Below are 68,159 nucleotides of genomic sequence, written 5' to 3'. Positions count from 1 at the left end.
GGAATAGACATGGCATGAGATGTGGGACTAGGAAAGAGTAGCATAGTTTAGATGATTATCTTCAGACTCATTTTATTTAGAGACTTTAGCACGAGCAATTTATTAGTTATGATTGTTGGAGACTATTAGTTTGGAGTTATTTATGGTGGAGGTCAGACTTTATGGCATTTAATTTTACATAGTACTTTTAGTTGTTGTGCGTACTTGTTTTGTGGTACAGGTGATGATATTGAACTCTTTGGCTTTATGCGCCAGTGCAGATAAGCCATGGGTATTTGGCACTGTTGAGGACCCCGGTGTAGGGCGTGGCAGTTTAGTGGTATTAGAGCATATGTTTAAGAACCTATAAGCTAGTATGATTAGGAGAGCCTTTAGGATTGAACACATGAGATGAGAGTTGGGTAAAACTAGACAAGGATCAGCTATAAATGACAAAATGGACTCCTGTGCGCTTGGGACGCCTGGTTGGCGTATGGTTTAATTGCTTCATTAAGGAACTACATGACGAACTCGATCACGTGCACAAGGGACTGGACTTGTAAAGTGAGTCTCTGTGGCTGCTTTCAGATGCAACAGACCATCCGTGAAATGCCTTTTGGCATGGACGCTAGCAAATCCCAGAAAGAAAATATTTGTCTAGATCCAAATGCTTGAAAACTAGGGCTGCAACTCGGGTCGGGCGGGTCAGGTTTTGGAGAACCCAACCCTACCCGAGAAATATCTCTGGTCGGGTCAGGTTTTGGAGAACCCAACCCTACCCGAGAAATATCTCTGGTCGGGTCAGGTCGGGTTTTTTTCCGGAAAACCCACGATTCCCAAACCCGGCCCTACCCATGATAAATCTCGGGTCGGGTCGGGTTTTTTTACGTTGACGCAATTTTTTAAGGAAAATTCTTGTTTGGCAAGGTAACTCAACTCATAGAAGCAGAAATTACACTCACATTACACTTGAATCAAACAATGATGTAATTACACTCACATTACACTTGAATCAAACAATGCTGTAATCAAACAATGTTGTAATTACAATCAAACAATGCTGAATCAAACACTTGAATCAACTCAACTCATAGAAGTAGAAATTACACTCACATACAATAACAGTGGGTGTGTGGGTTTTCACTTTTAACTTTTAACTAACAATAGAAAAAAGAGAAAACATTTCCTACACACTTGTGTAGGTAAGTTACCTACACACTAGCTTAAAATACAGTGGGGGCCCACATTGTTTGAGTGATCCAAACCATTCATTTGAATGGTCCTCACAGAGATAGGGTGCCCACAAAAAATCAGATCCATAGGATCATCCCAACCCTACGATTTGTGGAGGTAAAATGGACGTGTATAAACCTTCACAAATTAGTCCATTTTTTGCCTCCATAGTTTGAATGGTTGGGATGATCCTATGGATCTGATTTTTTGTGGACACCCTATCTATGTGAGGACCATTCAAATGAATGGTTTTGATCACCCAAACAATGTGGGTCCCCACTGTATTTTAAGCTAGTGTGTAGGTAACTTACCTACACAAGTGTGTAGGAAATGTTTTCTCTAGAAAAAAATGTACATACTATAACTTATGTGACTCGGGTCGGGTCGGGCCCCTTCAAACCCGGCTCGACCTGAGATTCATGCGGGCTTCTGAATGCTCAACCCGGCTCGACCCGAAACCCATGAAACCTGAACCCAACCCAGGCTATTTTCGGGCCGGGTCGATGCGGGCCGGGTAAAACCCGGCTCGAGTTGCAGCCCTATTGAAAACTCGTTGGATTGTTCATGAGTTATCTGACTTCACGTACATATATTTACATGAAGACATTTTTGTGCTTTTGTGCCCTTTTCTCTTCCGCCTAATTTACTGCTGCGGTTGAAGAGCGATGCCCCTCTCTACTCATCTGCTCCATTCGCCACACCTCCTCCCCCGCGTGGCACCCTTTCCCCTTTCCTCTTCTTTCCCTACACACGTGTCATATTTCTCTCTGTCCCTCTATGCAAATGTATGCACAAATTTCACTTACCTTGTCTCCAAACCTCTTCATCTTCCTATTGCATTTCTCTCTCTCTACACTCTACACACAAGGTACGATTCAATCTCTGCTTTTCTCTGTCACCTCATTTACTCAAATGCCGTTTAACTCTCTGTTTTGCTTTCTTTTTCTTTTTCTCTCCTATTCTCTTTCTATGCTTAATGATCTAAGAACAGCTTTGTATTTTATTAAGGCTCTGTTTGGATTGCAAGAATTTTCGGGAAAAAGTCTAGAAAGGAAAAATATTTTTAAAATTTCTCACCATTTTGCACATGAAAAAAAAAAATTTGAATTAGCCCTATGACTTTCAATTGATGTTGATATCTTCTAAATTAACCATAATTATATCATTTTTCGTCTAAATTGTGGAAACAAGAAAATTTTCCATCAGAAATTTTTTTCTTGCAGTCCAAACAGGGCCCAAATGGAATGTACCTGGTAGTATCCAGATCATGATGGGATCGGAATCTTTAATTGCAGTACTCCTATCAAGCGGGTCATTTTTATTTCTGGTTTCATGATTGGGATTGCCTTTGTTTCTCTGATGTTCGTGATACATCCATGACTGAGAGAGAAGAAGATAAGACATAGAGGAGAAGAGATGAGAGAGATTATTCCTCTCTCACACACGAAGATAGGGTGTGTAGTACCAAAAATCAGGTCCATTGGATCATCCTAACCTCTCCAAAAGTAGAGGGCAAAAATGGGAAGATTTGTGTGTCCATTTTTCCCTCAACTTTTGGATGGGTTAGGAATACTATGAACCTGATTTTTGGTACACACCCTATCTATGTAAAGGCCTTCCAAATGAATGCTTTGGATCACCCCAAAAAATGTGGGACCCATGTGATTGTGGCACTCTAGCTCATATAAGCTATATGAGCTCAAGCTCACAAATAGTTTTCCATATATATATATATATATATATATATATACCGACAAAGAACTGTACGTACCACATCACGGGTTGATCCAAACCGTCCATGTGATGGAACACAACATAAATAGGTTGTGCCCCAAAAAACATTTCCATAGGCTGATCCTAGCCCTCCAATCTATAGAGGTTTCCATAATATGTTGTTTCTCTTAAATCGGATGGTTAAGATCACCCTATAGATTTTTTATTAAAAAAACATAAAGGAGGGGGGTAGGGTTGAAATTATTTGGCTTTAATGGGTGCCTTTGTTAAAAAGCATAAAGGAGGGGGTAGGATTGAAAATATGTGTGTTGAATGGGTGCCTTTGTTAAAAATAGTAAAAAAGAGTGATGTGTAATTCTAAAAAAAATTCTCTTATTTTCTCTTCTACTATATATATATACTAGTAAAAAACCCGTGCGACGCACGGGCCGACAAAGAACTGTACAGACCACGTCATAGGTTGATCCAAACCGTCCATGTGATGGAACACAACATAAATAGGTTGTGCCCCAAAAATCATTTCCATAGGCTGATCCTAGCCCTCCAATCTATAGATGTTTCCATAATTCCTATTAAATCGGATGGTTAAGATCACCCTATAGATTTTTTATTAAAAAACCATAAAGGAGGGGGTAGGATTGAAAATATGTGAGTTGAATGGGTGCATTTCTTAAAAAAAGTCAAAAAAAGTGATGTGTAATTCTCATATAATTTTCAAAAAAATCAAAAAATTCACTTTTTTCCCTCCCAGCTTATATATATATATATATATATATATATATATATATATATATATATATATATATTGGAGAAAAGTGTTCCTGCGCAGCTGCTCAGATAGATAGCTTATATATATAGGAGAAAAGTGTTCCTGCGTGGCTGCTCAGATAGATAGCTTATCTGAGCAGCTACTTCAAAAACTCATGTGGCCCCACATTTTTAGGGTGATCCAAAGCATTCATTTGGAAGGCCCTTCCATGAATAAGGTGTGTATAAAAAATGAGCCCTTTAGGATCATCCTAACCCTGCCATTTGTCGGGGGAAAAAATGGTCAGAAACAATGTTTGTCCATTTCCCCTCCACCTTTGATTGGGTTAGGATGATCCTATAGGGCTGATTTTTGGTACACACCCTATCCATGGAAGGGCCTTTCAAATGAATGCTTTGGATCACCCAAAAAATGTGGGCCACATGAGTTTTTGAAGCAGGTGCTCAGATAAGCTATCTGAGCAGCTGCACAGGAACACTATTCTCTCTCTCTCCCTATATATATATATATATATATATATATATAGTTCTTGCGCTGGAGCGCAGATAGCTTATCTGCGCTCGAGTGCTGGAAACAGGGGTGGGGCCAGATTTTGTGTGTGTGTGGGGTTAGGGGTGATCCTAAGCATACATATATATATATATATATATATATATATATATATATACATATATATATATATATATACATATATATATATATATATACATATATATACATATATATATATATATATATATATATAAGGGTTCCTGCGCTTGAGCGCAGATAGCTTATCTGCGCTCGAGTGCTGGAAACAGGGGTGGGGCCAGATTGTGTGTGTGTGGGGGGGGGGGGGGGGGATCCTAAGCATTCATTTGACAGGCCCCATCATGGATGGGGGGGGGGGGTGTACCAAAAATCAGCTCCATCGAACCATCTTAGGGGTGCGAGGAGACTGCTTAAGGCCATACAGGCCTTACTCAACTGACAGACTGCATGCCTCATCTCCCCTCGAGCAACATACCTAGGAGGTTGCTCCATGTAGACTTCTTCCTGCAAATTACTATGCAAGAAGGCATTCTTTACATCCAAATGGAAGAGTGCCCAAGACATGTTGACAGCAAGAGAGATTGATTTTCTCTCTACAACCCCATTCTGCCGAGAGGTATGGACGCAGGAGGATTGGTTAACAATGCCATGACTAGATAAGAATTGTTGAGATCCATTAGAAACATAAAAGTATTCACGAGCATTATCTGGGCGCAAGCATTTAATAGAAGAGGAATACTGGTTGGAAATCTCAGCATAAAGTGAACGAAACACTGTAAACACCTTAGAATGGTCTTTCATTAGATAAAGCCATGACATTCTTGAGTAATCATCTACAAATATAATGAAATACCGATAACCAAATAAAGATGGAGTTCGACAATGACCCCAAACATCGGAAGGAAACACCATGGTGTTTTACATACTGTCATGACCCATACTGAAACTAACTAACAAGACTAGACAATAATAGAGGAATGCTGCAACCTATTTGCCGGATGGTGGCCTAGGCGACAATGTTATAGGTTTGAATCAACTGAACTCCGTAAAGAAGTATAAAGAACCTCACGATCAATATAGTAGAGTAGTCTACCTCACAGCCCGAACTAATCCTCCTCCTAGTCGCCAGATCCTGAAAGGTACAATAAGAGAGAAAGAATGTTACATAATATCGAAGATATCTAGTGAGTTGACTAACAGAAAGTAAATTACACGAAAAACTGGGAACACATAAAACAGAAGAAAGCGACACGTTAGGGGTAAGTGATTGACTAAGAATGGGACACATCGTCCCATCAGCCAATGTGACATATGTGGTAGAGGTAGAAGTAGGCTGAAATGAACTAAGAAATCTATTATTACCGGTCATATTATAGGAGACTCTGGAGTCCATGAGCCATGAACTCGAACGATTGAGAGAGCAGAATGGGTTGCCACCTTCCTTGGCCAGTGTGGCAGTGGGCTGTCTGCATTTGTCCAGTGACCACAACTTAGCCTCATACTTTGCTTGTGAAACATCCAACATATCTGATGAATCAGGCAGAAGGAGAGTTGAAGTGGAGCTCTCCGATCCGGCAGTACAAACGTGATGAGCAGAACGAGGGGCCGTAACTCAGGAAGAAGATCATAGCAAAAATCATTAGAGTGGCCCTCTAGACCATAGTTCGTACAATCATGGATTTAAATTTTGGTTTCGTTTCAATTTCAGCCACGGCCGAAACCAAAATTTTGGCTGAAATCCGGTAAAAAAACAATATTTTATTATTTACAAAATCTCGGTCAAAATTACCGAAATTTTGGAAAAATACTATTTTTCGATCTCGGTCAGATTTCGGACGAAAATTAAAACCATGGGTACAATATCAGGATCTACAACCCCCAACACCACGGCCTTCCCTCAAGTTGCGTCCAGTGCCTCGACCATGACGGCCATGACCGTGGCCACCATGTGCAGTGCAGCAATAACTAGAATGCATGGTGAGATCAAATCGCTCAACAGAGGAGTCACCGGTGGTCCCTATCCGCATGAAGCGCTGAACTCGGGAGAAAATTTGGTCAAGGGACGGTAGAGAACCAAGGTCCAAGGTCCACGATCTACTGATGAATGGGAAGGAACTCGGGCCCCAAGCCATCTACAAACTAGACGATGCGCAATTCAAGTTGTCGTCTGGCTAACACAGTCGGATCTTTAGAGAAGCGTGGGTATGTATCAAGTTGCTCGCATAAGGTGACAAATTAGGAATAATACTCACACACAGTTCGATTGCCATGCTGCAAATGTAGGACCTCCGAGTAGACGTCAGAAATCTGTTATAGAGTGTCTCGATGCGGCACAAACATCACTCTCGAAGTGTCAAGAAACAACACTTGGCTAGCAATCTTTGGCTCCGTGCTCTAAAAGAGAAGCTTATGAATGATAGCATCCTCCTGGCTGCATTTGTCATATGTCTTGTCAAAAAAAAGTGGAGGAGGGTCCTTTGTAAGGTAATTAGATTTCCCTTATGCACGAAGATAAATCTGAACTGCCCAATGGCAGGATGGGTCATTCGATCCATCAAGTTTGATTGAGGCCATCGGTACCATATAGGAAGCGACATGGAAGAAGAACCGGCAACTGTCGTAGATGAGGCAGACGTAGCCATGATGAATATTGACAACAAGTAACAACACATTACCAAAGAACGAGCCACCAACAAAGCACCACCAACAACAAATCACCAACAATGACAACGAAGGAGCCACCAACAAACCGTCAACAAAGAACCAACAAATTACCAACGAACGAGCCACCAACAAAGGACCAGCAAACCGCCAACAAATCGCAAGCAAACCGCCAACAAATCATCAACAAATCACCAACAATACGGAAGACGAACCAACTGTCGGCACATTGCCCAACACAAATCACCAACAACCACGACGAGGAAATCGCTAACAACCACAATGACAACCATGATATGCACGGTCCCATATACTATCACAAGGCTCGGGAACGAAGAAATACCCCGACAAGACATAGAAACATCACCAAGAAGGAGAAATCACCAAACATTGCCCCAGGTCCAACAAAAAGGTATTTCAAAGAGTGAATGATGAATGTTTAGATCATCAAACCAATGGAAAAGTGGTTTCCGGGTTGCAAGATCCAAAAAATAATGGTTTGGAGGTGTGGGATGGTACTGCTAGATTTGGGAATTGTGGGATGGGGTGTTAGGGTTTAGGGCTTGAAAGAACTAAGAAAGAATGGTTTTTTTTTTCGCGGGGTGGGGTGGGGGGGGGGGGGGGGGGGGCAATGTGAAAAAGGAATTTGGGGCTGTGGCATTATGAAAAAAAGAGATGTGGGGGGTTGTGGCAATGTTAGAGTGGCGGTGGTCATGGATTAGGGTTTGGGTTTAGGTTTAGGGATATGCAAAAGGATTAGGGTTTAGAGGAATAGACAAAGAATAGGGTGTTAGGGTTACTTCCACTGGCGGTGGTTATGGATTGAGTTTGGGTTGTGGGGAATAAAGAGGGATTGGGGAGGTTATGGCAACACAAATGCCAAAGCATGGGATTTGGGGGTGTTGTGGGTCTTGCGACAAACCTAGATTTGAGTTTTGGGTTATGCGCAAATGCCAAATAGGTGTTTTGTGAATTGCGGCAAACCTAAAATGGGTTTTTGGGCTATGCGCAAATACCAAATAAGTGTTTTGTGTATTACGACAAACCTAATATGGGTTTTTTGGGTTACGGCATATAAAGGGGAGGGATGAAGGTTGGGCAACACATATGGATGGTGTCTCCTCATAACCTGAAGCTCTGATACCATGTTCGTAACACATCCATGAATGAGAGAGAAGAAGAAGAGAAGATGTAGAGGAGAAGAGATGAGAGAGATTATCTCTCTCCCACCCACCCACCCCAAACACACACACACACACACACACACACACACACACACACACACACATATATATATATATATATATATATATATATATATATATATAGAGAGAGAGAGAGAGAGAGAGAGAGAGAGAGAGGAAATGGTTTGTGAGCAGTTGCTCAGATAAGCTTATCTGAGCAGGAGCTCACAAACACATGTGGCCCCACATTTTTGGGGTGATCCAAAGCATTCATTTGGAAGGTCCTTCCATGGATAGGGTGTGTACCAAAAATCAGCCCTATAGGATCATCCTAACACTTCCATTAATGGGCAGATTTGTGGACAAACAATATCTGTCCATTTTTCCTTCTACAAATGGACACCCTAAGATGATCCAATGGAGCTGATTTTTGGTACACACCCCATCCATGATAGGGCCTTCCAAATGAATGCTTAGGATCACCCCCAAAATGCCCCCCATGGTTTGTGAGCAGCTGCTCACAAACCATTTCCTCATATATATATATATATATATATATATATATATATATATATATATATATATAGAGGAAAATGATTGTACGCTCGACCGTACCTAAAGTTAGGTACGGTAGAGTGCCAAATCACATGGGTCCCCCATTTTTGGTGGGCATCTAAACCATTCATTTGCAAGGCCCCATCATAGATAGGGTGCATACCAAAAATCAGCACTATTGAATCGTCCTAACCCCTCCAAAACTGGAGGCCAAAATGGGCAGATTTGTGGACAAACACTGTCTGTCCATTTTGGCCTCCACAAATGGATGGGTTAGGATGATCCTATGGAGCTGATTTTTGGTATGCACCCTATCTATGATGGGGCCTTGCAAATGAATGGTTTAGATGCCCACCAAAAATGGGGGACCCATGTGATTTGGCACTCTACCGTACCTAACTTTAGGTACGGTCGAGCGTACAATCTTATTCCTCATATATATATATATATATATATATATATATATATATAAAGGAAAAGTGACCGTACTCAGTCAAGTAGATAAGCTTATCTACTCGGTCTGCTAAAAACAGTGGGGCCCACATTTTTTGGGTGATCCAAACGATTCATTTGAAAGGTCCTTACCTAGATAGGGTGTCCACAAAAAAATCAGCCCCATAGGATCATCCTAACCCATCCAACAGTGGAGGGAAAAATGGGTAGATATGTGGACAAACCATGTCTGTCCTTTTTTTCCCATTTTTCCCTCATGGATTTTATATATATATATATGAGAATAGGGTTACAAGAATGACAAGTATACCCCTACATGGCTATGTAATTACACTACTACTCTTAACATCTGTTAATTTCCTCGATTTCATTTGTAACATTTTAATGTTTGATATCTAAGAGATTCTATAGGTGACTTTTACTGGAGGAATATTTGGTTTGGAGCTGTAAGAAAGATGACTGTGGGAAACATTCTGGATTATACTACTTAAATAAAAATCAACAATTTAGATTTTTTTAAAGAGGAGTTCTAACATGTTAGTTGAATCCGGACGTGGAGGAGTTGTTAGAGATGAATAGGAAAAAGTCGTAATAGCCTACTCACTTTATTACGAAACCAGCTCCAACATGGTAGCTCAATCCAGAGTTTTAGTAGACGGTCTTAGAGCATGTGACTCCTTTGGTCTAAAGAGATTTGGCAGACGGTCTTAGAGCATGTGACTCCTTTGGTCTAAAGCACATCATCGTCGAAGTTGACATCAAAGTCCTCGCGTACCTCCTTGGAGGTAAGGGGAGCATTCCATGGTCTATCAAGTATCTATGGCCAGAAATGCTAACTCTCGTCCGCTCACTCTCCAGTCTCCACTATCACCGTACATCAATTCTGGAAAGGTAACATGGTGGCCGACACTCTTGCAAATGCTGTGGTCTCCTCTAAAGAGAAGAATTGCTTTAAAGCATGGTCGGATATGCCCCATGAGGCGAAAGGAACCGCTAGATGTGATGCCATAGGGTTTCCTAACTTGTGATCCAAGTTGAAGACCTTGGTTGTGGGTTTGTAATTAATTGTAATTTTTTTCCTTTATTTGGACTTTTTAAACAATCTTTCCAGGTTGTTTTCCATATCCCATATTTTGATACCTTTTAAAATACAAAATAACCCATATTTTGATATCTTTCGCAACTGGCTAAGGTCCTGATGTTAATTTTTCATAATTCCAGCATATGGATTCTCAACCATTAGTTGGATTGATGGAGAGCATGAAGGATCAGATTAGTGGGCTACCACCAAATGGGATGAAGGTGCAAATTTCAGACGCTGAATCTGCCGCACGTTCAAAATCTAAACGCATAAGCAACCTTTTGTGATTGGTAATTCTTTCCATTTCTTTTTATTGGTGGTGTTTTGATGGGGATACAAACACGAAATGAAACACTATCATTTTATTTTGGTCATTATATGATGAGCATTTCTTCAGTCCTTGGAAGGAGGGCATCATTAGTGGGATGCTTGGAACATATGAAAATAAAAGTGGGTGCTCCATTCATGTCAGGTGGTCCCATGACTCCCATAACTCTCACTAGTGGAAAAGGCAGAGGAAAAACTCCCGCAAATGGGCCTACCTTTTTTCCTCACGAAGATGCCATTATCTCCCAACAAATATTTCCCCATCAAATCCAGATAGCACATGGAAAAGGAATTTTCTAGATGATTTTCTTTGGTTGGCCCATGCACGCTTTGAATGTTCTCTGTTTTAGGATGTTGTACATGCATTTAAGGAACTTTTGTCTTGTTCTCTCTTTGAATTATTCATTTGTGAGGCATGAGGACAGATTGGCATCTGTTAACTGTATCATAAATTTATAGGAAAGGGAATTGTTTTTTTTTGTTCAAATGCCTATTTTAGTTCCTTTGTAGGAATCAATTGTATTTTTGTTGGTATTGCTAAAAGGTAATGTTAGCAAAAGTTTTGGTCAAGGACTACCTCTCACAATTCCCCATTTTCTGGCATTAGGTTCCCTATACTAGTGATCCCTTTTATATTTCCTTTTATACTTTTTCAGAAAAAAGTGATATGCAATTGAATTTTTAGGATCAGAACTAACAGCTTAGTGCCATCCTTTTATTTTGAAGAGGCTTACTTTGCCTGTTTTGTTTTGTCACAACTTTTAGGCTTTATTGATCATTTATACAGAGGAGCTAGAGGGAGAGTCTTTGTGGACAGCTTGGGAGATGTCTTTGTTATATTGTCAGAATTGTTGCGTATTATTGTAACGGATTGTGGATGGTAACTGTTTAAGTTGAGAAGATCACCATCGTTGCTTGGTGTAAGTGATGAATGAAATAAATGAAAGAGAAGAAGAGATAAACAAGAAAAGGGGAGAAAATAATTGTTGTGGAGGTTGCATACCCAACCCCACAATTTGAAGCCTTTTTATAGTCTCACTTAATAATAATTGCAGACTCCCTAAATTATTAACATTAAGAATAAACACTCCACTTAAAAAGAATTACACTGTAACTTTATAACTTTAAAAGAATTGCGCCATGACTCAATATTCTGCTTCTTCACTAGATCACGCAACTACACATCTTCTTTCTGCACCTAGTGAGTAGATTTTCTGGAACAAAATTATAATAGCCCATTGTATAATGCCTATCAAAATGCCATACTTCCCAATTCGAATCTGAGAAGCTATCTACTCTTAAATGATAATTTTTTCTTGAAAATAATCTTCGCAGACAAAATTGCATTGTGATGTTACCATAATGATGAGAAAGTCGTTGCATCATTATCATCCCATATTTTTATAGGTTAACTAGTTAACTGTTGTAATCGTTCACTAGAGGTTAACTAGTTAACTGTTGTAATCGTTCACTAGTTAACTTTTGTAATATATTTGAAGGTGTTGCTGGTGGTACTGCATCTGGGAAAACAACTGTTTGTGATATGATAATTGCTCTTCTCCGAGATCAAAGGGTTGTTCTTGTAAATCAAGTAAGTTATTTTTCATTAATTTCATTATTTCAATCTGCATCAGTTTCTAGTTTGCTCGATGCATTCATGCCTTGACAGCTGTTCTTGTAAACCAGTATTTCAGTTTTGGTTTCGGACATAGCCGAAACCAAATTTTGGCCAAAATTCGGTAAAAAAGAAAAAGAAAATTTCATTAATGTATCAAAATTTCAGCCAAAATTACTCAACTCAACTCAACTCAACAAAGCCTTTGTCCCAAACTAGTTGGGGTCGGCTAAATGAATCCTTTAGAAAAAATTCATGAAGAAGGCAAAAGGAATCTACCCGGCTCTAATCCTGGTTCTAGTTGGGTTCTTCTACGTGTGATCATTTTCTTCCAGTCTATCTTATCCAAGGCCATGTTTCAGTCCCTAGTGAGATTCAAGGTTGGTAGAGGCAATGGCAATTGCTTTTGTGAAGACCTTTGGGTGGGGACAACTCCGATGAAATGCTCTTTCCCAGACATATTTTGATTGGCCACTAACCAGTCATCAACTATTGCTGATTATCTGTTTGGAGGCGCGGGTCCCAGAAATCTGTCTTGGGACATCAGATTGAAAAGAAATCTAAAGGAAATTGAAATAGTGCACTGCATTTCTCTATTGAGATTGTTGTCCCCCATCTATTTATCTCCCTTTGTACAGTATCAGTGGGTATGGTGCCCAAATACTGAAGGGTGTTTCTTAGTGCGCTCATTCTTTTGGCAAATGGTAGATAGCTCATCTGCACCGTCCCGCCGGTCCCGGATTTGGAAATCTCCTATACCACCTCGCATTGCTGCTTTTGCCTGGACGGTAACATACCGTTGTATCAAGACTTGCGACCAGTTGAAAAAGCATTGCTTTCACATGGCCAGCTGGTGCGTTCTATGCCGCCAAGCTGAGGAGACAATTGATCACCTGCTCCTTCAATGTCCCTTTACTTATGGGGTGTGGATGAGCCTCATTCAGTCTTTCAGCATCTCTACGGTATTGCATTATCGTATTAAAGTGCTTTCCTCTTGGGGTGGTGCTTTCCACGTGCAATGGCCAAACGACGTGGTTTTCTATACCTTACACGGTTATTTGGTACTGGAATGAACGTAACAATAGGATATTTAACGATATGGCAAGGAGCTGGCCTCATATTGCCTTGCAAATTAAGCTCGCCATCATATCTTGGTCTAAGACTAAGGTCGGGATCCCCTATCCGACTAGGGAAATACTTAGCAACTAGTTCTCGATTATCAAGGACCGCAAAGCACGCCTTGTTGCATCCCCTTCCTGGACACCCCTGCCGGACGGATGGTTCAAATTGAATTTTGACGGTAGCTCTTTGGGAGCCCGGGCAATGCAGGAATCGGTGGACTGATTCGGGACGACAACAGTAATGTAATTATGAACTATTCCGGTCCTGCGGGTGTTTGTGATGCAAATGAAGCGGATGCGTTGGCTCTTCTCTTTGGACTCAAATGGTTGTTACGAAACCAAACCAATTTGTAACGTGATTGATCTTCTTAGAGGGAGATCAGCCTCTTGATCCACTTCGAGGGAAGGATCAGTCCTCCATTATGCAAAAGGCACAATTCTAAGATAATTTCTTCATTATTTTATAGAAAAAAAAAGAGTGTTTAAAGAAAATACTCAAGGGATAAACATAGAAAGATCTAGAAAGATCTTATGATAACAATGGAAATAACTAAATAAAGACTAATTTAATCTTGGCTAGTATCCAAATCAATTCTAATTACTTAATCCACCCTACATGCCTAATCTACCGTGCAAGCAATCCAATAAACAGATCTTCTAAGATCTAACATATCTTAAATCAAAACTAATTTATTCTACTATAGCTGGACCCATCTAGGCACGTAACATTCCACCCGCCTTGAAATCAACCTTGTCCTCAAGGTTGGAGATTATACACTGGTCAGTTGGTGAAAAATGAGATTTTGAGCAGGACTTTCCAAAAAACTTGTCTCTTTTCTTCTTCTTTCTCGCTCTCTTTGTTCTTCTTTTCATCTTGCGGTTGCTCACCATTTTGTATGTCGATGTCAATGGTTTAGGTAGCTCCATTTTGAAACCGATCTTATCATATTGTTCATCAAAACTCCTTCGGTGTGCTTTTTTGGAATGATTTGGATGTTGATGCATGGATGATGAGCAAGGATCTGGATGATGAGCAAGGATCTTCTTGATTGCGTTTGGACAAATTGAGAGGAAGGACGGATTTTTCGGCGACGGACTCATCGAACTCGACAATACTGAAAATCAACGATGACTTTCTTTTGTGGCTTCTTCGCTTTTTCTTCTATCTGCTTTCTTTTTCTTTTCTTCTTTTGTCCTCTTTTTCAGTTTTGTCTTTTCTTTTTCATTCTGCAAGCCTTCTCGACGGTGGTCTCGTTGAACTCTTTCATTAGCTTCTGCAGACATGGAGGATCTTCTATTTTCATGCCAAACGATAATGCTATCTTGTTGAAATTGGCATTCATAAAAGCAAGATGCCTTTTGATCTCTTTTATATCCTCCTCCCATCGATCCATTATTTCTTCAACATGAGGTCAGATCGAACTGCTCTGATACCAAATGTTACCAACCCGAATGGTTCATAACGTGATTGATCTGTAAGTGTTCATCATAAAAGGAACACGGGCAACGGATCTTTGGCGGTCCAACTTTGAGAAAATCATAATTAACCATATGGATTGTGAAATCCAAGTAGTGACTTGGTTTGGCAACCTAGAGGGGGGGTGAATAGGATGTTTATAAAACTTTTACCTTTTGAAAACTTTTACTAAAATTTCACCCAAGACTTATCCCTTGTTTAATTAAGTTTGAAATAGTTGAACTTAAACAATATTACAAATTAATATAAGTTCAAAAACCCTTGTTGATTAGCAAACTTAATTAGGTGATTTATAGCCTAGTTAGCAAGGTACCAATATTCAATCAAAACCAAAATGCTAACTACTCACTCAATTCCAAATATGTAAGAATGCAAGCACAAATAAATAAGAAAGTGAGAGGGAGAGAAAGATAGAGAAATACCAACACAAGTGACACAAAGATTTATAGTGGTTCGGCAAACGGCCTACTCCACTCTACTCAAGGTCGCACTTGAGGATTTCCACTATTGAGACCTCCACGACGCCCGGCTCCGAGGCTTTTACACTCCAAGGGAATTAGATAAGGATGCCCTTCCACCTTTACAATGACTCTCCTTCTCCGCCGAGTTCTAAGCGCTTTCTCCCAAGGGAATTAAACACGGATGCCCTTGCCACCGATAGAATAAAGAAGAAGATAAAAGCTTTGCCTCTATGTAGGCTACAATGCAAGTTGAAGCTCCAAAGATGCTCTCAAGAATAAACAAGTTTAAGCCTAAACCAATCTCAAAAGATTTTCTCAAATCAAGGCACAAAGAGTTTGGTTGGTGAGAGAATTTAACCAAAAATAGTTCACAAATGATTTTCTATGGTTTGTTGAAGTTGGACAATGTTCCTCTCTTGTTTTAGACCCATTAGATGGGTATATATGGTGTCCCAACTCCATGTGACCGTTTGGGGGGCAAAACAGTCAAAACTGGGTCAAAAATTCAACTAGCCGTTGGACAACAACGGCTATATTTTTTTGAATTCATAGTGTTCTCGGAGTTCCGAGCAAATTCTCGGAGTTCCGAGCAAAATTCTCGGAGTTCCGAGAATCCAAACAGAGCCTTTATTTTTAGAACCTGGACCATTTCTCGGAGCTCCGAGAATGGTCTCGGAGTTCCGAGCTCGGAGCTCCGAGAATAATTCTCGGAGTTCCGAGCCTGGATTTCCAGCAAACAGTGTTTCATTTGAAAAATTCATATCTCCCTCATTTCTCGTCAGATTTCGATGTTCTTATACTCTACGGATATGAGAAAAATGAGAGCTATCTGGTAAAAATATTTTCAAAAATATTTGAAAATGTTTTAAATAAGTTTTGATAGGATTTAGTTGCTGGTCCAGGTTGTTGCTTCGGAACTCTGTTTTGTTCTTTCTTGTGTTGAATGCCATATGGGTCCCAACATGTTGGTACACCACCATGGCCATTCACTTATCCATTTAAGTCCTTAAAGGGTGTGTTAGTCTCTTTGAAAAACATATTTTAGGGGTTTTAAGATGTGCCTTGATCAAGAGAAAACACAAGAGAGAAAGGTGATACATACTACCCTTTTGAACACTCTCTTGAATGAACTCTTGAGCCAATCTTCATTTGATCTTCAATGTGGTTCTTGGATTGCTTGTGTGATCTTCACTTGAGCTCCTTGCTTTAACATCTTCCAAGGATGATGCCACCAATGTGTTCAAGCTCCTTTGCATGTTGATCCTCAAGCATGTGTTGTGTTGCATTGTGTAATGGCGATATGACATGTCAAGCATGTCAAGTTCCTGTCTAAGACACAACACTCAAGGCAACTGATCAGTCCATAAACGACTAATCAATTTGTATTTGTTAATCATCAAAACAAGGTGATTGACTGAACCCATGGGGAACCCTTGGGCTTACAATCTCCCCCTTTTTGATGATGACAAACCAAATTGATTAGATTGGTGGGAGGAACCTTTTATGAGGATTAGATGGACAATTTAATCATGACTACTCCCCCTCAACATATGCATGAGATATATTCAACAAGGTATAATACAAGAATGCATATGATAATGGATCTAATCAATTATACAAATTCTCCCCCTTTTGGCATAAGCAAAAAGGAAGAATTAAGCACTTAAGCACAATACATAAAGCATCAAGATATACAATGAGAATATGATGCTCCCCCTAGTTTCTTGTCATGATTTACCAATTAAATTAATGTATATATGGCATGATAAGAGATAATCAACATAGGAAAGGAATGACACAAAACAAATCAAGCCTATGTTGGAAAAACAAAGAGACATTCCAAATTTAGCACAACTTCTTAGGGTATAGCTTAGTATATATATAATTCCAATATAAATCTACCCTATGACCCATAATATAGTAATAGATTAGAAAGTTAAAGCTTATATTTTACTTATCATGAAAGAAATTAAGCAAGTTTTAGACTTAGCATGATAAGCCCCCTTTTGTTTTTAAAATTCCTATTAGAATCTTATCATGAGGTGATGTGTAAGTATAGACTCATCATGATAAGCAAGAATATATATATTTCAAGTTAAAAATATATTCTTAAATTGTCATGCATAGAAATGGACATTTGATCCTAATATGGCTAACTATTAGGATATATGGCATGACAATGAAACTTATCATGAAAATACAAATTTTCAAGTGAAAGTACACATGATAAGCAATCAAATTCATAGAGATTAAGATTACAAAGTATAATTTTCTCCTATGAATGGGAAACAAGAAAGATATTCAAGATTGAGCACAAAATTCAAAAAGATGAACATTTAAGCCTTTTTTTTTTGTTTTTTTTTTGTTTTTTTTTTGTTAAAGTATGAACATATAAGCACATATAGGTGGGGAATGAAAAAATGAACTATATAAGCAAGTCATTATAGTCATTTTAAACATGAATATAGCAAAGGTAATCTCTCCCCTTTGTATTTGTCATTTGCCTTATATAAAAACAAGGTATGACATTACACAATAGGCCAAAGATATGACAATTGAATGCTTGGCCATCAAAACTTATTCTTGGAATAGATGATACCAATCTAGATCATCCAAGATAAGTCTAAAAGCCTAAAAGATATGACTTTAAGTCCTAGGCTATGGGCTTTTTGTCTTAAAACAGTCACATGCTAGATGATACCAATTTAGGAGCATAAGACAAGCCCGAACTAACCACATATGGAGCAATCATGGCTCCTAATGGGTGTACTTATCATAATCCAAATGATATATACATTGAGTATCATATGATAAGCCACTAAGGACAAATCTTGACCTTTAAGCTCCCCCTTTGAAAATGAATCATGCAATGCATGAATCCAAAGGGATGTCCTTGCATAGACTCCAAAGGTTTTTGGATATATTTTCTAAAAGATACCAAGTTAAACTCAACCCTTGGGCTACAATGACACTTACTCTCCAAGTGTCGGTTTATCATGATAAAATGATAGACATAGTTTAGCTCATCATGATAAACATGCATAGCACAAAAGATTTTCAATCTTTGGCTCATGCTCCCCCTAAATGTGATATCATATTTTCAAATTCACGCTTTACTTCCTTAAGTATGTAACATACATAACTAGCTAGGGAGATCACATATAAATGTATACCTATTCATGTTTGAGATGTTGGCACAAGGCCAATTTGTTAGATATTTTAATTAAGGTGAATGTACCATCTCCCTCTTAGAATCTAAGAAGGCTAAGGGCACCAATTGAGTGACTTTTAAGATTAATGGTTTAACATCTCATACGTGTAGATATTATCAAACAAGGGGTGATAACTATAGAATATATATATATATTACCAATTTGAGTTCAATTCTATAGGACTAAGACATAGTGAGAATGGTCAATAAAATACCATGTCTTAGAGAGACATCCATGATTCATGAAGGTGAGAGTATACCTTATGAGAAAGATATGATCATCAAGGTTTCCATGGATAATCTACCATGTTTGGACACAAAGGGCATAACACATAATGTGCATGGTCCAAACATTACATCTACATCCACAACCACATGTAAAATGACAAGGCATTAGGCACAAGGTGCATAAGCCCTATTGAAAACCAAAAATGTGTGGGAGGCACATGTTCCCATCACAATCTAATGTATACAACCACCTTAATGAATTTTAATTTTACTCAAGTGAGTAAATGCCCAAATATGATTCTAGATATCTATGATATTGTCATTTCAAGTCATACATTGAATCTAGATTCATGTTTCAACTTCCCTACATATTATATCATTTTGTGATTCTAGGGAAAGATCTAAGGAAAATAGAGTTTAAAGAATAATATTTTGGCATATTCACAACTTTCACTTAAAAACTATTTAATTGCCAAAAAAAAAATTTCCATTTAAGTTCAAGTCTTTAAACCTATGGGTTTCTTCTCTTTTTGGTTTTGCTAGAGAGATGTGATAGATCGTATAATCTAGCTTCTAGCAACTACCAAAATAATGTTCAAATATGATGATATACTTGTGAGTACAATTTGAACACAAGGGCACAAAGGTGTGGTTGAATATCCTGTAAGCACAATTTATGGTTTTCACATTAATGCTCTATTGTGGTTGTCATGTGGATGAAAGACATATTCTAAGTGCGATAAGATTTAAGTCATAGTGTGTGCACTTAGCAAAAATACATATAGATACATACAAGTCAAACAATATAAGTATATTGTATATATAGGTTGTTTCGTCACAAATGATTTGATCATGAAGCACATATCAACTAGATATTAAACATAAAATATCTAGGGGACCTCTTCCAATAGATATAACATTTTAGTGCAAGATATCAAAGCCTTATCAAGTTTCAAGCATAAAGACTTTGGATTTTCAAGGATGATCATTTGAAGCACAAAATATGGATACATGGCATTCAAGCAAGACAAGTATATTGTATCCAAACAAATTTTCATATGATATAAAATTAAAGCACATCCCCTAATCTAAGATAAACACAATACATATCATGTTGGGGTTTTTGGAACCCAAACTATCTTGGTTCCAAGCAAGTTTGCTCTAGGTGATAAGTCATTTTTAACCCAAACAAACTTACTGCTTTTTACAAATCTAAACATACATTTAGATTTGTAATGTCCAAATCTACCACAAAAATCACAAGACATATATGAGTAGGTAGATGGACGGGATGAACATGATGATCTACAAGAATGGTCATGGTGGCAATTATGTTTTACACTTTCTTGTAGTTTGTAATTTTCCAACTCAAGTTTCTCATTCTTGATTTTCAAATCATTGATTTCCATTTTGAAGTTATTTGTTTCAAGAGATGAGGAATTCTTGATTTTATCTTCTTCTTCTTTAAGGAGTTCATTTTCTTCTCTTAGTGATTTAATGGTTTCACTTAGTTCGATAAAATTATTTTCAAACATTTCATTCTCTTCACTAAGATGTGCATGGTCTATTTCTAGTGACCTAAACTCCTTGTGAATACTAGCTAAATTATTTTTCAAGTTTGAATTCTTAGCTAGTTGATCCTCAAGTTTCTTATGTAATTCTTGGACATTTTCAACAAGCTCTTCAAGTGTGAATTCGGCATTATCCAAGGGGTCTTCATTAGATAATCCCATTAAGCACATGTTTTGATTTTGAAGATTTTCAATAGAGTCCAAAACATTTTTAGCATTTTTACAAGAGGATACTTTCTCATAAATGTGTGGTGGTAATGCACAACATGTTGCAATTAGGGCTTTTGTATTTAGTAAAGATAATTTTTTATTATATTCATTTAATCCTTTAGATTTAGCATTTAACATAAATCCATTTTCAATTATCTTTACCATATCTTTATCTAGACCTTTTAAGTATGTCTTCATATGTATCAACCATGATCCATAATCCGAACCATCCAAAATAGGTAGTCTAGATCCCATCTTTTGAGTTGCCAAAAAGTTTGATCTTTTAACTCTTAACCGGTTAGGGTCTTAATCAAGAGCCCAAGCTCTGATACCAATTGAAATCCAAGTAGTGACTTGGTTTGGCAACCTAGAGGGGGGGTGAATAGGATGTTTATAAAACTTTTACCTTTTGAAAACTTTTACTAAAATTTCACCCAAGACTTATCCCTTGTTTAATTAAGTTTGAAATAGTTGAACTTAAACAATATTACAAATTAATATAAGTTCAAAAACCCTTGTTGATTAGCAAACTTAATTAGGTGATTTATAGCCTAGTTAGCAAGGTACCAATATTCAATCAAAACCAAAATGCTAACTACTCACTCAATTCCAAATATGTAAGAATGCAAGCACAAATAAATAAGAAAGTGAGAGGGAGAGAAAGATAGAGAAATACCAACACAAGTGACACAAAGATTTATAGTGGTTCGGCAAACGGCCTACTCCACTCTACTCAAGGTCGCACTTGAGGATTTCCACTATTGAGACCTCCACGACGCCCGGCTCCGAGGCTTTTACACTCCAAGGGAATTAGATAAGGATGCCCTTCCACCTTTACAATGACTCTCCTTCTCCGCCGAGTTCTAAGCGCTTTCTCCCAAGGGAATTAAACACGGATGCCCTTGCCACCGATAGAATAAAGAAGAAGATAAAAGCTTTGCCTCTATGTAGGCTACAATGCAAGTTGAAGCTCCAAAGATGCTCTCAAGAATAAACAAGTTTAAGCCTAAACCAATCTCAAAAGATTTTCTCAAATCAAGGCACAAAGAGTTTGGTTGGTGAGAGAATTTAACCAAAAATAGTTCACAAATGATTTTCTATGGTTTGTTGAAGTTGGACAATGTTCCTCTCTTGTTTTAGACCCATTAGATGGGTATATATGGTGTCCCAACTCCATGTGACCGTTTGGGGGGCAAAACAGTCAAAACTGGGTCAAAAATTCAACTAGCCGTTGGACAACAACGGCTATATTTTTTTGAATTCATAGTGTTCTCGGAGTTCCGAGCAAATTCTCGGAGTTTCGAGCAAAATTCTCGGAGTTCCGAGAATCCAAACAGAGCCTTTATTTTTAGAACCTGGACCATTTCTCGGAGCTCCGAGAATGGTCTCGGAGTTCCGAGCTCGGAGCTCCGAGAATAATTCTCGGAGTTCCGAGCCTGGATTTCCAGCAAACAGTGTTTCATTTGAAAAATTCATATCTCCCTCATTTCTCGTCAGATTTCGATGTTCTTATACTCTACGGATATGAGAAAAATGAGAGCTATCTGGTAAAAATATTTTCAAAAATATTTGAAAATGTTTTAAATAAGTTTTGATAGGATTTAGTTGCTGGTCCAGGTTGTTGCTTCGGAACTCTGTTTTGTTCTTTCTTGTGTTGAATGCCATATGGGTCCCAACATGTTGGTACACCACCATGGCCATTCACTTATCCATTTAAGTCCTTAAAGGGTGTGTTAGTCTCTTTGAAAAACATATTTTAGGGGTTTTAAGATGTGCCTTGATCAAGAGAAAACACAAGAGAGAAAGGTGATACATACTACCCTTTTGAACACTCTCTTGAATGAACTCTTGAGCCAATCTTCATTTGATCTTCAATGTGGTTCTTGGATTGCTTGTGTGATCTTCACTTGAGCTCCTTGCTTTAACATCTTCCAAGGATGATGCCACCAATGTGTTCAAGCTCCTTTGCATGTTGATCCTCAAGCATGTGTTGTGTTGCATTGTGTAATGGCGATATGACATGTCAAGCATGTCAAGTTCCTGTCTAAGACACAACACTCAAGGCAACTGATCAGTCCATAAACGACTAATCAATTTGTATTTGTTAATCATCAAAACAAGGTGATTGACTGAACCCATGGGGAACCCTTGGGGAACCCTTGGGCTTACAGATTGAAATTGAAACAGTAAAGGGAACATATCGAAAGCCGCATATCGTTTTGCTATCACTGGAAGGATTCCATTCCGGTATTTCTCCTCACTCCACAACAGATGGTGATGGGGACCGACTTCCTCTCTCTTTTTACCGTGGATTGCCAAGAGAATGATGTAAAAATTGTTGTGTGCAAGTAGGGACCGGATGAGAGAATAAATAGACGTTTATGGGAAGAAACACAACTCCTCATCACGCTGGTTCCCTCCCCAAAAATCTCTTACATTTACACCCCTTCTTTTATGGCTTTTCACTTAATGCCTTTTCACAAAACCAACTAACAAAATGATCTAGGCCGTTGATTTTGCACATGCCACATCCACCGTTAGGATAATTTCCTAACATTCTCCCCCTTGGCCAGCAAGATCTTTGAGCCAAACATAAGGATCATATCTTTAAGTTAGTTAGATAATAAACACAACATTCCGTTCAGCAAAAACTACTAACAATAAACCATGTAACCATTGGGTCACCAACTCTACCGAATAGCCTACCCCATGATTATATCATTAGTAATACTTACTAACATGAATGTAAACGCATACATACATAAGATGTAAATATGGTCCAAAACAGTCTACAGACATTCTACCTCTTACTCACAATCCATTTACGTAATGTGCACAAAATAGAGTGGTAGAAAATAATATATATCAGAATCTTAAAATAAAATGTGATCACAACAGTGTATCTCAATACCTAATGCAGACTCCCACTGTCATAGGCTATCAAAAGTGTCAATCAACCTTATGCGCGCTACATGCTCTCTGAAGAGCTTTGGTGACAAGCCCTCAGTCAAAGGATCCGCCAACATAAGTGCGGTGCTTATGTAATCTTTAGATACACACTGATTCTGAACTTCCTCACAACAATATGTCAATACATTGACATTACTTGATTTGTCGTTCTTGGAATTGTAAAACCGCAGCGGAATTATCACAATACATTCTCAGTAACTTGTCGACTATCAACAAGATAAAACCCTGAGACAAAATTCCGCGACTTCAAGGCATAGTACAAGGCCTTGAAGTACACAATAAACTCCGTACCCAAGGTGGAAGCAACTGAGTGTCAATTTGACATTCTTCCACGATTTATGACTTTCTGCAAAATATACTAGAGCAGAACTCTAGGTGTTCCGGCAACAGTCGAAATTAGATTAACCAATCACACTAGGGTTATCTCATTTACTTTATGTGAGCATTAAACCTTTAGTCCTTTACACACAATATATAACCTTTTGGCAAATTTCCAATGATCCATACATAAATAACATTGGTACTTTCTAAATTTGCCCACCATATAGGTTATACACAGATAGGTGCAGATTTAAACATTCAATAGACCCCAATTGCGGAACTATTAGGGAACATCTTTATCTACTCCTATAATGAATCGATCCTGGGACTTTGGAACTGACTGAATATATCACCCTTAACTATAGGAACACTACAAATGGAGTAATTTATCCATGTTCAATACTTAGGACTTTACCAAGATAGGCTTTCTGCAATCTCAGCAATCCTCAAGTCCCAACTAGGTGAATCTAAACCCCTACTATGTAGGATGCTTCACCTGAATTCTTTTGTATGAATATCATTGAACATGGCTAAGTACTACTAGCAAGTAGTATACCATCAACACATAACACGAGGAAAATAATTTTACTCCTCTGACCTTAAGATATATCCATTATCCTGTGACAATTCCTTAAAACTTAACACAGAGAGTACTTGATGAAACTTTATGTACAATTGTCGGGATGTCTGCTCTAAACCTTAAGCAGAATCTCTAAGTCTACAAACTATGTGCCTCTTTCCTTAGCCTCAAGGATTGTTCGGTAGTTGTCACCACCAAAACATCTATAATGTGGGTTGTTAACTTATATGTGTCTTTTAATGTTCCAATGAGCATTGGTACCACCTTCTCTTGGATCACCAGTATCGGTACTACAATCTGGTTCTCCTTAAAGGTGATTTTACTAAAGACACTACACTCCCACTAAGGTCACCATCCTTTAGAAGTCTTGGCACATTTAATCCCGACAATATACGTACTATGGGTCAATCAACAGAACCTAAAACTCTTAAATACTTTAAGATAATCTATGAAATTGCAACTTATGGTCATAGAGCTTAATCACTATATTCGTGGGTTATAAACTTTTGCCTCATGTAAACAACCCAAAGTTGCATGTTTCCCAATTTTAGCTTCCTTATGACCCATAAATCTGAAAGGGTCTTAGGCACAGCCTTACTTGGATCACAAAATACATGGGTGTTTTAAGAGTTTTAACCCACAATCTTAGGCAACAGAGAGTTGCATAAATGACCCTTATTGTTTTGATTATTTATATCAAGTTAATTCTCGACTCTTACCTTATAGATCACAAACAAAGATAGGGCCTCCTACTTCTGATTAGAGAGACATTTAAATATGACTAGAAAATTTAACCAAAAGGGTAACACCTTTCGCCACCAACTGTCAGAGTCCAAAGATCCAAGATGTCATTGTGAATGACCTTTAGTAGATCAATACTCATGGTGACACCCTAAACCGATTAATCTTTGTATATTTCTCCTTCAATGTACCCCGTATCATTGTTTAAATCGGTAAAATCAAGTGAATCTAGAATTCTTCTTTTACCCAACTATTCTCATATATGTGGTTAAAAAACTTAAGCCACCGATTGGATAAATTCTTGTTCACGCGATTTCATTTATCTCTAACAATACCGATTATCTCATTCTAATGCAAGGTGGGCCAAGTCTGACCTTGAGAGAACTGCAATCCAAGTCAATAAGGATTGCCCTGAAGAGAACCAAAATCACTAAATGGAAAATGGAAAACTAGAGAGAATCCATTATACTTCCAGACATTGATTCATAGCCAAAGGAATCAAGTTTTTTTATAATAAGGTTTCTAGTTCATATGAAACTAAAATTTCAGAAAAGAGTGGCGAGTAATAATGGATTCAACAGCCACCTTTATTCTATTTCCCGATATAATGATATACTCTCCTCTACTAAGCACCTAACTCGCACCAAGACCTCACATAGAATTCTAAATGTGAATAGTAACGCCTTTATCTATTCACAAATCTTTTTCCGGAGTACTTACGAAATAGATATCATAATTTACAAAGATATGGTATTAATTCCAGGCCATATCGAACTTAAGGGATCCATACTTTATGTGTCATTTATTATTCAAGATAATGGCACTTGATACCAAGTTCACTCTCTTTAATTGATAATGCTAAGACTAGTCTATATTTTCAGGACTCTAATGTTGCCATTTAAAATAACCAAGAGGTGTGTCGAAAGTGAGCACAACCAAGGTTCTGAATCTAAAGCCTTTCAAAGTGTGCTCAAAACTACAACTTTGGTGAATATACTTTAAGGTTATCAAAACACATCATAAGGGTATTTGCAAATGCTTCCAATGATCCTCTAAAATATTCACTAACTACATTCAAGAACTCCTTTGCATTTTCGAGTCTTAAAAATATCTCGAATTGCATAAAAAAATGGAGGTCTACCATTACTACTAGAGTGATACTAACATTGAACTCCCACTATTCATAAGCATCTTTTAGATATGGGTTTAGTGAGCCTGTCATTCAATGATACATAGTCTAGCCTTTTGTAGTCTTGAATTATGCAGATCTATTCCATCACTTGCTAAGGTTTCTGACCCACTAAAGTACTCAACATAATCGGTATCTAGAAAAGACACTAAGATACCACAACTTCAATGTCACAGACACAGACTTGCAGTTCCAAACATGCTCACTTCTTATAACACCTATTCAGTCCACAAATGGAGTTTAATTAACTCAATCCACAATTTTAATCAATCAAACTGAAAAGAATGACTAAAATGTATAAAATCATGATGATACATAAGTGTGCTTCTAATTATATACCATATGTGCCATCGTGGGCAGTCCGTTGGGCCGTGCCATGATGCAGAATTGGTTTCTACTTTAGAAAACACAATACCATGATTATGAAGAGACACCGGTGTATCACCGTGGGTCGTCCGTTGGGCCGTGCCACGGCACACAGTTGGTTATCACATACAATACTCAGTCAATCTATCTTAAGGAAAAATTAGTTCGATTGCCCAGAATCACAAAAAAAACACAAAAATGTGACCTCGACGAAACATCAGACGTGTCATTGTGGGTCGTCCGTTGGGCCGTGCCACAACACAAACGATTTTCAATTCAAGAAATCACAATACTGTGATTCTGGCGAGACACCAGGCGTGTCACCATGGGCCGTGCCACAGCACACAATTGGCTCTCCCATGAGACCAACTAGGGCCAGATAACTCTATACTTGAGGCGCACATCACCGTTGGACAGAAGCATAACCCCAAACCAGGTTACCCAGGCCTAGCCCTCTCACACCGCCTATTTGTGCAAAACAACAGTCATCCGTTGGGCTAAGTGTTGCTCTTGGACAAATAGTCGCAATTGAAAGTGGTTCATAGTCCATAAATGTGTCATTGTATGCGACACGGTTCTTAAAATTAACCACTTAACCTTAAGCAATTTTGTTTCCCAGTCGGAATCGCAGTTCTTTGTTCATTCATTTAGTGACCAATCATAACAAGATATAGTTCAATTTCAACTAAAAATAATGAACAACGTAATAAACTTGTGTATACAAAACCAACTTTCAAGTTCCATGATTAAACATAATTCAATGTTTTAGGTTTTGAAAATACACACTATCAGTTTATTATAACCATAAGCTTGGGTTTTAAGCATATCTGGCATGAACTAATGTGCATTCAAGTTAAAAGTTTAGTCCCATATATGATTTCAACTAATCATTTTAACCCTTAAGTTATATGCAAAACATAAAGCATATAAACAACATATAGGGGTTCTTAAGTTAAGAATTAGAAATCAAAGGTGTTCATTGACTGAGTTTTAATCATTAAACAACATCAAAACTTTACGTAACTGGGTCTCCATGGCATTTAGTTAATTCTTTAAGAGTTTGAAATTAAAATTAAACTCAAGGCCCACTTTAAAAAACCCAAAAGTTATAAAATTACACTGGAATTTTAAAATCCAGACTCCGAACACCAAAACAGACTTTGGAAACGGGTTCAGAATGGTCTAAAACCATTGGAATGGTCTAACCGAAGTCCAAAACCCCAAAATATTTGACTTAAAATCAAACTTACAAAACCAAAAGTCTCGATTTTACACTGTAACTATATCATACAGTGCTTAAATACCAAAAATGACCTCAAAAATAGGTCCAGAACGGTCTGTAACCTTAGGAACCAATCTAATCCGAGCCCAAAACTCCAAAACTTTTGACTCAAAACCAAATTTATAAAGTCAAAAGTGTTAAAAATACACTATAAGTGTATTATACAGTGCTCAAATGACAAAATGGATAGCAAAAATGGTTTCAAAGGGTTGCAAGACGTTCGGAACCAGTTTTACTTGGGCTAAAACCCTAAAATATTGACTAAAAAACCAACTTGAAAAATCAAAAGTTTTTGAATTTACACTATACCTATATGATACAGATACCAAATGCCAAAATTGACCAAAAAAATGGATTCAGAAGAGTGCAAAACCTCCAGAACCGCTATAATCTGGCCAAAAATCTCACAAAAATGGGCCAAACAGAGTCAAACACAGATTTGGGCCGTTTGGGCCTATGGGCCGGTTCAGGTCAGGTTGGGCCAAGCGGTCTGGTGGGCTTAGAGGGTCTACTGGGCCCTTTTTAATTGAAAAGCCCGTCGCAGATCCTTGGTGGGCCCGCGCGGCCCGGTTCGGCCCGTCAAGCCCGACACTATTCATCATATTCTTCATTAAAATAGTGAAAATTCCAGCAAAATCCGAAAAAACACTCAAAGTTCGATTTATTATTGCGGCTTTGTTTGAAGTCCGATTGAGGCTCACGATACGCCGTTGGACTCGTCTCTCGACGAACTTCGTAACTACGCTGGAAAATTTCCTGTCGGACAAGCCGGTCGCCGGCGGCACACTGTTTTCCGGCGAGGTCCAAAACTTCCTCAAAAGTTAAAATTTTCATCTTTAAATCGTGCCAAACGTAATCCAGACATCGGATCGACGAACCGTTTGTTGCGTTGGATTCATGGGAACACAAGCAACGTTTCAGTGCCATTTAATCATCGATCCGACTCCAGAATTGATGGCGGCACTCAAAATACAAATTTTCACAAACCCTATTTCAATCACTTTTAATGCAATTTTCTTGCCATTTTCTTGCCGGAACCATGACTCTGATACCACATGTAAGTGTTCATCATAAATGGAACACGGGCAACGGATCTTTGGCGGTCCAACTTTGAGAAAATCATAAATAACCATATGGATTGAAATTGAAACAGTAAAGGGAACATACCGAAAGCCGAATATCGTTTTGCTATCACCGGAAGGATTCCATTCCAGTAGACGGTGATGGGGACCGACTTCCTCTCTCTGTTTGCCGTGGATTGCCAAGAGAATGATGTAGAAATTGGTGTGTGCAAGTAGGGACCGGATGAGAGAATAAATAGACATTTATGGGAAGAAACACAACTCCTCATCACACTGGTTCCCTCCCCAAAAGTCTCTTACATTTACACCCCTTCTTTTATGGCTTTTCACTTAATGCCTTTTCACAAAACCAACTAACAAAATCATCTAGGCCGTTGATCTTGCACATGCCACATCCACCGTTAGGATAATTTCCTAACATGATCTTCTTAGGGAAGATCAACCTCTTGATCCACTTCGAGGGAAGGATTAGTCCTCCTTTGTGCAAAAGACGCAATTCTAAGATAATTTCTTCATTATTTTATAGAAAAACAAATGAGTGTTTAAATAAAACACTCAAGGGATAAACATAGAAAGATCTTGAAAGATTTTATGAAAACAATGGAAATAACTAAATAAAGACTAATTTAATCTTGGCTAGTATCCAAATCAATTCTAGTTACTTAATCCACCCTACTTGCCTAATCTACCGTGCAAGCAATCCAATAAACAGATCTTCTAAGATCTAACATATCTTAAATCAAAACTAATTTATTCTACTATAGCTGGACCCATCTAGGCACGTAACAATGGTATGTACAAAATAATCTTGGGCCACTGATTGTTGAAGGAGACTTCTCTAACATTATTTCTTGGGCCCTAAATTGTTGTGCCGGTCCGTGGCGGCTATCGCATACGCTGGACGAGATCCGTGATCTTATCCGAATTATCCTTCCTCAGGTATCTCACAAGAGTAGGTCGGCGAACCATATGGCAGACGGTTAGGCTAGAGAGGGGACTCATTTGGCCAGCACCAGGGTTTCTATCAATACACCTCCATCGGTACTGCATGTCCATGGAAGCTCATAGGCCAAATGGAGGGCTGGGGGTTTTTTCATTGATCTGAATGGTTGCTTGGGTGGATCCTTGTTCCCCTTGAATTGTAAGATCTTTGATTATTATAAATGGAGAAGTTAATTTTCAGAAAAAAAAAGAAAAGGCCATGCACTCCCAGTCATTTGGTTTAGGTAGCAAGGTATATGCTTCAGTTGAAAAACAGAACCTAACTCTATTGATCTTGGACTTCCGGTTTGTGTGTGTGTGATGGCCACTGCATTTGTTAGTCTTGATACAAGTTTCCATTCAATCAGATGAGCACAACAACTATATGCTTGTGGGAGGAGTTTTCCAGTTCGTTCTTACATTGAATCGTACAGGAGCAATGAGTTTCTTGAGGACTTTTTGAGGGACTGGAGTTTTGCTTTACATCAATGAACAAAAAATGCAAGAGAAATGGGCACAACTCTCTTTTTGTCTTGTTCAGATGATGTTTAAAAACTTTCCTGGTCATTCACTCAGATAAGTCAAGCCAGTTTTGTCCTATCCTATACAGTGAAAAACGCATAGAAGCCGGCTTGGTAAGTGAAAAAGTATGCCTATTCAATAAGGGACCGTTTGGATGCCGAGAAGATTTTGATTTGGATTTCTCACATTTGCAGCCCATTTTGCTTTGTGATTTGGATCCGAATCAGTGACTGACAATGAAAAAAACAGATTTCCAAATTTGATGTGGTAATAAGTAATTGGAAATCCACAGATCTGGCAGTTTCCTTCACCCTCTTTGCTCCTCACCCTCTACCGTCCACTAGGAAGTATCCCCTTCCCTCTCTGTCTTCCTCAACATGAGCTGGCGGATCTATTCATTTTGTACTCAAAACTCAATTCCAAATCCAAATACAAAATATGAGGTATCCAAATGGGCCCTTAAAGATTTGTCCAAGGTCACATGCTCACAAGTGGGTGTATCCATCTCCAAGTCTCATTTCTTAAAGCTTGGTGGTCCTACACACTTCAGTGACGTGGGAACACAATAAATGTTGACAAGAAATTCCATCCAGAGTACATGGGAACTTTCTCATCTGCATGCACCTAAAGATCATGGGACCTATTATAGATGCCATCATTATATACATTTTGTAATCTTGACGGTTCTATAGTAAAAGAGTAACTATTCCTTGTCACTATTTTGTATCATTATATTGTTCTCGAGGCATGTGTACATGTTTGTTATTAAGACTGAATGTTTTACTCGTTCTGTCTTTCATTCTCTGACATCTCAAATCCATGTCTTGCTTCTTATCGAGTCAAATCTACTTGGTGTACGCTTCTCACAATATTTTTTTTTCTCCAATGCCAGTGGCGAGAGCATGGAGAACGCATTAAGAGCATGTTGTAAGGGAATCAAAATTGGGAAAATTCTTATCCACAGGGATCGTAACAATGGTCGACAGGTCTGCTAAACACTACCATGTCCCACATATCCTTCTTACTAAAATTAACTTTGATTGATCTCAATTTATCACGTCAATGCAGCTTATTTATGAGAAGCTACCAGAGGACATTTCAGGCCGCCATGTCTTACTGCTTGATCCAATTCTTGCTACAGGTTTGAGCTCCCATACATAATAAATCTTAGTTAATTTCTAAATAATGATTAGAATCCATCTACTTCCCAGGGAATTCTGCTGTCCAAGCTATTTCTCTGCTTATTAGTAAGGGTGTACCAGAGTCCAACATCATCTTCCTCAATCTTATATCAGTATGTCACTCTTGATGGTTCATATGTCCATTCCCTACATTAAAAAAAAAAAAAAAGTACCTTGGTTTCTGATTATCATTTTGTAAAACAGGCTCCTGAAGGAATACATGCTGTCTGCAAGAACTTTCCAACACTAAAGATCGTGACATCGGAGATTGATACTGCACTGGATGATGAATTCCAAGTAATTCCAGGTATGGGGGTGTTCGGGGATCGGTACTTTGGCACGGATAAATGCCAGACCAATGGAACAAAAGCATCAAAAGCAGTTACAAACGCGCAGAACACCTAGATGTTTGCTCGACCGCGCCCTTTTATTACTTTGATCAGGTATTTATTAATAATCCACTTCATTTAAAGTGGAATTAACAATTTTTTCAATGGCTCCATGGAGGGGCAAATCAATTTTTTGTTCAAGTTCTTTGAAATTTCTGGCACTGGATTGCACACCCAAAGGACCCTCATGTTTTGATGTTAATGCAGAAATGAGTTTACCGTTCAAAAAAATGCAGAACTGACTTTCTAGACTGTGGTGGCTTATCTAAACTTTTCTGATTTGACATTCTTCCATGATCTTTGAAATTTCTAGCAAGAGCAATGCTAGCTAAGGTCTACAGATGAAAAACAGTTCTAAGTCTTTTGAAAGGTATAAACCCTAAAATACAGGAGTGGAATACATGATGGTGGGCTTAACCCTCTTTTGCCACACTTATGGAAGGAGTTACACCATGGGTTCACAGGAAGGGCCCACCCTAATCAACCTGTCTTGCTTCAATTTCTGCTAAAATTTTCAACTTTTTTTATTTTATGGACTTACAGAATTTCGGGCGAAATTTCTGTAACCGACATTTGAAGACTTTTTTACTGAATTTCGACCAAAAATTCGGTTTCCGCAAGGTCCGAAATTTAGTCTGAAACAGAAATTTTAAACCTTGGTTTGAAGTTTATCTTTTATCTGCAAGTCAGAACGTTTTTAGGAAGTGATATATCCGCCCGTTTTGATTACTTGGGACACCCAGCACTGTACATGGCAATCAGGCGCTTTGAATACTTCTGACGTGAAGTACATCAGCCCCTCTGCAGTCATTGATACACTGCTGCTGGGTGTCCCAAGTAATCCAAAGGATCGGATTTATCACTTCCACGTTTTTAACATAGGTGCTTTTATATTGCACGACCATGTTTTGATAATAGGTGCGAACTCAGCTTTGGCAGCTAGTCAATGCGTATGGGACAAGTTGAGTTCGTGCCTATTATCAAAACATGGGGTGCCTATATCAGTTGCTTAAAGTTAATGTGATTTTTAAGAATTCTGTTTTACATATGAATTGCACAGGCTCACATATATACACAATTTTTTTTTATCTTTTTATTTAAAACCAAAACATATTAAATTTGTTTAAGTCGTTAAACTTATTTTTTGTATTTCCATTTATTGGATCATTTTTTATTTTGAACAATTAAACCTGAATTTCCCCTCTCAATTTTGTGTTGTATCATATTTTGTACCGCTCAGTCCGTGAACCATTCATCACAACGATGTTGTATGCTTAGAGTCCACTACTCTTGTAACCGAGATTAGCCAACCCAATTTTTGTATGGAGGCAAGGCTTGATGCTGGTTGTACACAGAAAGAGATGCCAAGTCTCAACCCCATTTAGGAACATTTAGGGGCCGTTTGGATACGCGGATTTTAGAATCCAGGTTTTTAGTTTGAAAACAGTGTAAAAGAGGGTTAGAGACAGAAGAAGAAGAAGAGGACCAACCGTCGTTTTTTACTCATTTTTTACTTCTCTCCCTTCTTTCCATCAGCAAGAGGCTAGCAGATCCTCCCATATTTCTAGGTTTTAGAAATCATAGGATGTAGGAGAGATTTTTAAAACCTGATTTGCTTGCTTAAAATCCAAGAAACGCTGCCAGGATGGCATCCAGCAGCTTGATTCATACCCTCTTTTACACTGTTTTCAAATTATAAACCTGGATTCTAAAATCCGCATATTCAAACGGCCCCTTAAGGCCTACGGAAGAACTGGAATATCATATCTCCCCGCCCCTTAGGATCTCTAAATCCATGGGCATGATATTTTTACTTTGCTAAGGGCAAACATGTCACAATGTGAAAAGCATGTTATACATTCCTTTGATGTACCCATTAAATGTCTTGAAATTCATTAATTAATCAAATGCAGCACAATGGCTGGTTACTGGGGCATATACTCATAACATTGACATTTCCAGCTCACTCCCCAGCCAGTAATCTTCACTTTTAAGACTAACTGTAGTTGCCTGACAACCGTTACAGTCAGTTAACCACTGCCCATGCCGGAGAGCACGCACGTCCGGCTGAGCACCACTTTTTGGAATTACCGGATCTGCCCCATCCCTCAGCTACAAATGGAACACCTCCTTCGAGAAATAAAAAGGATAATTACGCATACATAACTCCCAACACCCCCCACACACACACACACAAATCAACCGCATACAAAACTCCGCCTCCCTCTCATGCCCTTGAGCTCTACTAACTTCACCTTCAAGGAATCTTTTTGAGATACCGGTGCCTTCAGCTACAGAAGCCATGTACCCCTAACCGTGTTATAACAAGGACTTTATTGGCAGCTGCTGAGGAGCGCAATCACACCTAATAGCCAATAGGTATACCATTCATCACCTAAGCTTTGCATTGCCTTCTTATATTAGGATAGTCGTGTGATTTTATCGACCACCTGAAGGGAATATAAAGTTGGACTGGCAGCTTAGGGCTTTTAGCCCAGTGAAGGTTATACCAGGAGTCCACTTGTCATATTCTTCCTCCCTCGGACGGACGGTTTGGAACTTTAGGCTCTTCATAGGTTATACCCGTCCTCTAACCAATAGTGTTGGGATCATCGCAAAGAATGGATCCTCACATACTAGAGGTCTAAAATTGCCCGATAAAAGCATCGGTCACCGCCCTTGTGTACTAAAAGTTGATACTATAGTTCGACATCATTTCAACTTTTGCAGAAGGCCGAAGAAGGTAATAGAAATGCCCAACTACTCTAGGGGACCTTCAGACTAGGAATCGAGTCCCCTAGAGTAGTCGGTGATCTTAGCTCTGAAGAAAGGAAGGGTCCCAGCCCGCACGGATCCAACCCTATAAGAAGGGGTTCGAGCAGACCACCTCCCTTTGTAGTTAACTCCTTCCTCCACTCCTTCTATCAACTGGAATAAAAAAGAGAGAAATAGATGCTATCGACCCTTTAAGCTTTTGCTTTGCCTCGGAAGCTAATGGAATTGAAATTCCACTTATCAACCCAAGAGGGGGTGAATTGGGTGTCTTTTCAATTTTTAAGGATTTTGAAAACTTTGATTGCACTAGTTTTAGATTGAATAGGAAATTAAAAATAGGATTCAAAGCAAGAGTAAAATGCTTACCACAAGAGAAGAGGTGAAGAGACAAAGAAGCTTTGACACAAGGATTTTTATAGTGGTTCGGTCTTAGCTCAAGACCTACTCCACTCTTCTCAAGTTGCTCTCCTTGAGGATTCCACTATCTTCTCAAAGGAACTTAAATACGGCGTTCCTTCTGCCTTGTACAAATCGAGTTTCGAGCTCCAAGGGTATTCTACAGCACCCTTGTGCCAAATACAAAGAAGATGAAAGGTTTTAGCTTGCTTACCTCTAGATAGGCTAATTACATGTAAAGCTCACTCACTCTCACATGAAAAAGATCACCAAATGAAAAACCCTAAAATCTCCCAAGAATAATATAAGGTAAAGGCACAAGAGAGAGATGGAGAGTGAAAATCTTGAGGAGAAGGAGAATGAATGCTTTTTAGTGCTCTTAGAATATTTTGTAAACTCCTTTGATCATTCCCCAAAAGTCCCAACGTTCATATAAATAGAGAGGACAAAATATTCCCTTTTTAAGCTCCCCAACGGTCTTCTCGGAGTCCGGGCTCAGAGCTCGAAGCTCGGAGCGGGCTGTAGGCCCATATATATTTTTAACCTGGAACCATTCTCGGAGCTCCGAGAATATTCTCGGAGTTCCGAGAAGCCTATGCACAACAGTTTTTCCTTATATTTTGTGCTGATTTTGTTTTGGCTTTTGGAACTTTATTTTATCAAGTTAAATTGAATGTCATGAAGGTCCAACAATGTTGGGACACCACTATGAACATTCACTAACCTATTAAGTTCTATTTATGTTGATTTTAACTCTCCTTTGTGCCTTATACTGAGACTATACATGATAGACCTAATTTTGCTTGGTCTTCAATCTTGTTGGCATCTTGTAGAGGCTTTGACATGTCTTCACTCAACTCCATTGATGCTTTAGCCAAGCTTGAACTTTTGAGTTGATTGCCATAATTGTTGGGCATGAGTTCAACCTTGTCTTTGAATACCTTTGACTTGCCTTTGTGTTGGTCTTCTTTTGTCTTTGACTTGCCTTTGTGATGGTGATGCCTTTTTCATGCCTTTGAGCTTGAATGATTTGTCATTTGTCGTTCAATCTCGAGGATGCTAAAGTTATGAACACAATAACTTTGCCAATGGAAATCATTAGTGTATAAAACCTATTTTATAACAAATTGAGTTTGTTAATCATCAAAATATTTCAACGAGAGTACTTGTTGAACCCTTGGGCTAACAATCTCCCCCTTTTTGATGATGACAAACACAATTTGCTTTAGGGTAGGAGCTCTCCCTTGAGGGATGAATAGAACATTTATGCTCCCCCTCAGAGATTGATTTAATTGAACATTTAAAGCATTAATTTTAATGATGGAAATTGATTCCAAAATTCTAAGCATGGAGCTTTGCTCCCCCTCAATATATGCATATTATTATGACTTGGGAGCTCAAATATTCTCCCTATTTTGTCATCACCAAAAAGGTGGAACAAAAGGAAAGAGGGTATGTGAGAGCCAAAGAGACAACTAAGGTGCAATGTGAGAGAGAAAGTAGTCACAAGACAAGGTATGCGAGCAAAAAAAATAGAACGAAGAAGCACACCGCACTGCAAACCAAAGATATATATATATATATATAGATGATGTGAAATGGCATACATAGAAGTGCATACAACCAGTCAAAGGACATAGTATCCACGGCACATCATAACACGATAGAAATATAAACCGAATATAGCCCAAAAAAAATCCAACCGATCATCAAAGCAGCCATCTAAATAGGATCCATATGAACAACCAACGATCCGAATACAACCTAGCGAAATACAAACATATAGATAAGCCTAAGAGATAAGAGAAGTCTGATCAAAATAATGTCCAGTATCAGAGACCTAAAGCCATCTACTGCTCTGGAGGAGGCGGTGGCTGGTGAGAAGAACTGCCCGGCTGCTGGCCCCACTGGCCACTGGAGATGTAGTGGTAATAGGTGGCCCACTGGTCATCAACATGGGTAGTAAGAGTCTGGAAGCGAGAGGAGATCTCAGAATCGACATGAGTAGACAACCGCTCAAACTGTGCGGCCATGGACCGCTCAAGGGCCTCCTGCATGTGAGCCAAATCCTGGCGAGTGCAGAACTGAGAAGTATCCTGGGAGGGCGGGGGTGCCTGTGCAGCCTGGGCCTCGGCTTCGTCTCCCGCTCCATCGTTAGAACCAGCATCATCAGAGACAATGTCAACTACTTCTTGATTAAAGGCCATGCGGTTAAAGGTCTGATCATTGAATGGGGCAGTAGGAGTCATGGTCATCTCTCCATCGAAGATGACTCCAAAGTGGCGGAAGACACGGGTGAGAATCATGCCATAAAGCAAGGAAGAGCGGTAGCGGCCAGGGGTCTGAAACATATAGCGAAACATAATATAAGGCAGACAAAGCTGGCGACCCTCTAAGATGCAGTAGATAATATAGGCCTTTAAGGGTCTCAGGGCTTCACGCATCCCAGCACGAGAGATGAAGATGTGGTACATGAAATTATGGAGCATGCGCGCACCCGGAATGAGGTCGGCAGCTTGCACGGGCATATTAGGTTTGTTGTGCCGTGTAATCGGACCATAGACAGTGTCATGATCAATATCATCAAGGGAATGGGTCCTATCTTCCGGCCAAAAATAGTGTTGGAAGCCCTCATGGCTAATCCCAAGAAGTGTGGCAAAGGTGTGATAGTTGATTTTGATGAGAGTTTTTTGACCTTGGATTCGATTTTGAAGTAGGAATAAGAAATCAAGAGATTGGTGTAGAAGAGATGCACCAAATGAGGGTAAATGGGCTCGTTGATGTGAAGGATGGGCGTGCAATGGAGGGCATCAAACTTGGCTTGTAAATCAAAATAGAGAAGGATAGGGGGATCAATGTACCTATCGGTGAGGACGGCTCGAGTGCTGACATCGCCCCAGAGTTTTTTGGCTTTATCCCCGGTAAAGTAGAAGTTGGGCACAACCTCGGCCGCCACACCCTTGGCCTTTGCCTTCTTCCGTGAAGGCACTTCTTCCTCGGGAACGTATTCGGGATCTGCAACTTGGGAGGAACCTCCAATGTTGAGACTTTTGGTTTTATGAGACATGGTGAGAGAAAACCTAGGATGGAGGATGAGTGAAGAAATGAATTGAAACAACCCTAAATGGGAAGAAAAACAAGGAGAGAAGAGAGGAAAAGAGAAGAAAAGGGAGAAAGATGGAAACAAAATGTAAAAGGAAGAAGAGAAAGTGGTGAGAAAATGGGAATTTAGTAAAAAGGGCAAAAACCTAGGGTTTGGATAGTGAAAAACGAGTTTGCAAGGGAGAAAAGAGGGTTTTGGAGGAAGAAACAAGGTTGTGATGGAAAAATGAGGGTTTGGAAGGGAGAAGAGAGGGGATGAGGGTTAAAGTGAGGTGAGAAATGAGGAAAAAATGAACCAAGAGAGTTAGGGTTTGAGGAGAAGTGGAAGAGGGAAAGGAGAGGAAAAATAAAATAAGAATGAACCGGGTCCAGGGTTTTGAACAGCCCTGGCCTGATTCTCGGAGCTCCGAGAAAAATCTCGGAGTTCCGAGAACACGGATATTTTTTATTTTATTTTGTTCTGTTTCAATTCTCGGAGTTCCGAGAAATTGTCTCGGAGCTCCGAGGAAGCACCTGGACGAAATCTCGGAGTTCAGAGAAATGTTCTCGGAGCTCCGAGAACCTTTCCAGGTTCCCTCTGCCCCTATTTTCTAAGTTCCGAGCCTTTTATTTTTGTATAGAGGACATAGTTACATATGCTTATAGGTGATATTTCAAATTCACTCACTCATAACACTATAGACACATAAACATGGATAGATATGTATATAGGTAACATTGCAAATTCAAACCATGATCCAATGCATGAATCACACATATACTTACCAAAGGTTTAGAGGATGGCACATGGCCAAAGGTTTAGGTATCTTAATTAAGGGTGATGGTACCGACTCCCCCTTGAAACGAAGTGGGCTATGGGTACCAATTGAGTGAGTTTTAGAGATATGGTTGGATCATCTTAAACCATGTAGTCACTATCAAGACAAGATATATATATATATATATATATATATATATATATATATATATATATATATATATATATATACTCACTATCAAGACAAGAGATATATATACATACAAGGAGAATATTGTCTACTATTCATGCTTCATGTGCAAACTCTTTGACTTGATCTAAACTTCAAATATTGAGTCCACTCCTAAGGTCACAAAATCTATCCTCATTAAGAGGTTTTATGAAGATATCCGCCAATTGTTCATTGGTGTGGATGTACGTAATTTCAATATCCCCTTTTTTAGAATGATCTCTTAAGAAATGATGCCTTACTTCTATGTACTTGGTTCTAGAATGTTGAATTGGATTCTTTGTCAAGTTGATGGCACTTGTATTATCACAATGGATTGGAACATTACTGTAGACACCCCATTTTGACCGTGCCCTAATCCCTTTTTGTTTGAGCAAAGCCTCATCAAATAAACGAGATAGAACCCCAAATTTCACCCCAAGCTAGCTTAGGATCCCAGCTAAGCCTCTGCAAAATTTCATCGAGATCGGAGCTCGTTTGCCTAGCAATCGGGCTGAGAGGGTGTGTGTAGTGTAAATAGGGGATGGCCCACTAGTTTTTTCATTTTCTCCAAAAATCTGAGTATTTGAAGGAAAATTCCATTCATCCAAAGACCCTAAGTGCCCATGAACACATATTTAGAAGCCTCGAGACTTAAAAATAGCCCCTGCAAAATCTCAGAAAAATCCGATGAAAATTTTCGGAAAAGACAAGTGGAGTTAGTGCAGTTATCAAGTGGACGGGGTGATTTAGCCAGATGGGGTCGCACATTTGTGCGCCCATCAAATAGGAGTGCCAATATCCGCATCAGATGTTTGATATAAATATTTGTTTCTCTCGTTTTTGAGGGGAGGAAGAGAAAAAAGAAAATCGATTTTGTAGAGAGAGAAAGAGCGAGAGCTAGAAAAAATCCAGATCTCGCTCAAACCCTTTTTTTTTCGATCAACCTATTCTTCTTCTCCGGCTCTTCTTCTCCGGCTAGCCACTGCATCTTTTTCTTCTGATCTGCAGGGAGAGAGAGAACGAAAGATATCTTCTTCCCCAAATTCCCTTAAACCCTATTTTCTTGGATCTTCTTCTCCGTCAATCTCCGGCCTTACTCCGGTAGAGTTCCGGTCAAATGATTTCTCTAGTTCTTTCCTCATTTTTCCTTAGATCTGTCACTCAAAACCTAGAGAAAACTAAACCGAAACCCTAACTCGTATATAACCTTAGATCTGTTCTTTGTAATTTCAAATTTTAGATCTCATTTGCTCACTTTCTATCTTAGATTTTAGATCTGTGATTACAAACCCTAGATCTACTCATTTTGTAGATCGATTATAATCCACCTCTGATGGAAATTCATTTTTCACCATTGGATCATCATCTTTGTGTATTTTGTTGAAAGGGAGGCTAAAAAAGGAAGAAAAGAAAATTCAGGAGAAGTTTCTATTCGATATTTGCAAAGAAAGAGAAAGAGATAAATTCGGCAGATTTTTGGTGAGCTATGTTTAGTTTTTTATCTTCAATGACGGTTTTTTGTTGAGAATTAGAGAAGTTCGTGCAAGATCTATTCACCTCGGTTTGCAATTTTCAGTAATTCAGGTAATATTTTACTTATGTTTTATTTTTTTTTATGAAGTATATGTTGTATAATTGGAGTTTAGATCTTAGTGTTATCCTAGGCTAAATTGTTTGAAATGTAGTAAATTTATAAGTTTCAGTTTTAGCTCTGTTTTCATTTAGATTCATGGATTTATGTTTCAATCATTTGATCTCTTATTCTGTTCTTCATTTGTTCTTAGTTTTAAAATATCCGTGCATAAAGAGGAAGTCCAGATTGATGAGTTAATGTCATAAGAGCATGTAAAAATTGGATATTCTTTGTTCTGTATTATTTTTTTTTATATATACGATCAGTTGTTGAAATCATGTAGAATACAGTATAGTTGAAGTGTTTAGATCAAGTTTCCCTGTCATTTGTCTCCATTGACATCTATCTCTATTTGATCCCATGACATTTAACCCCTCTGTTAAGAAATTGAGTTTGTGAAGTAGGGCTTGAGGGGAATTTGTAATAGTGTTTGGATTTTTTAAAAGGACATTTGAAGGTCTTCAGGGCTTAATCTGGAACAAGAGAAAGGGGGGGGGGCTGCCATTTTTGGGTTTGGGGGGGAAGAGTTAGAAAAGTAGAGAGAAATAGAAGGATAGGGGTCTGGCCATTATCCTTGCTGGACATCATGTCATCTTCAGCACTTTGTTGCACTCGCCATTACATACCATCAGACCTGATGTCGTAGCATCCTTTTGAAGTGTTATTTTTCCCTTCCTAATAGCTCAAGTAACATTCTTACTCTTTTTTCATTTGTAGTTGATTTGATGTTTAAAGGGCTATAAGTCATTCTATCTCTTTCTCTATGTTCTAAGAAAGTGATACCCGCACAGCCATGTTTTGCTAAATTACACCAATTAGCTTATCTACTCCTTTTATTTGGCTTGGTCCTCTCATAAGAATCATTGGAATTTCCCAACAACACTTAAAGTACCAAAAGACCATATTTGTTGGTGCAATTAAGCAATCATGATGGTGCTAAAATCATTTTCCTAGAATATAGACTATTCTTACCAATACCAATACCCAGGTCATGTAGCTTGAAATTAGGTAGCCCATTTCATTTTGATATGTACAGCCCTCTTCTCTTTGATTTTGGCAGCCCTCACTTCAATTTAATAATGGCAGCCCTTCTTTCACTTTTGTTTTAGCAGCCATTACTTCACTTTAATAATGGTAGCCCATTTCATTTTGATATGTACAGCCCTTACACTATGATATTGGCAGCCCTCATTTTATTGTTTGGAATAGAATAGTGACCATAGCAGCCTCATTTGTGGTGATGCAACTGTCCTAAAGTGGTACTATAGGTAGATACTTACACTACTCCCTTGTGAAAAGCATTGTTATATAATTTGGCACTCATCAGTTCTTGTGGACAGCTCATATGCATGCTTATCTCATTAACACAGTCGACATTCTTATGGGACATTCCTAGCTTACCCTTATCACTTCAATGACAGATCCCTTCACCATTGCTGAGAGTGGATGTTTGTGCTTGTATCTCTTTCTACTACTTAATTCATGTTGTTTGGAATCCATTATTTTATTTTATTTTTCGCATTGATTAGATTTTGTTTACAATCAAATGATTATGATGATTGTTGGATGGTGAGAATGAGAATGGGTTAGCTTCAACTTTAAAAGTGGGTCTCGGTTTTCACTACTAGTATATATGAATGTGTCCAAAATGCCATCAGTATTATCGTTCTCATAATTTGTGCGAAGCTAATTTCTTCCATTCATCGCCAGGGCGATGAAGGCGATAGCCTAAGCCCACCTTTAGAGAGATTTATTGGATTATGATAATACCCTCTCCCCTCTTCTTTCCTCTTATTTAATTTTGAGTTAGATTCTGAAGATAAATGGATTGTTCAGGTGAGATTATATCAAAGTTCATTATACTCATTCCTTTTTTATTTAAATAAATTGTTAATAGGAAGAAGGAGATCATATGACTACTCTATTCGATATTATCGACATGGGTACTGTCTGATCTCAAGGCGGGATTAGAAATATTATCATGTGTATATGATATCAGATGATTACTTTGGCATCATCTGATTTCATTGGAGTCCCCGTATTGGGGTTTGTGGATGGTTTTGAAGTGTTTGATGTTGTTTTTACTTTATTAGGCTATCCAGCGGCTGGTCTGGACTAATTAATGTTATTTATCATTTTATGATTGCTATTAGATTGTATATTTTTCTTTGCTTAGCAATTGATTTATTTTTAGAATAAAATTTGCGATTATCTGATAGCCTTTTCTTCTCTTTTTGATAGACTAACACAGTCTTATAGATTTCTGTTAAGATTCTTTAGATATTAGAATCCCTCTCGTGGCAAGGGCGATGAAGGCGCTAGCCTAAGCCCATCCTTAGGGGACTCGCTTAGTCCAAATAGCACTCCTCTCATTTATTTAAAGACTTATCCAAGTCTTTATGGTGTGTATCCCCTAGAAATTAGAAATCCATTCATTGCAAGGGCAATGAAAGAGTTCTCTAGAGCCCTCTCAGGGAGACAGGCTATGTCTCAGACAGAGAAAGTTGTATCATTTAGAGACAAGCTTTGTCTCGTTAGTGAGTCCATCCTTAGGAGACATGCCGTGTCTCGTCAGCACCTCTCTTGGAGCTTATCTTTTTGTTTAAGAGTCTCTCACAATCTCATTTTTCTTTCTAAACCTCATCTTTGTGCGTCTCTTGGTTTTTGGAAGAACACCTTGCTCGGCTTGGCATCATACCCCTTACCCTATGGGTATTGGGTTGCACATTTGTTGCACCCTAGGGCTAGGTAGCTGTCCGGCCCGGCTGGGTGTTTTACCTAAACCAAATATGCACAAGGTCTCTTTTTCCTTGTTCGCATTTTTTTTTCTCTCTATCCTACCTATATGTCTAAGAGACTTGCCCAGTCTCATTCTATTAGCATCTTCCTCTTTGTGCATCATTTGGTTTTGGGAGAACATCCTACTCGGCTTGGCATCATACCCCTTACCCTATGGGTATTGGGTTGCACATTTGTTGCACCCTAGGGCTAGGTAGCTGTCCGGCCCGGCTGGATGTTTTACCTTTGCCAAATATGCACAAGGTCTTTCCTTATTACTTGTTGAGCTTTATCTTAGTTTGATTAGTCCACTAGCACAGGAATCCGTCCTTAGTCTAGAGAGTCAATCCTCTTGTTCAGGAATCAAATTCTATCATCATAGGAGTTAGGATTCTATTCTACCTCTCATCGTATCATGTTTTTATCCACTCTTGCAAGGTATAGGATGCTGTCCAACCCTTGCAGAGCTGTGTTTCTGTTCTTTTCCCCCGCAAAGCATAGGATGCTGTCCAACCTTTGCGGGATATCAGGAGTCTGTCCTCCCCTTATGATGATAGGATTTGTCCCCCTTGAGTCAAAAACATTTAAAAACAACAAAAACATCTGAAAAACCAAAAATCTCAAAAATCTTGAGTTATTAGGAGTAATTAGGAAATCTGTTCCGAACTACGTTGGCTTGATCCCTTTCAACAGGGTACGTAGTGCAGCTAGGGATCCACATCCCAAGTCCAGCCAAACCTTTAAAGATAAGCATTTTAAATCTTTCAAAATTATAAAAATCTTTCAAAATATTGTTTTTTCGAAAGGATCTTCCTTTAGAGTTAGGAGGTTGTTTTAGTTAGAGAGTTTTTGAGTCGGGAGTTGCTCCCTCGTTCGTTGTTTGTTTGTTGTGTGTTTCATTTGCTTGTGTTAGAGTTAGGAGTGAGTCCTACCTAGGAGTTTTACGCCTCCGTCCGGTCAGTTGGTGATCCACATCGCCAATTGATGACTAGGTCTAAGATGCGATAGATCCTACTGTTTTCTTAGGATATACAGCCTAGCTACACATAGATTATAGGAACCACCTGCATTAGCTTAGGACTAACCTGCATTTAGTTAGGGCATATAGGGTGTCCTAAAATCTACAATCCATTGGAATTTAAATAATCACACAAGAAGCTTTAAGAACTAGTCCGGTCTTTTAGATTGAGTCTAGGATAAAGGTCTAGATGTCTTAGGCATCATAGCTTAGAATAGGTGCGAAGAACTACGTTGCCTTGATTCTCGTGGAGGCGGGGATACGTAGGCTTCCTTGGATGAACATCAGATCATCTAAAGACTCGGGCCTAGGTATAGATTAGAGTTTTAAGGTTGTATGGTATCGAGTCATTTTCTATGTTTTGCAGTGTTTTCTTACTTTATTGCGCAGACCTTATACTTTTTTGGTGTGTCATGCATGTGTTTGTTCACCAGAACTTAGACACCCATTAGGCATGTCACTTATAACCTAGTTTTGCTTAGGCGACACTTATTTCATTTCTTTTATGTGTGATTGTAATTCATCTCCGAGACATGCATGATTAGATAGACGTCTTCTCGGAGATATTGATTCTCATTTCATATGACTTTTGCTCAAAACTCTTCAAAATCATTAAATAAATGGCATAAGAGACCAGGTGTTTACACTTGGGCGGATGAGGTGCTCTTTAGACCTTCCAAATTCGTAACCAGGCACGAACCCTTCTTTTATAATCTCTGGTTATCCGTTGCAACAGAGCATAGTATGGGATCCAGGGCCCATTTGCCTTTTTCCTTGGATGGCGACTCTTCTTTGTTTAAGGTACGCCTCGAATCTGGGCTAGTCCCCGAATCGAGAGGTATCTCACCTTTGTATCGCCACTCATGCTGTGAGGGGCATTATTCTTTCGAGAGTTCCTTGGTAGAGCTCTCCATTCACGTGGATGATCCTGAGACTGTTAGCGCGTGGGGGGCACGTCCCTCACCGCCGCCCCTCTCTCGGATCGGGGTCCACAATTACTAAATGCAAGATTGTAGTCCATGAGAGTGTTCTTCATCCATAGGATTTGTGCACAACAAGCTCCGGCCGCAGTGTATTCGGCTTCGGAGTTTTATTTCTTGCTAAACCAATACACTAGAGACCTTCCTAGAAATTGACAAGTGCCACTTGTGCTTTTTCGATCAATTCTACAACCAGCAAAGTCGGCATCCGAAAATTCTACTAGGTTGAATTCATTCGATCGTTCATACCATAAACCTAGAGAAGGAGTTCATTTGAGATATTTGAATATCCTCTTAACGGTACTCAAATGAGATTCTTTAGGAGCCGATTGAAACATAGCACAAATACACACGCTAAACATTATATCCAGCCGACTAGCGGTCAAATATAATAGACTACCTATCATTCCTCTAAACTTCTTCTCATCAACCGGTTTGCCAATTTCATCATGTTCTAATTTGGTGGAAGTGCTCATAGGAGTTGGCTTGATTTGTGAGCTATCCATGCCAAATTTCTTAAGGAGTTCCCTAGTATACTTCTCTTGGTTGATGAAAATTCTATTTTACACTGTTTGATTTGAAGTCCTAGGAAATAGGTAAGCTCTCCCATCATACTCATCTCAAACTCTTTTTGCATGAATTGTGCGAATTCTTCACACATCTTATCATTAGTAGCACCAAATATTGTATCATCTACATAGATTTGAACAATAAGCATATCTTTTCATTTTCTTTTAATGAACAAGGTTTTGTCAACCGTGCCCATTTGAAAGCCACTCTCTAATAGGAAGGAGCTAAGCCTCTCATATCAAGCTCTAGGAGCTTGCTTTAGACCATACATGGCTTTGTCCAACCTATATACGTGATTAGGGTATTTGAAATCCTCAAAACCGGGAGGTTGTTCAACATAAACTTCCTCCATAATATACCCATTTAGGAATGCACTCTTCACATCCATTTGATACGATGCAAATGCAAGTAACATCCTTATGGCTTCCCATCCAACAACCGGAGCAAAGGTCTCATCATAATCGATACCTTCCTCTTGGTTGTAACCTTGGGCTACCAATCTAGCTTTACACCTTTGAATATCTCCATGCTCATCGAGTTTGTTTCTAAACACCCATTTAATCCCAATAACCGGGCGATCACTAGGCCTAGGAATTAACCTCCATACTTGGTTTCTCTCAAATTGGTTTAGTTCCTCTTGCATAGCAACCATTCAAAATTCATCATTTTCGGCTTCTTTTATGGACTTTGGTTCTATTTGGGAGATAAAGGCGATGTTGGCACAAACATTCCTATAGTGAGATCTTGTCTTGACTCCTTGTGAGGTTTCACCTATGATTTGAGTAGAAGGGTGACTAGACATGATTCTACTATGTTTGAGAAGACCTTCTACTTCAAGCTCATCTATAGGTTGACCTTCTAAATCTAGATTTTCTAAGGGTTGAACAATGGATTCTACTTGACAATGTGGCTCTAGAAGATTGGCACCATCATCATCTTCATTAATGACTTTAGGAGGTTCAAATGAGTCATCAAATTTGACATGCACGGATTCTTCAACAACTTGAGTTCTTTTGTTATAGACTCTATAAGCTTTACTATGGATTTAATAGCCTTAGAAGATACCTTCATTGGATTTTGAATCAAACTTGTGCAAGGTGTCTTTCATGTTTAATATAAAATATTTACAACCGAAAACTTTGAAATAGCTAACTTTGGGGGGTGTTCCACTCTATATTTCATAAGGTGTTTTGTTAAGGTGAGGTCTAATGAGCACTCTATTTAAAATATAGCAAGCCGTGTGAACGGCTTCAGCCCAAAAGTTTCTTGGAACATTGTGCTCATTTAACATTATTCTAGCCATTTCAATAAGTGATCTATTTTTTCTTTCAACAACCCCATTTTGTTGGGGAGTTCTTGGAGCCGAGAAATTGTGCTTGATTCCATTTTCATTACAAAAGGTATCAAACTCAATGTTCTCAAACTCGGTCCCATGATCACTTCTAATTTCATTTATGAAAACCTCTTGTTCATTTTGAATTCTCTTGCTCAAGTTGACAAATTTCTTGAAGGTTTCATCTTTACTAGTTAAAAACAACACCCAAGCAAACCTAGAGTAGTCATCAACTATTACATATACATATCTACTTCCTCCTCTACTACGAGTCTTCATGGGACCAAATAGGTCCATGTGAAGGAGTTGTAGTGGACAAGAGGTAGATAATACACTTATGGGTTTAAAAGAGTCTTTAACATGTTTTACATGAAAGCAAGCACTACAAACTTTATCTCTAATGTATTTGAGTTTAGGTAACTCTCTCACAAGATTCTTAGAAAACAATCTTGAAATCAAATCCATATGAGCATGACCAAGTCTCCTATGCCATAACCAAGGGTTATCATCCATGGCGGAGAGACATTGGATGTTTTGATTTTCAAGGTCTTCTAATGCTAATGAATACATATTACCATCTCTATATGCAACAAATTCAACTTCATTATTTCTTAGCATTCAAAATCTTACATCTATCTTTTTCAAAAAGAACTTTGTGACCAAGATCACATAGTTGACTAATGCTTATCAAGTTAAATGAAAGACCATCAACAAGCAAAACATGTTCAACTTTAATATCTTTAATTTTGATGGTACCTTCAGCGATGATTTTTCTTCTTGTATCATCCCCATATGTGACATTTCCTTGATGGCTCATGGTGACGAAGGCGAACTTGGTTATGTCTCCCGTCATGTGCCTTGAGCAACCGTTATCCAAGAACCACTTGTCCTTTGAGGGTTTTCCTTTCAAGCACACCTATAAGAATCAAAGCTCATGTTGAAGTTCTAGGTACCCACTTTTTCTTGGGTCCTTCAAGGTTAGCAACATCATAAAGCTCATCTTTTCTATCCCAAATAAACTTAGATGCTTTTGATTTCTTAACATTGTATGCAAACCTTAAGTGCCATAGTCTACCACAATAGTGACAAGTAGGGACAAATGCACTAGTGCTAGCATGCATGTGAGAAGAATACATTACAAACTTATTCTTGAATGAGGCTTCTCCTTTAGAAAGGGGTTGGTATTCAAGACCAACTTTTTCTAGAGAGACAAGCTTATTTTCAAGAATTTCATCTAGTTTATTTTTTCCACATGAGAATTTTCTAAACGTTAAATCAAGTTCTTTGCATTTCAAAACGAGTTTCTCATTTTTCTCTTTCAAGCTTTTGTTTTCGAAAATTAATTTGTATACTTCTTCATTTAAGGCTTTGTTTTCCAAAATCAATTTTTCACTTGTGTTGGTTTGCAAATCAAGTTCATTTTTCAAAAACCCAAAATCCCTAGTTATATCTTGCAAGGATTTTTTCATGGTTTTGTTTTTGGCAAGTTGTAAATCCAAATTTTCATGAAGTTTTTCACAAGCAATTAATAGTTCATCATTAGAGAATTCATGAGACATATCATCAACATCATTTACCTCGGATACGGAGATGTCTTGTGTCACATCGGCGAGTCCCATGAAGCAAAGGTCATCTTCATCATTTCCGGATGAAGTACTTCCTTCATCCCAAGCCGCCGCACACAAAGTCTTTTTGCCACTTCTTCTATTCTTCTTATTCTCGTCATTGTTGTTGATGAGTGGACAATTTAGCCTTATATGACCAACCTTGTTGCACTTATAGCATTAATCTCCTCTTTATTTGAAGGCCTATTTCTTTCTTGGCTAGAGTTGCCTCCTCTCTTGAACTTAAGAAATTTCTTGAATCTCTTTGTGAAGAGAGCAAGATCATCATCTTGTATGTCTTCTTCACTCTCAACTCTTGCTTTAAAAGCTATTCCTTTCTTTTTCATATCATCCTTTTGTTTGTTTAGAGTTTCTCTTCTTTTTAAAATCATTTCAAAAGTTATCAAAGAACCTATTAAGTCTTCTAAGCCCATTCTTGATAAGTTTTTTGCTTCTTCAATGGCGGTGACATTGGGATCCAAATCTTTAAGTAAAGACCTAAGTATTTTGGTAACTAATTCCTTGTTGGACAATTATTTACCTAATGATTTCAAACCATTTGTTATGTTTGTGAACCTAGTATGCATTTCAGCAATGGTTTCATTAGGGTCCATCATGAATAGTTCATACTCTCTATAAAGAAGATTCATCTTCGACTCTTTCACTTGATTTGTCCCTTCATGAGCTACCTCTAGCATATCCCAAATTTCCTTAGCGATTTCAAGAGTAGACACTCGATTGAACTCCTCAGCAGATAAGGCACAAATCAAGGCATTCATTGCTTTTGCATTGATAGTGGACTCTTTTCTTTCATTTTCATCCCATAGGTCCATATTAGTACTAGGTTCTTTATATCCACTTTAGATGCTTCTCCAAACATCAAAATCTAAAGATTTCAAAAACACTTTCATTCTAGCTTTCCAATATGGATAGTTTGAGCCATTGAAGAAGGGAGGTCTAGTAGTGGATTGCCCCTCATTGTTATGAGAAAAGGTTGCCATTTGGATCTTTCGCTTGTAGGTTTTCAAAGAGAAGTCCTATGTAAGAGCCTATGCTCTGATACTAAGTGAAATTCCACTTATTAACCCAAGAGGGGGTGAATTGGGCATCTTTTCAATTTTAAGGATTTTGAAAACTTTGATTGTACTAGTTTTAGATTGAATAGGAAATTAAAAATAGGATTCAAAGCAAGACTAAAATGCTTACCACAAGAGAAGAGGTGAAGAGACAAAGAAGCTTTGACGTAAGGATTTTTATAGTGGTTCGGTCTTAGCTCAAGACCTACTCCACTCTTCTCAAGTTGCTCTCCTTGAGGATTCCACTATCTTCTCTAAGGAACTTAAATACGGCGTTCCTTCCGCCTTGTACAAATCGAGCTTTGAGCTCCAAGGGTCTTCTACGGCGCCCTTTGTGCCAAATACAAAGAACATGAAAGGTTTTAGCTTGCTTACCTCTAGATTGGCTAATTACATGTAAAGCTCACTCACTCTCACAAGAAAAAGATCACCAAATGAAAAACCCTAAAATCTCTCAAGAATAATCTAAGGTAAAGGCACAAGAGAGACATGGAGAGTGAAAACCTTGAGGAGAAGGAGAATGAATGCTTTTTAGTGCTCTTAGAATATTTTGTAAACTCCTTAGATCGTTCCCCAAAAGTCCCAAGTTTCATATAACTAGAGGGGAGAAAATATGCCTTTTTTAAGCACCCCAATGGTCTTCTAGGAGTCCGGGCTCGGAGCTCCGAGCGGGCCATAGGCCCATATATTTTTTATAACCTGGAACCATTCTCGGGGCTCCGAGAAGCCTATGCACAACAGTTTTTCCTTATATTTTGTGCTGATTTTGTTTTGGCTTTTGGAACTTTATTTTATCAAGTTAAATGGAATGTCATGAGGGTCCAACAATGTTGGGACACCACTATGAACATTCACTAACCCATTAAGTTATATTTATGTTGATTTTAACTCTCCTTTGTGCCTTAGACCTAGACTATACATGATAGACCATTTACATTCTAATTTTGCTTGGTCTTCAATCTTGTTGGCACCTTGTAGAGGCTTTGACATGTCTTCACTCAACTCCATTGATGCTTTAGCCAAGCTTGAACTTTTGAGTTGATTGCCATCATTGTTGGGCATGAGTTCAACCTTGTCTTTGAATACCTTTGACTTGCCTTTGTGTTGGTCGTCTTTTGTCTTTGACTTGCCTTTGTGATGGTGATGCCTTTTTCATGCCTTTGAGCTTGAATGATTTGTCATTCGTCGTTCAATCTCGAGGATGCTAAAGCTATGAACACAATAACTTTGCCAATGGAAATCATTAGTGTGTAAAATCTTTTTTATAACAAATTGAGTTTGTTAATCATCAAAACATTTCAATGGGAGTACTTGTTGAACCATTGGGCTAACAAGAATTTTGTCTTCGCTTTCCACACTAGAGACAGATCATCAACCAGGCGGAACCTGTGTGTAACTCTTTCTAGCTTTATAACTAGGTTCCCTACTCGGAATCTCAAGCACAGTACCAAACAGAGTCACATTGGGACTTAGGAGCCGTTATTTCTTACATGGTGACTTTAAAAAAAAAAAAAAAAGGAAAAAGAGACATGTCACCCATTCCAGGGGGTCATGGCATGCCTTCTAGAGGTATGTCCGTTATCGCTAAGGCCACATACCTCCTCAATACGGAAAAGAGAGAAATGTCTATTTCATATCCTTAAGTCAGCCAAAAAGAAGGAAACAGGCCTAGAATTGGATAATAAATATAAATCCCTAAGTGCAGTAAAGATAAATGCAAATGCCATCGCAGGCTGCAATCCGGAGACCAGCGGTAGCTGTCACGCGATCGGGACACGAGATACATAAGTACCACACATATGTTACCAAAACCCATAGACTATAGACTTACCACCGAAACTCTTCCAAGGTGCATATTAGGGGTGCAAGTTTGGCCCTGTCAGCCCTGACCCGTCCTGAGCCCGAACAGGGTCAGGGCTGGATTTTCTAACCCTGAGGGCGGGTCAGGGTTCATTTTTTTTTTTACCCTGACTCATGTCGGGCGGGTTTTGGGTTAATGCCTCGGGTACCCTGACCCGGCCCGACCCTGAGTTTTCTATTATAGCATATTAGGGGTGCATGTTTCTTTTGCTAATGTTTTCTATTATCTTGGATTGATGTTTCTTTAGATTATTATTATTAATTGTCTCTGGTGGCCGCATGTTGTTGAATTCATATTGTCTTATTTTCTTCCCTTTCTCTGTTTATTGATCATTTTGTTCCATATGATGAGTGGTTGCTTTATTTTTGGCACTCTTAACAGGTATTTGCACTAGGGTCAATTAGGGTCGGCCCGGCCCGGCCCTGCCTAATCAGGGCGGGCCAGGGCCAGCACAATACCCTGTAGGGTGGGTAATGGGTTGAGGTTTTTTGGCCCTGACTCAGGGTCAGGGCAGGTCAGGGCCGAGAAATGGGATCTAGGGTTGGGCTAGGGTTTTGAAAAACCCGACCCAACCTGACCCTGTTGCAGCCCTAGTGCATATAGTACGCATGAGATTGTGGATAAGTCTGATTATGTTAAATAGCAGGAGTTTGTATAATTGTTAGGACATTTATATTGTGATCACGTTATAGTTTGAATGATTCTGGTATTAATTTTTATCTGCTACTCTATTATTTCTTGTAGACATGAATTGAATATTTTGTAAGAAGCAGAATGTCTGTAAAAGATATCAAGTGGACCACTACATCTCTATTCATGTTGGTGTGGGGGTGCTAACTTTAATATTTTATGGCCATAATAGTAGTCATTTGACTGAATGAATGTTTACATGTTCCACTAGTAATAGCTTCACTTAACAAAATGGGTGTAAAATAATTGGGCATTGACTTGCCACATTATTGAATGCTAATCATATAAGATTGGTATTTAAGATATGTGTAGGCCAAAGTGGGAGAATATTAAAAAAATTCCTTTTCTTTTGAAGCCAAGCCGTGCTAGGTCCATTAGACAGTTGCCACCTTGCTTGAGGTTATTATTTTTTATACTTACCAACTTGCTAAGTTGAGAGTCATTTAGATGTTAATAGCATGTGCTAGTTTAGGGATGTGAGGAGGTTTGAGGTATGCCCCTTCCATTTATAAAACAAGCATACACCGAAAACTCACCATTTTTTCAAGACAATGGTTCATTTGATTTTTTTATTTTGAATGATTAAGCTCAAGTTTTTAAAGCTTCGTGAATGAGAAGATGCATACAAAGTCTTTTGCTTTTCCATTTTGAAATAACAATACAGCTTACATATTCTTGGCAAAAAAAATTCACTTGGAGCAAGCATTGTCTTCTATGATCTTAGAATCCATCTAACACATTCTACTCTCAATAAGCCATGACCAAACATTGCTTCGAACAAATGATCCTATCCCTTCGATCACTTATGTCCCTCATAAATCTCAGTATCGCAAAGTCATCGTACATTGCTCATCAGTTGGATGCACTGTCCTTCTGTACGCAATTAAAATAGAAATGGATAACAACAATGACTGGAAAATGTCTAGTCAAATGCAATAATAACCCACAATAAAACATAGGGAAAATTATTAAAAAATGTGCTGAAATTATGAATCAAGGCAAAGTCATGAGAAAGGGGTGTCAGGTATGGTCAGAGGTGTTTTAGGATGAGAATACCGTTCTCTTTCTTTTTCCCTCCACCTTTTAGGAACGGATCCCAATGCACTTCACCAACCCTTTTCACCTTTTTTTATCTTCTTCTTCCCCAAACCATTGCCATTTCCAAATGGTAAAACTCCATGCCATTAAAAAAAAACTCCATTGGATCTCTTTACTTTGCTCTGGGTAATAAACCCTCAGCATGTCTCTCTTCACTGCCAACCCTTTTCACCTTTTTATCTTCTTCTTCCCTCGCGCCGGAAAGCACATCCGGAATGTGAAGGAGTTTGTAACAAAACCACTGGAATCCTATCGGACGTCCAAAGGGGATGTTCGGACGTCCAAGGGTTTCCTTTGGACTCTCGAATGTGTAGCAGCCTAATGGATATTAGGCTGATCCATTAAAATTTTGTCATGGATCCTAGCAAATCCACTGAAGTTTTACAAAAGGGGTTTGTGGTGGCAACTGATGTTGACATTACTATGCTTTGATAATTCATCTTTATTAACAAAGAGGGTTTGTTAGGGTATATCACATAAGGTATTTCACAGTTGGTCCGTTGCATGGGAGTGCAACCATCTTGTGAATAATGACAAAATATGTTGAAACGTCATCCCATGTGGCTGCTCTCTCTTGCAGCAAATGCTCCATGAAATGCCTTTTTTGTGATGAGTCTTAGCAAATCCCTTAAAAAAAAAAAGAGGGTAGCAACTGACATTAACACCATCATCTGTTGATAACAAAGGGTTTGCTAGCATCCATCAAATAAGGCATTTCCCAGATGATCTGTGTCATGTGTGAGCAGCCATCTCGTAATGAAGACAAAATCTGATGAAAGGTGGGCTTTAGTGGCTGCTATTACATGCAACAGACCCTCTAGAAATATGCTTGCTGTAATGGACATTAGCAAAACCCTTATGATAAGGATGTCAAAACCCCAAGCAGCTAACCCACCCTTGGCCAGACCCGATTCCCCCTTTCTCACCCCTGAACCCACGCCATTAAACCCTGCACTCAACCCAACCGCCCCTACGCAGCCCCATTTAACTACCCTGTACGCATCCAACTCAGCCCAATTACCCCTGACTCACTCCCAACTCACCCAATCCAACTGATTTGACCCAACCCCTACAACCCCTAGGATCACAGGGTTAACCTGGGTCTAAGATGGATCTAACCCAACCTATCTAACTCAAACCGGACCCGTTCAGTCCAACCCAACTCAACCCACCCCAACCCGAGTCAACCCGACTCAGCCCACACCTAACCCGACCCACCAACTCAACCAACTCAACCCATTCCATGACTCGACCCAACTTACAACCGACCCCACCCACTTAATTCTATAGCAGATAACCCATACCCCATTAAAACATTCACATCCCACAGCCCTACACCTACTTACCCTCACCATATATCCATCATACATACACCATCCCCATACCATTATACTCAATAGACCCCGCAACTCATGCAACTGCCCAACCCAACCTAACCCGCGCCCCTAGCTCGCACCCTAACCCGTGCCCCTAGCGCGCACCCTAAGCCGCACCTTAAAGCCGCACCCCCAATCCGCGCCCCTAGGCCGAACCCCAATCCGTGCCCCTAAGCCGCACCCTAAAGCCGCACCTCAATCCACTCCCCTAGGCCGTACCCCAATCCGCTCCCCTAGGCATCACCCTAAAGCCGCACCCTAAGCCGCACCGTAAAGCCGCACCCCAATCCGCGCCCCTAGGTCGCACCCCAATCTGCGCCCCTAAGCCGCACCCTAAACCCCGACCCTAAAGCCGCACCCTAACCCGACCCCGAGCCGAAACCTTTTACTCAACCGGTCTAACCCAACGCGACTCGACCCGGTCTAACCCGAAGCCAACACAACTCAAACCCGAACCAACTAGCGTCCAACCCAATCCTACCTGACTCAACCCGAGTCAAGCCCAATTCAACCCAATTCAATGTGACTCGAATCCAACCAACTCGGCGTAACCCAACACGTCTCAACCAACCCGACCCAACCCTACTCGGGTTGCACCACCCTGCTGCTCCCTTTGGTACCCTCCAACCCAAACCCAAACCCATACACTGTACATGAATAAGAGTAAATTCTCAAATCATGTGAATCATGTATGTTATGCATACGTGCAAATTATCCAACTACCAAGTGAATTGTGTGCACTGTACATACATGAGAGAAGATAAATTCTCAAAACATGTGAATCATGTATGTTGTGCATGCATGCAAGTCATCTAATTCCAAATTTGTATGCCGAGCCATTCCTATACTAGTGGACCCACCCGGTCCAATGCATACATCCAACCCAATCCCAATCCTGACCCTGTCCCTACTTAACCTGACCTTAACCCAAGCCGCACCTAACAGGGTCCTACCCGGACCTGGTTCAACCCATACCTCACATCGGTTCAACCCCACCCAATCGAAGTCACTCTACTTGACCCAATCGGTTCACCCTCACCTCCCCATGACCCATCATCTCACTTTAGTCAGATTCCTTGACCCCATGCCCATACCCATAGCTTTTACTCACCCATCTATCACTAATTAATCCAAACAGCACCTAGGACCCATTCGCTACAACCAAACAGCACCTAGGACCTATCTCCAGCAACCAAGCAGCACCTAAGACCCATTTCTAGCAACCAAACAGCACCTAGGACCCATTCCCTTCAACCAAACAGCACCTAGGACCCATTTCCAGCAACCAAACAGCACCAGCACCTAGGACCTATTTCCAGCAACCAAACAACACCTAGGACCATTTTCAGCAACCAAACAACACTCAGGAACTATTTTCAGCAACCCAAACAATACCTGGAAGCCATTCCCTGTAACCAAACAGCAATCCATAACTCTTTCCCTGCATCCAAAAGACATCCATAACCCCTCATTACCTATTTGTAACTACGATGGCTTGATCCCCACCACCGGGGTACGTAGGCAACTTGGCACCACCAAGTGCAGCCATATCCTCCCCCATCTTTCCCTTTCCCTCACACTCTCCCATCTTCCCCATTCCTCTCCATTCTTCTAATCCTTTCACTCTTCTTCTTACAAATTGCCAGTTTACATGTTTAGTTTTTGCATTGCATGATCGTTTACTTTGTCCCTTTTGTTTAGGTCATTACTTGCTTATAATTTGCTTGTTTAGTGATGTTTGATGAACTTGGAATGCAACGAATGGAAATTTGAAAGGGAAATCCTAAATCTAAAATCCTGAAAGCTTTAGGTTTTAGAATCTCAAGATAGGAGAACTTAGAAAGCACTCTAGGTTCCAAAGTAGCATCTTTAGAGCCTAAATTCACAAACACACTGAAAATGCAAATAGGGCCTCCGCAATTAGTCTTAGGTTCATGTAGTGTAAGTCACACCACTCCCAAATCAAATAATCCAACTCAAACTTAATCTTCTCCTCTCATAATACATTCAAAACACTCACCTAGGCACTTAGGCATCCTAGCTAGGCATTTAGGAAAAATGCAAATCCTGGCCCGCACGAGTATAAATTGTGAATGACTAAACAATTAGAATGTACTTAGGTTAATAAAATTCACATTCACCCCCTTAGTTAAACCTAAATAATTAAAGCTTTTAAAAGTTAGGCAAGGTCGGTGTTGTACACTTCGTGCGGTACACCTTCCAATCTCGTAAGCAGGTAACTTACCTAGAACTCAAAACGTAGACCAAATTCACAGAGTTAATCATGGGTCCTAGATCCCTAATCTAGGTGGCGACTCTGGTAATGGCTTCTCTTATAAATTAGGAATTTCATCCCAAATGTACGAGAAAGGCAATCATATTCAAAATCAATAAACGAAGACGCTATCATCATAAAAACACACACCCTCGTGCGTAACCCCCTCGGGACGGGATCCACAGATTGGCGAATCTGCTGGGGATTGATTACCTAACTTTACAACTTTTAAAAGCTTTAGTCATTTAGGTTATAATTAAAGGGAATAAGTGTGAAACAAAAAATAAAATAGTCAAAAAAGTCAAAAAATAAATAAATATAAAAAATAGAAAAAAAGAACCAAAAGATGTTGTGTGCTTACTTGTGTATGGAGAAAAAGAACCTCGGTGTTGCTTCATTAATGAACAAAAAGGAAAAAGTGAAAACAATAATGCATGCTCATAAAATATAATCATGCAAAACTTCAAAAGAATAATTAAAGGACTTGAAGGCATTAGATACGAATCCCTAAATTGCACTCTTACATCACTTGCATCTACACCCTTGCATATCATATTCACACACGTCCTATTTAGAAACCCGGAATGTTATCTAGCATGGTTGACTGGGAGGTCATGACCCGGTGCCTCTGTGTTAGAGAAGCATTCCACCCTTAGCCTAGTACCTTTATGGTGCATAAACAAATCTGTTGGTTCACGTACTGCTACTCTGGACACCGGTAGAGTATATCAAACACGGATTCGCGCTAATGGAACTCTTGCCCTTACTCCTATATTACCCCACACATGCATATAGCACGGACATGCGTACATCACGTGTGTGAGCCTAGATTAGGATATTCTACCCATCTGTGTCTAGATTAGGCCGTGGTCTATCTTCCAATGGCTACGATCTGTCTTAAGAACACGAAGAAAGTCATGAACCAAACCTCTTGGTTCCGCTAGATTAGGGGTTAGGAATTGCGCCCTCCAAGTAAAGCACAAAACAAAAAAGAAAAGGAAATGCCTTTGAGGTTGGGATAATAATCTCGTTGCTCTTAGATCTAGGAAACCCCATCATTTCCTACCAATCATCTCTTATCAACGACTCATTTTCACTGATCGTGGGTTGATATCCTTTAGATTAGGGTTCACTTTCATGATTCATCTCATAGCCGTAACTTAGGACTTCATCCCCCCTTTAGACTAGGGGCATCTTTTTCCAGCTCATTTTTAAAATTTCATCTTCCCTTACACTAGGGACACTCCTTAAAGATTATCTTTAAACCCCTAAAGTTTATCAAACCTTTCAGACTAGGGGCATCTCTTTAAAGTCCATCTTTAAAACCCTGAGTCTTCATCCTTTCGTAGTTGGGGCATCCCCTAAATAGGTCATATCTTATCACGAACTACCCCGTCATCACTGTCCCGTAGGATATGATGCTATCAGTACTTATTTGTCATAATATCACAACTACGTCTTATGTCTCACTCAAATCTATCTGGTTGTGATTTCCTAGGGTCATATTTTCATATTCATTCTATAATATGGCCATCGTTTTTATTCACACTCTGGTGATGTGAAATTTTCAATCTTGGTTAACTTAAGAAATGAAATGCTCCCTAAGAATCGAGCCTGATACTTTTTGCTTCCGTGGCAGGAATTCTACTGAACAAGTCTCCATCCTTGAAGCCCATCCCGTTTGAATGGCTGAACTATTTGAAGTTCCCACACTAGTCAAAATGGAGAAACTCATCATGAACCTCTCTCTACAAATCGCCATGGTAGCTGACGAAGTCAGTCAAGTGAAGAATCAGATACAATATATGTCTACCCATTGTTGTCAATGTCAAAGCTCCGAGCACTTCATCAACATGGATATCATGACTAAAGATGTCACCCACCCAAGGCAGTATTGCCCAAAATTGCAAGATACCTCCTGAGTCTTTAGTCTACAAGGAAGAGAAGCCAGCTCCAAAATAGGGAAGAAAATTCACTCAGTTGCCAACCTCCCAAGCTAATATTCTGAAGTAGTTGATTGAAGAGAAAAAGTTAAAACTAAAGCCTTTTCTTAAACCCCTTCCCAGGTTCTGCAATATGAATAAATTTTGTCATTACCACCAACGTCCTGGTCATACCACCGATCGATGCCAGAGCTTGAAGCATGCCATTCAAGACCTCATAGATAAGGGCATACTCATTTTCCCTCGAGGTCCAGAGTGCAGTACTACTATCTGTGCCACCATGGAAGAAAGATTTCAACAAATTATGAGAGGAGGTGTGAAGAATGCCCATCTCATGCCAAAAAGCAGTCTCCCCCTATCAGGGAATCGGGAATCAGAACAATGTGATACTTCAGAATTGTCTCTTCTAGACTCCCCGCTCCAACACAAAGAAGGCACATTGTTCAAGAACTTACAGTGCTGGATCATTGCTGCTGAAGAGTATCTGAGTCAGTCTATCTCCAAATTCGAGTCCAATAAATAAGTCCATTTAGATTCTTCTTTAAATATGTTATGTCCATCAGAGTCTTCTCTTACATGTATAGCCCCATTGATGAGTGCGTCAGATTGATTAGTTCTCAATGTATTCTCATTTATTTTCAAAGCAAGAAAATAGTATTTTGAGCATATTTGAGTGTTTGCTTCTGGACCTAATGTTATAATTAAACTAATTCCCTTCTCAAATGAGAATGCTTGCGAAACTCCCCTTAAGATCTGAAAATGGTCAAGTAAGAGGAGATTCGTTAAGCAAAGCTATTTAACGAGGACATCGAAATTGTGACTATTGGTCTCGAAACCCGAATTTGGAAAATATGGATTGGCAAAACGTTATCTCCTTAAAAAGCGCAAAGAATCAATCAACCTACTTAGAAAGTTCATAGAAGCCTTGTTTGGTCCTATTAAGAGAATCTAGAATTTTCAAAGATATTATCCAATAGAAAAATATCCAAATCGATGGAGAAAGACAGCTTTATCAAAAAGTGTTGGGATATCCAAACCCATCTGAAGATCATCCCAAGCAAGGATCCCAAGAATATTCGGAAGCCAAGAGTACAAGAAGTCTCATAATCCCAAATGTCAGCCTATGGTCCCAAAAAGCAAATTCAAATCCCGCTGAAGACTTGCCTGGAAATGCCACCAGACTCCTCGAAAAAAAGAAAAAAAAAGATAGAAGAAAAGGAAAAAAAAAAGAATCCAATTAACCTCTATCAACTCGGAATTCCATGCCTTAACACCAGAAGGCAACCTTCGATTCACTGTATCCAAAAGAAAAAGCCAACGAAAAAAAAAGAAAAAAAGAAAAGGCAATCAAAAAAAAAGAAAGGGAAAAACTCCCAATGCTGGAAAAACTCTTGTAAACCCCTTCGAGCCAGTAAAAAAAGAAGCCAATTTTTTATTTTTTTATTTTTTAGGATCCTGAATCTAGGGGCATCAGCTCTGAACTACGCATGACTTGATTCCTACACTAGGATATGTAGCAACCTGGATACTTGGGTTCGGTCGAAAATTTGTAAAAATCCAAACTCTCTGTTGGAAACCCATTCCCACTTGAAAGTCCTTCTGGTGTAACAAACAGAGGTTCAAGGAAAAAAAAAACAAGAAAAAGTATAAAAAGAGATATGGAGTCTAAAGACTCGCTAGACTGAAAACCTGAAAAGGCGGTCGGCAAAATTTAGGGTCACTAACCCGCTAAGTCGAAAACTTGAAAGGGCGGCTTAGGCAAAAATTAGGGTACCAGCTCGCTGAATTGAAAACCTGAAAGGGCAGTCCTGGCAAAAGTTAGAGCAAGCGGTCCGCTAGATTGAAAACCAGAAAAAGGCAATCTGGTCAAAAAGCAATGACTTCCAAAGGTGCAGATCATCAGAAAACAAAAGAATCCTTCTACCATCAAAGCAGAATTCAAGATCTAAGAAGTACCAAAAGAATCCGTCTACCATCAGAACATAATTAGAGATCCGAGAAATACCAATAGGAGACAAAAGAATCCTTCTACTATCAGAGCAGAATTCAAGAATCCTGCTACCATTAAAGCAGAATTTAAGATCCGAGAAATATCAATAGGTGACAAAAGAATCAAGCAGAATGCAAGAATTCAAGAAATACCAACAGGCTTACTTTGATACTTCTCTAAACTAGGGGCATTGAAACCGAGCAATCCGAAAGGAGATAATAACCATGACGGAAATACCAAAAGAGGAAAGTAAAGCCTTCAGACACAATATTCAAAATACTCTAAAAGTAGCTAGCCTTACCATTTAAAACATGCATTAGGTCCAGAAGCAAATCTAATTCTTCAGAAAATCCTAGTACTCCACCAAATCGAATCATTTCTCAAGTCCACTTCATTTTCTCACTTCTCTTTCTACCAAATCTAGTCATTTCCCAAGTCCTCTCCATTTCCCCCCCTCTTTCTGAAGCTAAAATGTCCGACGTTGGAGAAAGTGGCAGTATGCCTTCTAGGAAAACATAGAAGACGCAAAACCTCCTGCTAAACAAGGAACCACGACGTCCAGGCAAGAATAGTAAATAGAAGATTCCTGATGAAGTCAATCCTATTGGTCCAGCCATTTGACCTAAAATTCTTGCTATCGAAATAGCAGTCTTTACCAGGCGCATCTTATGGACATGTTTGTAACCCATCAAGCATGGTCATAAAAGCCAAGAAAATAACAAGAGCAATTGGGAGCATTTTACCACCTTAAACAAACCAAGATCTGGTTCCACACTCTTAGTATCTGCCTAGCATCTCGACTGGGTTTGTCCATCCAAAGTTCTTCAAAAAATGTTGAAATCCTCAAAATCCATATCTGTCCATCTCTCCTCCAAGTCATCTGAATCTATGTCATTCAAAGTCATCTCAACAAAATTCGACGACATCCATCTCAATCAATCCAGGTCACCTCGTCCTATCTCAATCAAAATCATTTTAATCCATCACCCACCTGCACCTCAAAATCTTACCTAAGTTGCACCCGCGCCCATTTGCAGCTCAAAATCTGACCTGAGTTGCACCCGCACCCAGCTGCACCCCAAAATCTAACCTGAGTTGCACCCGCATCCACCTGCACCTCAAAATCTGACCTGAGTTGCACCCGCACCCAGCTGCACCTCAAAAACTGACCTGAGTTGCACCTGCATCCACTTGCACCTCAAAATCTGACCTGAGTTGCACCCGCACTCAGCTGCACCTCAAAAACTGACCTGAGTTGCACCTGCATCCACCTGCACCTCAAAATCTGACCTGAGTTGCACCCGCACCCAGCTGCACCTCAAAATCTGACCTGAGTTGCACCCATCACCCATTTGAACCTCACAATCTGTACTGAGTTGCACCCATCACACATTTGCACCTCAAAATCTGACCTGAGTTGCACCCGCACCCAGCTGCACCTCAAAATCTGACCTGAGTTGCACCTGCATCCGCTTCTGACCTAAGTTGCACCCATCACCCATTTGCACTTCAAAATCTGACCTGAGTTGCACCCATCACCTATTTGCACCTCAAAATCTGACCTGAGTTGCACTCGCACCCAGTTGCACCTCAAAATCTGACTTGAGTTGCACCTGCATCCACCTACAACTCAAAATCTGACCTGAGTTGCACCCATCACCCATTTGCAGCTCAAAATCTGACCTGAGTTGCACCTCCATCCACCTACAACTCAAAATCTGACCTGGGTTGCACCCATCACCCATTTGCAGCTCAAAATCTGACCTGAGTTGCACCCATCACCTATTTGCACCTCAAAATCTGACCTGAGTTGCACTTGCACCCAGCTGCACCTCAAAATCTGACCTGAGTTGCACCTGCATCCACCTGCACCTCAAAATCTAACCTGAGTTGCACCCATCACACATTTGCACCTCAAAATTTGACCTGAGTCGCACCTGCATCCACCTGCACCTCAAAATCTGACCTGAGTTCCACCCATCACCCATTTGCACCTCAAAATCTGACCTGAGTTGCACCCTCATCCATTTGCACCTCAAAATCCGACCTGAGTTGCACCCATCACCCATTTGCACCTCAAAATCTAACCTGAGTTGCAACCGCATCTACCTGCACCTAAAACTCTGACCTAAGTTGCACCCATCACCCATTTGCACCTCAAAATCTGACCTGAGTTGCACCCGCACCCAGCTGCACTCCAAAATCTGACCTGAGTTGCACTTGCATCCACCTGCACCTCAAAATCTGACCTGAGTTGCACCCATCACCCATTTGCACCTCAAAATCTGACCAAATCTGACCTGAGTTGCACCCATCACCCATTTGCACCTCAAAATCTGAACTGAGTTGCACCCGCACCCAGCTGCACCTCAAAATCTGACCTGAGTTGCATCTGCATCCACCTGCACCTCAAAATCTGACCTGAGTTGCAGCTGCACCTCAAAATCTGACTTGAGTTGCACCTACATCCACTTGCACCTCAAAATCTGACCTGAGTTGCATCCACCTGCTGTAGACCCCGATCCGAGAGAGGCGGGGGGACGTGCCCCCACACGCTAAGTCTCTATGGATCATCCACGTGAATGGAGAGCTCTACCAAGGAACTCTCGAAAGAAGGTGCCGCTCACAGTATGAGTGGCGATAAAAGGTGAGATACCTCTCGATTCGGGGACTAGCCCAGATTCGAGGCGTACCTTAAACAAAGAAGAGTCGCCATCCAAGGAAGTGGGCCGATGATCCCATACCATGCTCTGTTGCAACGGATAACTAGAGATTATAAAAGAAAGGTTCGTGCCAGGTTACGAATTTGGAAGGTCCGAAGAGCACCTCATCCGCCCAAGTGCAAACACCTGGTCTCTTATGCATTTACTTATTGATTTTGAAGAGTTTTGGGCAAAAGTCATATGAAATGGGAACGAATATCTCCGAGAAGACGTCTATCTAATCATGCATGTCTCGTAGATGAATAATAAGCACACATAAAAGAAATGAAAGTAGTGTCGCCTAAGAATAGCTAGGTTATGAGTGTCATACCTAATTGATGTCTAAATTCTGGTGTACAAACACATGCATGCTACAACTAAAGGTATAGGATCTGTACATGAAAATAAGAAAACACAGCAAAACATACAACACAAATAACTCTATATATGACTGGACAAGATGAATCCTAAAACTCTAATGCGACTTGACTCGGACCAAGATGACCGTCCATCCCAGCTGCTCTACGTATCCCGGCCTTGGGAAGAATCGGAGTCAACGTAGTTCGATGCCCTATTCTAAACTACTATGCCTAACCATCTAGAACCGCTATCCTAGACTCGTTCCACTAGACTCGACTGATTCTTAAAGCTTTTTGTACGATTGTTTAAGTTCATGTGAGTTGTAATTTTTAGGACTCTCTATATGCCCTAACTAATGCAAGTTGATTAGCCTTAAGATAATGCAGGTGGGCCCTACATCCTATGTGTATCTAGGCTGTGCATCCTAAAGAAAACCAAGGGCTGACTATATGCTTCCTAGTTTAGCCATCGATTCGACTAAATGTCTAACCGATCAACTTGAGGCCTCATAACTCTAGGGACACTCACACGACAGGACACACCATATCAAACAAATCAGGACAGCCTCCTAACTCTAAAACACCCCAAACATCTAGGACAGATTCCTAACTCTAGGGGAAGATCTTTTTGAAAAGGTTTTGAAGATTTTTGTATTTTTTGGAAAATTTGAAATGTTTATTTTTAAAGGTTTGGCTGGACTTGGGATGTGGATCCCAAGCTGCACTACGTACCTCGTGGAAGAGGATCAAGCCAACGTAGTTCGGAATAGAATTTCCTAACTACTCTGAAAGATTCAAGATTTTTAAGATTTTTAGTTTTTAAAATGTTTTTGATGTGTTCTTGAAATTTTTGAATGTTTTTTAGTTTTTGACACAAGAGGACAGCATCCTATCTTCATAAGAGTATGACAGACTCCTGAATATCCCGTAAAGGTTGGACAACATCCTTGCTTTGCGGGGGGGAAAGAACAGAATCACAACTCTGCAAGGGTTGGACAGCATCCTATACCTTGCAGGAGCGGATAAAAAAAAACACATGACTTGACGCGAGGTTGGACGGAAATCTAACCCCTATGATGATAGGACTGACTCCTGCAACATGAAGGACTGACTCTCTAGCTAAGGAGAGACTCCTAAATGGGTGACTCTAAGAGAGGGGGTGCTATATAGACAAAGCATGTCTTCTAGAGAAAAGGGGAGACAAAGAGGGATATCAATGAGACTAAGCAAGTCTTCAAAAAGAGAGACAACTAATAGACCGAGGTGGTCTTCAACTAGTTGGGGATGTTTTATTTGCGACTTGGACAGAGTCCCCTATATATGACTTGCCAATGAGACAAAGGTTGTCTCCAAAGGATTTGATTCTGTTTGTTGAGACATAGCTTGTCTCCTAAAAGGGGTAAAACATTTCTATACGGGACATAGCTTGCCTCCTAAAAGGGTAGGACATTTCTACACGAGACATATCTTGTCTCTTAAAAGGACATTTATGCACGAGACATAGCTTGTCTCTCTAAAGGGTGGGCTCAAGATGTCTTTTTCATTGCCCTGGCAATGAGAAGGACTTTACGCTTTAAGGGATACAAAAGACTGGGCCAGCCTTAAAAATAAATGAGGGGAGTGCTACTTGGACTAAGCGAGTCCCCTATGGATGGGCTTGGGCTATCGCCTTCATCGCCCTTACGATGGTATATATAAAAAACAAAACTTATCTTTTGACAAATTTTTATTACCAATCTTAATTATAAGACTACAGTTCAGCAAACTAATTCTAGTATACACTCACATAATAAAAGAAATTAATTCACAGTTCTAACTAATGTAATTAAATATTTACCCTCAACAATAGTGTGACCATGAACTGTGTGGGGGCAGTGCTTAATAACTCAAAACGAAAATACCTATTATTTGTGTGTGATACTCCTAATATCAATTCATGCAGATTATTAAAAATGATCATGAAAGTTCATACTAATTTTAGTTTGGCGAATCTGGCATCATCTCCTGAAATTTTAAATTATACAATTAGGAAATAAATAAAAAAATCTCTAACCTGTATAACACATTCGAATCATAATTAAAACAATCCAAGAATATCAATGCATGACAACATCACCAAGAATATCAAAACATCAGGAATCAACTCATTTAAATACTATAATTTGAATATTCAGAGTAAAGAAAATGCGATAGTGCACAAAAGAGTATCATTTGAATTTAAAAACCCTATTTATTATTTCCCTCTCCTTAAAGGAAAATTAATGACACATATTGAACTATGTCCATATTGAACTATGTCCAAACAGAGACAGCAATGTAGATTAGCTTTTGTGTCAAAACTAAAAAATGACTTATGGGCTGAATTATACTACACAAGAATCATAGCCATGGCTGAACTTATGCGAGAACAAAGGGGCTAATTTATAGGCAAAATTTGCAAAACCGAGGCCAAATCATGGACAAAATTTGTATTAAAAATGGGCTGATTTATGAGCAGAACTGTGTCTATACAATAGAATGAGGGCTGAAATGAAGAATGAATAAAAGGCCTAAACATATAGGAATTTCTCACCCAGTTATCCCCTGTTCTAGACACAATACAATGGTCCAAAATCTATAAAATATAGATGAATAGAAAATAATAATAAAAAATTAATGACATATCAGACCTTAGTTCAGAGCAAATTAGGCAATCTCAACAGCTCAGAAATGCATGATAACTGATCATGTTTACAGCAGGAAAGGACAAGTCAATAGGTGAACTAGAGATTCCTATTCACATCATGGCATTTGAACAACTCTTTTACTCGTAGCCACCATATGATGGGAATCATAAACAAAGTAGTAATAAATAAGTAACTTATAGTTTATAAATGTAAAAAACGAACCTGTGTAAAAAAATGCAACAGAGGGTAGAACATATGTCTGTACTCATGGCCTTTTACTATAAACTAAAGTTTAAACGACAATAGAAATGAAGCAATCATCTTTACTATAATTAACCACAAACAAGATATGGCTCATTGATTGATCAGCAAGTGATTTTATATTACTTATCATAACCCAAATGAAATATTTAGTAAAGTAGGCTTGTCAAACAGTATGTACAACCATCATAGCAGGCAGTTTACCATACAAACAGCACAATCACCATCATTTAGCCAAAATAAAGTTATCAACATTCCCCTGAAACTAAGGTCATAGTATTTTATCATTCAAGGAAACGAGATTTTCAGGACAAAATCATCTCTGCCTTAGTATATGATTATGAACACCTAAGATTGAATAACAAACATAATGTTTCATCTGAAAATTATTGCACGTCTCAACAGGTTTTCATTGTCTTATATTAAAATGAACAGTGAGACTTCAGATCTGAATCTATTCCTCTCTGAATAAAGATCTATTTTTTTTAAAATGAAACTTGCACATCCTATGTCTTAATATCAGAATGCAAGAAGCTAAGAAAAATGCATATAAACAATGAAACACCGTCTAAGAAAACAGGATCAAAACAATTTAGCTCAAAACCATAAGCAAAATTCCTTGAAGTGACATGATAGAAATGCCAGAACTTATACAATACCATCATCTAATATGATAAATTTCTTTCTTTCAATAATTCAT

General features: G+C 39.2%; 1 protein-coding gene across 1 annotated transcript; it reads left to right on the top strand.

Moving 5' to 3' along the window:
• The first annotated feature begins 9,918 nt into the window (after window positions 1-9,918).
• On the top strand, window positions 9,919-32,235 carry LOC143861487 (uncharacterized). Its single transcript, XM_077372409.1, has 9 exons — window positions 9,919-9,990; window positions 10,321-10,401; window positions 10,455-10,470; window positions 12,007-12,098; window positions 12,761-12,975; window positions 31,328-31,421; window positions 31,504-31,576; window positions 31,647-31,729; window positions 31,821-32,235. Exons 1-9 carry the CDS (start codon window positions 9,919-9,921, stop codon window positions 32,019-32,021), a joined length of 927 nt encoding a protein of 308 aa, XP_077228524.1. The 3' UTR covers window positions 32,022-32,235.
• Window positions 32,236-68,159: the final 35,924 nt, after the last annotated feature.

Source organism: Tasmannia lanceolata, unplaced genomic scaffold, assembly GCF_043159265.1.
Source record: "Tasmannia lanceolata isolate RefF3 unplaced genomic scaffold, GAP_Taslan_0.1 ptg000037l, whole genome shotgun sequence".
Classification (NCBI taxonomy): Eukaryota; Viridiplantae; Streptophyta; class Magnoliopsida; order Canellales; family Winteraceae; genus Tasmannia; species Tasmannia lanceolata.
The sequence above is the reverse complement of the archived record's forward strand: the minus strand, read 5'-3'. Positions and strand labels throughout refer to the sequence as shown.

Excerpts from the sequence above, each read along its gene's own strand:
- LOC143861487 (XM_077372409.1), top strand. The coding sequence starts at position 9,919 with ATGGCCAGAAATGCTAACTCTCGTCCGCTCACTCTCCAGTCTCCACTA. Across the intron at positions 12,099-12,760 it reads GGGTTGTTCTTGTAAATCAA|TATCAGTGGGTATGGTGCCC; the intron begins GTAAGTTATTTT and ends CCCTTTGTACAG. Across the intron at positions 31,730-31,820 it reads TCTTCCTCAATCTTATATCA|GCTCCTGAAGGAATACATGC; the intron begins GTATGTCACTCT and ends TTTGTAAAACAG.